Genomic DNA, 72089 nt, shown 5'->3' on the forward strand with positions numbered 1-72089 from the left:
TTTGAGACACGATCTTAAAGAAGATTTTCCCTTCGACGCAGAGCAGCGAGATTGGTGCATGCATTCTCTTCTTTGGATATCCAGATCCCCTCAGCTGATCTCCAATGGGAAGCCACCTTCCCTCTCTGCCAAAACACTTTCAGGATGTTTGAGAGACGAACAAGTAGCCTTGGGCACTGTTTATAGACCCTATAAGGTACTTTGCTGGGACCGCCTCCATCTCTTTCAAGGAGGGCCCAGAGATGTTAAACTGGGTTTAATAAAATACATCCATAATTTATATATATATATATATATATATATATATATATATATATATATATATATATATATATATATATATATATATATATATATATATATATATATATATATACGTCTGTATTACATCTACACTAATAATACTTACATAAAGATGGGATATTTGTTTCAAATGTTGCCTCTGTGAACAGTTAACGTGCATTTATCAATACAATACTATTATAAAAATGATTAATCTCATTTTGCGCTATTATCTATTAACAAAATAAATAATTTGACACTGTTGAATCATATCAGCACTGCATGTGTAGAAAAAGTCTTAATATTAGAAGCATAAAAGGTTGTTGGCAATTTGTGACTACTCAGCATGTCTAGCGGACGTGACGTAAGCGCGTGGGCGGGGTTTCCGCTCCAACCGGAAGTCAGTCGAGCGAAAATCCATATGTTTATCTTCTGGAGCAATGGAAGAAATACAGTGATTCATTTACTCGGGTATGAAGATATTACGGAGTTTACTTGAATCCAGACTGATAGATTCCTACTTAAAAACCTTGCCTTACTGTTAAAAGTAACCGCTGGAATGTGAAATATACTTATTTTGTTATAAATACAAGAAAAGGAAGCCGAACAGTTAACCGTCGATCAGTTAGCATGACTGGAGACTGTATTAAAATATAATGTGTTTCGATGTGGAGGTGATACTGATCGTCCTGTGTTTGTTTACAGTGTCAGGAGGCTACATGCTAAAGCTGATCTGTCAGAAGAGTGTCCTCTAAACCTGATCGTGTGTCTCAGTTCACCTCCAGAGAGAGAGAGATGTCTCAGACTGAGAAGAGAGCTGGTCTGCTGAGGAGGACATCCTCCTCCAAGAAGCCCCTGAAGGAGAAGGTGGTGCTCATGTACGAGGACATATTCGCAGTGAGTCATCTTCATCAACATCTTCATCATCCTGTCCCAAAGCACAGGAAAAACTGTGACATAGTTTTACTCTTTAAATAACTGCTTTCTGTTTTAATATATGTTAAAATGTCTTTTATATCTGTGATGCACAGCTGTATTTTCAGCATCAATACTCCAGTCTTCAGCGTCACATGATCTTCAGAAATCATTATAATGTGATGATAATATGCTCAAGACACATTTCTGATTATTATCAAACATTAAAACTTGTTTTTTCAGGATTCTTTAATCAATAGAGCAGCATTTATTACATCTTTTATAACATAATACAGAAGAGACTGCTTTAAAAACACAGTTTAAATAATCAGATCACAGGTATTTCTTTATAGATTACATGATTACATATTCTTCAAACTATGGCATTTAATTATTCATAATTTACTGATCCTCCCTAACTCCTCTGTGTGATTGATAATTAATAGTTAATGTGATTTATTTGAATGGAACTGCTTTTAAATGTAATGTCAGTGCAGATAAAGACTGTCTTTGCTGTTTCCCGTCAGAAGGAGGAGCCCACGAAGAGCAATCCTCGCTTCTGGGACGAGCTGTTCCTGATGAAGGTCAGTGTCACACACACACACACACACACACACACACACACACACACGCTGCAGCTGATGTCTGGACTGTGATGCTGATCCGTGTGCTCTGAGCAGGTCAATCTGGAGTATCTGGAGGGCAAGCTGGAGTCTCTGGACGGGGACGAGGTGCTCAGAGTCAAAGACAACATCAACAGTTTGTTCCAGCACTGTGTCCAAGCTCTGGCTGAAGAGCACCAGATCAAAGTGGTCAACGCTCTTCAGGTGACGTCAGGATGATCCAGACACGCTCCCAATCATCATCACCACGATCACTGCAGCGCACAAGATTCAATAGAAAGAAACAATCTTTTATTTACTTACTTTTCAGGTCAAAAACAAACATTTGTCTTATTTTCATCACTGCAATTTGAAAAATGGTTAAGTATTTCTACATTATGGTGGAACTACTAATACGTACATTTACATTTGTTAATCATTGTGTGCGTGTAAAAGTCAAAAAGGTTTCTAAAATCTCTACCCTTTTATTTTACAATGAGGTATAATTTACTTAGTGTCATAAAACTGCAAAATATCACAATAGTGTAAAAGTAGATTAATGATAAAAACATTGGAGGCCTTTTTTTCCCACTTTTATTTTTCAAGGACACATTAGTGAACCAAAGGTATTCATAATGTCACAAAAGATCGCTGTTTCAAATAAATGTGGATCTGTTGATGAGAGAATCCTGAAAAAAAAACACGTTTTAGTGTTTGATAGACAGAAATATTTCTTGAGCAGCAAACCGTCACGATTCACAAATCCCGATAATCCTAATTCAGACTGATTTCTGAAGATCGTGTGACGCTGAGGACTCGAGGAATGATGCTGGAAACACAGATCTGATCAGAGAAACACATTAAAGTGTTAAATAGAATTAACTAGTATGTGTAATATCTCACAATATTACTGTTTTTACTGCATTTATGATCAAATAAATGCAGCCTTTGAGGTCAGAAGAGACAAAGACATCTTACAGAGTCCAAACGTTTGCTCAGTACTGGAAGTTACATCCTCTATATATATATATGTGTGTGTGTGTGTGTGTAACTGAAGTAGTGAGGTCAGTTCGGTGTTTGCAGACACACCCTTCATTCAGCTTCTGGTTGGCATTCAGAAACTGAGCTGAAGCAGTGACTGAACATGACAAGCTCCTCCCGTCTGTTTCTGCAGACTCTCTGTGCGCTGTTCAGAGGAGTTCACCAGAAGAACAGGTCTGCCACGGGCTTCGACATCATCAACATGCTGATGGGCTTCGACAAGGCGGAGCTGCGCATGAAGGTCTGTCTGTCAGGTGTCCCTCTTCCACACACACACACACGGTCGGGTGTTTGACTGAACGCAGGTCTGACTTGTGATGTTACGGTGCACACAGGAGCTGATGGAGAGTCTGGACGCTCTGCTGTGTGGAGACGGATCCCAGAGTCTGAAGAGCTTGTGTCTCAAACTGCTGCTGTGTCTGGTCACTGTAAGACATCTCACTTCCACCGGCTGCTTCGCTTGTCAAAGCCAGCCAAGATCAGTCAAGTCTTGGTGTCATTGCACCGAGAACAGATGTTAAAATACGAGCGATTTCAAAAGTGTAGCAACAGAACATAAAGGAATAGTTCACCCATAAATAAAAACAGCTGAAAATGTACACATCCTCAGGTCGGGAGATGTGGACGAGTTTGTTTCTTCATCAGGTTTGTAGAAATGTAGCATTGCATCAGTGTCTCATCAATGGAAGTGGATGGGTGCCGTCAGAATGAGAGTCCAAACAGCTGATAAAAACATCACAATAATCCACAACACTCCAGTCCATCAGTAAACATCTGGAGAAGACAAACGCTGCGTGTTTGTAACAAATAAATACATCATTAAAACTCGTTTTTAGCTTTAAACGATCACTTCTGGCTAAAATATGACTCTTCTGTCCATAATATTGCTTTCTCCAGTGAAAAAAGTGTTCTGGTCTGAATCAGGAGAGAAATCTGCACCGATCAAGCAGCGTTTACAAGCAAACAGAACAGCTCTAAAGAAGTTTTTAACAGTTTAATGTGAGAAACAGCAGGAGATGGACTTAATATTATGGATTATAGACTCATATTTAATCTAGAAGCCATGGTTTGAATGTATTAAGAGATTCGTTTCTTACAAACACGCAGCTTTTCTCTTCTCCAGACATTAACTGAAAAACTTGAGTGCTGTGGATTATTGTGATGTTTTTATCAGACTCTCATTCTGACGGCACCCATTCACTGCAGAGCATCATTTGATGAGACACTGATGCAATGCTACATTTCTCCAAACCTGATGAAGAAACAAGCTCATCCTAATGGACTAGGGCTGCAAAACGATTAATCGTGATGAATCACTGTAAAGTAATAATTTGCTTACACACTTTATATATGTTGGTGTGGTGTGTGTATTTATCATGTATTGCGTAAATACACACATGTTGTGTATTTGTTCCTTGCAGGTGACGGATAATATCAGTCAGAACACCATCCTGGAGTATGTGATGATCAACAGTATATTTGAGGCCATTCTACAGGTAAAACTGGGATCGGCTGTACTATGTGTCTTCAGTGTTACCTGCGCATTATCATTTCATCCGGCTCTTGTTGTCCAGATTCTGTCTGACGTTTCCAGTCGAGCGCAGCACGGATATGATGCTGTGGTACTTTTAGCTCTGCTGGTCAACTACAGGAAGTACGAGGTACATGCACAGGGATGCTGGCGCTGATCTAATGTATTGTTCTAGACATGATTTCTGTGAGATTCACTGTTTCCTCCTTTAACTGTAGTCCGTGAATCCTTATATTGTGAAACTGTCAATAGTGGACGACGAGCCGACCCTGGATGTGAGTAGTTGGAGGAAATCTAGATATGTTTGAGTCCTTGTCATGCGGTGGTCTAATAACATGGATGTTTTCACAGGGCATGGGAAGGGTCATCCACCACGCTCTCGCAGAGTACAACAGGTAACATGCAGTCTCTGTTGATTGTTTGCAAGAAACCTGTGTGAAAGATTTAATGAGATCCATCTGGTCTCCACAGACAGTATAAAGAGAAAGAAGAAGAGAACCAGGGAGGCTTTTTCTCCACCCTCACCAGCATGGTATAAAACACTTTTATCTTTTATTCGTGATTTTTTTTCTATTTAAATTTTTCTGGATTCCATTTTTTGTTTCACTTTAATGGTTAAATAAAATTTTGTTTATCAAAAAGCACGTTAAATTAATAGAAAACCCAAAATGTACAATATTAAATGGCAATTTAAATAGTTTCACAAAAACGAACATTTTTAAGGCCCTATATTCTTTTCTAAATTTTCTATTTATTTATTTATTTTCTTTTTACCAAATTTAGTTTTTCATCAATTTTCTTGATTCCATTTAATGGTTTCATTAACTATTAATAATCAAAAATGAATTTTATAAAGAACATTTTATATATATATATATATATATATATATATATATATATATATATATATATATATTTTTTTTTTAAATGTTTTTCTTTTTTTTTTAATCAGATTTGGATTTAAAAATTAAAAAAAAAAACAATCTGGTAAATAATTATGATAATTATTCAATTTCAAAATAATGTATTAATAATAATAATATTATTAGATTACATTACATTGAGTAATGTACTTCTGTCACAGTTTCTTCAAGTTAAACCAAACTTTTATTTTGACGGGTTGCTGTGAAGATCGTTTCTGTTTATATACGATATGACGATAGTTTTACCCAAATGAAACAGTAAAATGCTCGTGAAGTGCCACCCTTTGCATTTCTATAAGTTATATTGATGTTTTCATGTACTCGTATATTAAAAACATGAACATCACACTTATCATCACACATACAGTACGTAAACAATATCGCATCCATGCCATTCATTATTACAGAGACACACGCCGAACATGCATCTTGTTTATCTATGTTTATATAGTATTTTTGTGGCTTAATATGAACAAACACTAGTGCATATCATGTTTTGATCGAAGTTTACTGACCTACTTTTCATGTATTCATCCAATATAGGTGCAAAATTCTGCGTTATACAGAAAATTTCATTTTTATGACTAGATTTCACGATTCTGTTCGCATATTCCGCATCACAGGGCCCTACGTGTCTTTCCAAGCGGTTTCACTTTTTTGTTTTTCTGTGGAACACAAAAGAAGAAATAGAGCTGAATGTTCACGCTGCTCTTTTCCATACAATGGAAGTGATTTTGCAGCTACATATTTATCATAATCATGCTTTGGTCTACAGGTGGGCAGTATGTTTATTGCTGACGCAGATGAGAAGCTGTCAGTACAGTAAGTACAATTTTAATAAAGCATTTAATTGGAGATTGGACTTTTTTTCATATACAGCTAACCCACAAAAGTTTGGGGTTGGTACGTTTAAGGTGGTGATCTATTTAAGGTTTAAAAGGCTCACCAAGGCTGCATTTATTTGATCAAATTCTGTAAAATCAGTCATATTGTTAAATATTACTGCAATTTAAAAGAAATGTGTTTTATTGTAATATATGTTAAAATGTAATTTCAATACTCCGCATCAATATTCCATTCTTCAGAGTCACATGATTCCGGGATGGAGTTCAAAAGAACAACATTTACTTGAAACAGAAATCCTTTTAACATACTAAAAGTTATCACTTCACTTTTTATCAGTTTAATGCAAACCTTTCTGAATAAAAGTGCTAATTTCTATCGAAAAAGCAAACCTTTGGAGAGAAATTGTATTAATAAATCAAATGCTCCACATGTCTGATGACTTTATTGTGCTTTAGGACTAATGAAGCCATCCTGCTCGCCCTCTATGAGGCTGTACATCTCAACAGGAACTTCATCACAGTTCTTGCACAGGTCAGCACTGCACTATGACTTATATTTATCTTTAAGCACTGACACATTCATATATTATTAGGCCTGTCCCATCTATGCTTATATTGATGGTTATGGTTTATCTTTGCATCTGTAACTGTCGATCACAGAGCCATCCGGAGATTGACATTGCAACAACCCCAGCTGTGCCCGTCCCAGCCTCTCCTTTGACCCCGCTGGGCACCACACCACCCTCTCTGGACAGTGAGTAACTAGTGTTAAAACCTCATTCACTCACCCTTATGTCCTGCTTTCTTCTGCAGAACACTAAAGTAGAAATACATGCACCGTATGAGAATCTTAATACTTTCAGTGGCTGGTTAAATGGTCAGCGCAGTACCCAGAAGTGAGGTTTGTTTGAATAATGAAACACTTTGAGATTTTTAAGCAGCTGTTGTTCAGCACATGACCCTTTGAATCGTACTTCCAGTCTGTAATATTGTAGAGCTGGCATTTCACTTCTTTAAAACTGACTCCACACTTGCCTCTAAAACCTGTGTAACTTTTATGCTGCTTTTTGCATTGCAACCTTTTAAAAACCTGATATCCATTAGCTGTATGAAATATTAAATCCACTCGGATCCGGCAGACTGAAGCTCCCGTGGTGGATGTGGCGTGTTTTCCTGCTTGAAAGTGCCAGCAGAGCTCAATCATCTGTAATCAGGTTGACACGCGAAACATTCGCAATATACTTATAGCCTGTCCACAAAATGGACTATAACTGTAATGGTAATTATGTTCTCATTGTAATATAAAAGTAACTATAAAGTTTTAATAAGCATTTCAATTTAACAAAAACAGCAACATTTTAATAATTGTTCAAATTTAACGATAACTTTAACATTTTAATAATCGTTCTAATTTAACGATAACTTAAACATTTTAATAATCATTCTAATTTAATAATACCTATAACATTTTGATAATCTTTTTAATTTAACGATAAATGTAAAATTTTAATTATCGTTCTAATTTAATAATACCTATAACATTTTAATAATCGTTCTAATTTAACGATAACTTCAACATTTTAATAATCGTTCTAATTTAATGATACCTATAAAATTTTGATAATCGTTCTAATTTAATGATACCTATAACATTTTGATAATCGTTCTAATTTAATGATACCTATAACATTTTAATAATCGTTCTAATTTAATGATACCTATAACATTTTAATAATCGTTCTAATTTAATGATACCTATAACATTTTAATAATCATTCTAATTTAATGATACCTATAACATTTTGATAATCGTTCTAATTTAATGATACCTATAACATTTTAATAATCGTTCTAATTTAACGATAACTTCAACATTTTAATAATCGTTCTAATTTAATGATACCTATAACATTTTGATAATCGTTCTAATTTAATGATACCTATAACATTTTAATAATCGTTCTAATTTAATGATACCTATAACATTTTAATAATCATTCTAATTTAATGATACCTATAACATTTTGATAATCGTTCTAATTTAATGATACCTATAACATTTTAATAATCGTTCTAATTTAATGATACCTATAACATTTTAATAATCATTCTAATTTAATGATACCTATAACATTTTGATAATCGTTCTAATTTAATGATACCTATAACATTTTAATAATCATTCTAATTTAATAATACCTATAACATTTTGATAATCGTTCTAATATAACGATAACTTTAACATTTTAATAATAGTTCTTCTAATTTAATGTTAACTGGAACATTTTATTAAACCTTCTAATTTAATAATACCTATAACATTTTGATAATCTTTTTAATTTAACGATAAATGTAAAATTTTAATTATCGTTCTAATTTAATAATACCTATAACATTTTAATAATCGTTCTTATTTAACGATAACTTTAACATTTTAATAATTGTTCTAATTTAATGATACCTATAACATTTTAAAAATCGTTCTAATTTAATGATACCTATAACATTTTAATAATCGTTCTAATTTAATGATACCTATAACATTTTGATAATCGTTGTAATTTAATGATACATATAACGTATTAATAATTGTTCTAATTTAAAGTTAATTGTAACATTTTAATAATCGTTCTAATTTAACGATAACTTAAACATTTTAATAATCATTCTAATTTAATAATACCTATAACATTTTGATAATCTTTTTAATTTAACGATAAATGTAAAATTTTAATTATCGTTCTAATTTAATAATACCTATAACATTTTAATAATCGTTCTAATTTAACGATAACTTTAACATTTAAGTAATAGTTCTTCTAATTTAATGTTAACTGGAACATTTTATTAATCGTTCTAATTTAACGATAACTTTAACATTTTAATAATCGTTCTAATTTAATAATACCTATAACATTTTGATAATCGTTCTAATTTAACGGTAACTTTAACATTTAAGTAATAGTCCTTCTAATTTAATGTTAACTGGAACATTTTATTAATCGTTCTAATTTAACGATAACTTTAACGTTTTAATAATCGTTCTAATTTAATAATACCTATAACATTTTAATAATCTTTCTAATTTAACGATAACTTTAATATTTTAATTATCGTTCTAATTTAATAATACCTATAACATTTTGATAATCGTTCTAATTTAATGATAACCTTAACATTTAAGTAATAGTTCTTCTAATTTAATGTTAACTGGAACATTTTATTAATCGTTCTAATTTAACGATAACTTTAACGTTTTAATTATCATTCTAATTTAACGATGCCTATAACATTTTGATAATTGTTTTAATTTAATGATACCTATAACATTTGGATAATCGTTCTAATTTAATGATAACTTTAACATTTTAATAATCATTCTAATTTAATATTACCTATAACATTTTGATAATCTTTTTTAATCTGATGATAGCTTCAACATTTTAATAATCGTTTTAATTTAACGATAACTTCAACATTTTAATAATCATTCTAATTTAATAATACCTATAACATTTTGATAATCGTTCTAATTTAACGATAACCTTAACATTTAAATAATAGTTCTAATTTAATGTTAACTGGAACATTTTAATAATCGTTCTAATTTAACAATAACTTTAACGTTTTAATTATCATTCTAATTTAACGATACCTATAACATTTTGATAATTGTTTTAATTTAATGATACCTATAACATTTTGATACAGTTCTAATTTAACAACAACTGTACCAAAAAAAAAGTATTTTTTTAATTTTTTGCATAGTGGAATTGATGGAACTCTGTTGAATCTTTCAGTTAAACAAAAAAACTTAATGTGACACTCCCACATAAGTAATGAACTTAGATGATGGACATGAATTCAGCTAAATGCTAATATGCTAACAACACAAAAACGGGGTCTGTGTTGTCAAGACGCTACATACTCTAAAGTGTGGACTTTCTCAAAACGAAGTATGTACTTTTAGTGTGTAGTATAGGTATGCAAAATTGGGTCAGAAGTGATTCACCATGCTAACATTCTCTCTTTGCAGTGATGAATAATCCTGAGCTTCCTCTGGACCCAAACTTGCAGACGAGTAATCTTCTTATAACCTTCCTCAAATATTCCTCCATCGTAATGCAGGACACCAAAGGCAAGCTATCACTGTTTCGCTCCTCTGTGCTGTCCAAAACCTAGTGAGCATCCAAAGTCAAACAGAACCTCGACTCGCTATTGTTGTCATTGAAGTTTGTTATTAGCATGTCGCTAAGCTAATAACACTATACTCTTATAAGCATAAAAGGATACACATTTAAGCCAAAATAGTCAATTTTTTTTTAAAATTAATGCTTTGTCCACCATTTTTTTTTTTCACTTGCTGCAATGCATTATGGGATTGTGTTCTTTGCAAAGAATGCATGCAGTTTTGAATTTTTACAAAATAAGGCAAGGCGACATTACCTTATCTACATGTTGGAAAAGTGTCTATGCCAAAGTGCCTTAAAATGCTGCCTCAGTAGGGAGCTCACTAGAATTTGGAACGGAGCCATTTATTTATCTTCGTTTTAAGTCAGTTTTTTTGTGCACATCTTTACAGTAGTTTTCCTCTGTGTATTTTCAGATGAGCACAGACTCAACAGTGCCAGGCTTTGCCTCATCATTCTGACCTGCATAGCCGAGGTAATGCATTGTGGGTAATCATATATATTTTCTCCCTGTGAGTTCATTCACTGTTTGACCGTTTGTCCTCTCGCTGTCCGTTTCAAAGGACCAGTACGCTGACGCCTTTCTCCACGATGATAACATGAACTTCAGGGTCAACTTGCACAGAATGGTAAGAGTCTCTGCCGAGGCTTCAGTTGTTTTTAAATGGCAGGATCCAAATAAAGACGATGTTTCTGGCATATAAAGCAGCAAACTGCCCGGCCCCATGTTACAGCCAATCCATTACGAAATGGGACGTCCCAGAGCCTCCCTGCTGATGCAGTAAATCCAGTTATCTAGACACATGAAAGCAGGATCATTTGTGCACTTCTGACTAAAAATCAACCTTGGCCAGTCTTAAAGGGACCTTTCATCCATGCAATAAAAGTCCAGTGTGGTTTGAACTTGTAGCGCTGAGTGAAGTCATTTCTCTTCTGCATTTCAGCCCATGAGGCATCGAAAGAAAGCAGCGGATAAGAGCAACCCCTCCCGGCCTTTAGTTTGTGCGGTCCTGGGTGAGTTTTGGGATCAGATTGAGTGACGTCTTCATTGTGAGCGTTTATGTGAGTGTTGTTTGTCTTTGCAGATCTGATGGTCGAGTTCATTGTCACTCATATGATGAAGGAGTTTCCTATGGATCTCTATGTGTGAGTTTCCTTTAAATCTGCAGCTGTAGACACTGCGGTGGATATGTGGATGTGGTGAGATTGAATCAAGTCATTTGTTTCAGACGCTGTGTTCAGATCATTCACAAACTGATCTGCTACCAGAAGAAGTGCAGAGTTAGGATGCACTACACGTGGAGAGAGCTCTGGTCAGGTACCATCTTCACCATCTTTACACTGTGTGTCTGAGCCGGACGCAGCTATGCCCTCTGTGTGTTCTCGAGGGGGGTTCTTTGCTTTTAGTTTGTTTTTGTCTTTTATATAGTAAAGGTTAAATAAATATAGTAACATATAGTTTTAAACTTACATATTGTTGCTCTTTTGTTGGTTTTGATGGCTTCTATTGTCCTCATTTTGTGTCTGTTAAACGACGGAGTACATTGTTTAAATGTTATTTATTTATTTCTTCACTTTTGATTCATTATTTAAATATTTTTGAATTATTCTTGTTATTCTTTTTATAAAAAAAAATCATTTTTTTCTTTTTGTTTATTGTATTTTGTGTATTTATTTTTATTCACTTAATTTTTTTATATATACATTATTTTTGTTCTTCTGTTGTTTAATTAATTTAATTTACTTTTGTTTTTTATTTCACCCCCCCCCCCATGTCTTTTGTTTATAATTTTTTTCCCTTTGCTTTTGTTTTAGTTTTTGTTCATTCTTTTTTCCTTGCTTGTTTTTTGTTTTTTCCTTTGCATGTTTTATTTTTACATTCTTTTAATTATTTTATTTTTCTTTTATTTTCTCATGTTTTCCTTTGCCTTTCTCTTAGTCTTTTGTTTTCATTTTTTATTTTGCATGTGCTTTTTGTTCTTGTTTTTATTTGTAAAATTTTTTGCTTTTTCTTTTAAACCTTTTTTTTAAAAAAAATACTATTTTTTCTATTCTTTTTTGTTTTTTATTTCATTTTTCCCCATGTATTATTTTTGGTCTCTTGTTTTTCCTTTTTGTTTTATTTTTTTATTTTATTCATTATTTTAGTTTTTTTTATTTGTTCTTGTTTTTTATTGTATTTTATCTTTTTTCTGTTTTTTATTATTATTTGTATTCACTTTTGTTTTTTTTCCTCAGTTCACTTTGCTTTTGATTTGTTTTGTTTTTTTATTAAAATTGTAGTTTTTCTTTGCTTTTTTCTTTGATTTGTTTGTTTTTTGTTCTCCTGTTTTGTATTGTTTTTTTAATTCACATAACTTTTTTATATAATATAAAATCCCTCATACAGATTCTTTCTCTTAATGTATTTAAATCCTCCCGCGTCCCCTGATAATGCATCAGACGGTGCCTGTGTAAGTCTGCTCTGGACTCACAGGTCCAGACAGTGATTAGTTCAGTGTGTTTCTCCAGACCGCTTCAGATGGCTGTATGTACTGATTGTGTTTTCCAGCTCTCATTAACCTTCTGAAGTTCCTGCTGTCTAATGAGACCATCCTTCTGTCCAAGCACAATATCTTCCAGCTGGCTCTCCAGGTAAATCACACTCGCTGCGAGCGGCAGTTTGTCATGTTTTTAACTACAAATTGGGCATTTCTCACCTTCCTGGACATGTTTTTGTCTGCTTTAGGTGGTGAACCTCTTTAACATGTTCATCACGTATGGAGACACGTTTCTGCCCACCCCCAGCAGTTACGACGAGCTCTACTACGAGATTATACGCATGCATCAGGTGTTTGATAACCTCTACTGCATGGGTGAGTCTCCGAGCCCCGTCCTGCTGTGTGCATGTGTTATTTCCCTCCCTCATGACTAAAGCCCTGCCCTGTTCTCCCTGACGCCGCAGTGCTGCGAGTGTCCACCAACGCTGGCCAGTGGAAGGAGCCTGCTAGTAAAGTCACGCACGCTCTCGTCAACGTCAGGTCAGAGCGCACACTTTCACCTTCATTCAGATCGCTTTCACAGTGAACAATGACACGAGTTAAACCACTCTCTCTTTAAATTACAAGGATATTATATAATATCAATCATAGCGTAATGTTAAATATATAGTTGATTTATATAATGTAATTCAGGTTACATGCAATTTATTTTATAAAGATTTGTTTCATAGATTTGGTTACAAAAAGTTTTCCACTTTTTCTTTACCTTTTATTTATTTATTTTACTCTTTTATTTGTATTTGGTTTTAATTGTTTGTTTATTATGTGATTTATTTTCTTTTTTTCCCCTTTGCTTTTGTTTTTGTTTTTTTTATTTTTATTTTTTGCTCTTTTTTTTTTTGGTCTTGTTTTTGTTTATTTTTTTCCGCTTCTTTTCTTTGGTTTGAGGTTTTTGTTATTTTATTTATTTAGTTTTGGTTTTAATATTTTGTTTTATATTTTATATTTTCTTATACATATTTATATATATATACAGGTGCTGGTAATATAATTAGAATATCATCAAAAAGTTTATTTATTTCACTAATTCCATTCAAAAAGTGAAACTTGTATATTATATTCATTCATTACACACAGGCTGATATATTTCAAATGTTTATTTCTTTTAATTTTGATGTTTATAACAGACAACTAAGGAAAATCCCAAATTCAGTATCTCAGAAAATTAGAATATTGTGAAAAGGTTCAATATTGACGACACCTGGAGCCACACTCTAATCAGATTATTAACTCAAAACACCTGCAAAGGCCTTTAAATGGTCTCTCAGTCTAGTTCTGTAGGCTACACAATCATGGGGAAGACTGCTGACTTGACAGTTGTCCAAAAGACGACCATTGACACTTTGCACAAGGAGAGCAAGACCCAAAAGGTCATTGCAAAAGAGGCTTGCCGTTCACAGAGCTCTGTGTCCAAGCACATTAATAGAGAGGCGAAGGGAAGGTAAAGATGTGGTAGAAAAAAAGTGTACAAGCAATAGAGATAACCGCACTATGGAGAGGATTGTGAAACAAAACCCATTCAAAAATGTGGGGGAGATTCACAAAGACTGGACTGCAGCTGGAGTCAGTGCTTCAAGAACCACTACACACAGACGTATGTAAGACATGGGTTTCAGCTTCGCATTCCTTGTGTCAAGCCACACTTGAACGACAGACAGCGTCAGAAGTGTCTCGCTTCAAAAAGGACTGGACTGCTGCTGACTGGTCCACAGTTATGTTCTCTGATGAAAGTAAATTTAGCATTTCCTTTGGAAATCAGGGTCCCAGAGGAAGAGAGGAGAAGCACACAATCCACTTCATGCTTCCTGCTGCTGACCAACTTTATGGAGATGCAGATTTCATTTTCCAACAGGACTTGGCCCCTGCACACAGTTCCAAAGCTTCCAGTACCTGGTTTAAGGACCATGGTATCCCTGTTCTTAATTGACCAGCAGACTCACCTGACCTTAACCCCATAGAAAATCTATGGGTTATTATGAAGAGGAAGATGTGATATGCCAGACCCAAGAATGCAGCTGAAAGCTGAAGGCCACTATCAGAGCAACCTGGGCTCTCATAACACCTGAGCAGTTTTTTTTGTGTGTGTGTGTGTCTTTGGTTTGTTTGTTTGTTTTTTGTATGCGTGTTAGATTATAAAAAGCATTAAATGTATAAACAAGCAAACATTTATGATAAAATTCATACTAAATACACAGTCTATTTACACAACGTACTTTCATTTACACACCAGTTATATGTTAAACATGACTGAGCCCTTGAAAGATCATAATCCTAGTTTGAGTGGTTTTAGCTGAAGTCTGTGACTTACACTGGACAGCTTTAGTAAAGCGGCTGTTTTTGTCTTTATTTTGGTTGGTGTGCGAGGGGCACGGTGGTGAATTAATTATTGATTTTAGAGTCCGAGCTAATGTGCAAGCATTCTCCGGGCTTTCAGAGATGTCACCATGTGTTTGTGCCGCACAAAAGAAGTCGAGCGCTGTTTTTTTTTTGCAGCATGCATAATGCAGAGCATTACTGCAGAATATCTAGAAGAGCCACACCTTTGAAAATCCTCTCTAACGTTACCTTTAATTCTCACACAGGAACTCACATCTTTAAAATATATCTCATTTTGCCCGTTTCTTTACTTCCAGAGCCATTATTAACCACTTCAACCCTAAGATTGAGTCATACGCCGCTGTGAACCACATCTCACAGCTCTCAGAAGATCAGGTAACGCTTTACACAGCCATGCAACGTTTCATCTCTTATGTTCAAAAAGGATTTAATGAGATCTCAATGAATTAACTTTGAGCCTCGTTGTAATATAGCATTATTTATATGTAATTTTCTTATCTATTAAAACAAAGGTTTGGGGCCAGTAAGATTTTTACTTTTAAGAAATAAATACTTTTGTCCAGCAAGGATGTACTAAATTGACAATAAAGACATTTACAATGTTATAAAAGAGTAAGATTTTCATTAAAAATACTGTTCTTTTGAACTTTTTATTCATTTTAATTAATTCACTCACATGGAAAACTGTTTAAATTCAAATAAAGTTTGCAATATTACTGTTTTTACAGTATTTTAACCAAAAAAAGCAAAAGATTTTACTTTATCTTACTGACCCCAAACATTTTAATGGTAACTGGTATTAAAAAGTGACATTTTTGGAGTAAGATGGCTATAGTTAGCTCATTATACATGCATCCATACTTTTTGCATAAACACCTCACAGTCTTATCGCCCAACTTTAACTCCGTTCTGTCATATGAGAGAGTTGGTTTTGAATCTGAATTAGCAAAACTGATTGGGACGGTGGCAGGTGTTGCTTAATTAGCCTTTGATCTGTAGGGTAATGATGGTGTGTGCTGGAAGTGAGGTCAGTTTTACAGATGGTTACGCCAGCTGTCGCTCACTGCCCCAAACTCTGCTCTCTTTTATCTCGCTTGGCCAGATGCTCCCGCATGACCTCTAACAGACCTCTGTCCAGCCTCTCTGGCTCTCTTAGTTTAGTGTAAGTGTCCAGCAGCCCGGCTCATGCCCTGGAGTGTCCCAGTCAAACGACAGACCCATCCGCTTTAAAAATTACTGCACACAATGTTTTGAAACAATGTCTTTCTGTGATTGCCACAGAGAACTGTTTGGATTTGTCTTTCATATTGTTAAAATAAACCATGTGTTACATTGTTACACACTTACAAAGAGAGACAATTGCAATTTGCAAGGGGTCTAGGAGTGTCCTAAGCCTTCCTGAGTTCTCTCAGAATCTATCTTGGGAGCCTCTTTTGAACGAAATACCAAAAGAATCAACCAGAAATTGCTACCAAAATAAATGTATATATATATATATATATATATATATTCAAGGTAAAGTGACAAGATTTATTATGACTGTTTCAGAAACTTATTTAAAATATAGAATTACATTTTTTAGAATGTCTAGTCAAATGTAATAAAAATACATTTAATTAGTGATTTTATTTTTATATAAAAAATATTAAAATTAAAATAATAAATCATTCATAATAATTAAAATGACAGAAAATGTTCTTTTAATATTAATATTTTAGAAGATATAATTACATTCTAATAAAATAATCATCAAAGTTGTAATGTAGTAAAATGGCATTTCGTTTAATAAAAAAAAAAAGTAAAATAAATAGATATTTTTTAAACTGTTTAAAACGAAATCTCTACCAAAACATTGTCTAAGGTAAAATTACACATAATATTATTTAAATATTACTATTTAAATATATAAAAAATATTGTTTTAATAAAATATGTATTAAAATGTAGTAATATACCATTAAATTTAATAAAACATATACCACAATAATCCACTAAAAATGCAAATGAAATATAAGGGGAAAATCACAGAAAACATTATTATTAAAAATGTATCATTACGTTTTTATAAAGTACTTAAACTCTAAAATATAAATGATGAATCAACAAGTGTTAATGCAGAGACAAACAGTTTTTTGGTCCATTTCCTGTATTTGACCAACTACAAGTAAGCAAATATTATGTGTTAGATATCAAAAGATGTATGTGAAGTTTGCAAACTACTACTGATCCTGATCAACAGAGAGCTTGTGCCAGCTGTGGTGGTTCACATCTGTATCATCAGTAGTCATGTGATCACTCCACGGGCTTTTTAAATGTGTTCCTGTAGTTCAGTTCAAGACCATTGTTATAAACCAAAGTCTTTCACTGTACGTGGGTTTCTGTCAGTGCATTGTTGTCTTAAACCTGGAAGATTTCTAGTAGTTGTGTCTGGGTTTGATGTCATTGTCTGATCTGTAGGTGCTGGAGGTGGTGCGTACGAATTACGACACGCTAACACTGAAGCTACAGGACGGTCTGGATCAGTTTGAGCGTTACTCTGAACAGCCCAGAGAGGCCGGCTTTTTCAAGGAGCTGGTAAGCTTTAGAGTTCGCTCCACAAGTTACTTCATTTGGCTACCTTAACTATGGGTTGAATGGCACAGAAGACGACAAAAAGTTGGACGAAATCACAAAAAATTATAGAATTTGGTGGATTTCAGAGAAACTTCATCTCTAGAGCCCGTCGAAATAAAAGTTCAGTTTAATGCGAACCAAAAACGATAACAGAAATATGCTAGTTTTTTACAGTAGAATATACTTCTCAAAGTAATTATGATTATAATATTAATACAGTTTATTAAACCATTATTTTTAGAAGGAATATCTCACAATATTGCACACTTTTTAATCCAGGTTTTAATTCCACGTGTAAATCTTTGTTGTACAGAATTTTTGCAAAAAAAAAAAAAAAAAAAAAAAAGATTTTTTTTTAAAAAAAGGAAGATTTTTAAAGTTTTTTGTTTTTAATTATTGATTTCATTAACATTGATTTTGATAAATTTGTAAAAAAAATCATAAAACGCAAAATGCTGAAAAATAAGACAGCTGATTTTCTATAAAATGCAGCTACTAATAATAAATAATAGTAGTAACAATAATAATAAATCATAGGGCATTTCATATAATTGTAATAAATACGTTGTTAAGGTTCTATGAATTCAACTGATTAAAAGTCCTAATTAAAAAGTTACTAAACCATTTAAATAACATCCAGAAAATTTGAAAAGAAAAATGCTGTATTCGCTGTTAAATAATTGAATTTATTGAGCCCTATTCATGCAGAGGAACGTTTAGTGAGACTATTATTATTGTTATTTTTAATCATCATTATTATAGAATTTATTAATGAATATAGATCTTAATTTTATAACCTTGCACAAATATTTCTTGTATATATTTCAATTATTGGTTTAATAAACATATCGGTTACATGATGTGCAAATCTATAACACGTATCCAACAGTCTAAGTACTGTCTATTATATTGTAAAGTCAAACATTTCCGTACGAGCCCAGTTCTTCTATTTCTGAGCCCAGTCCCTCTGCCCCGAGGAACTCGCTGCTGCGTTAAATTTTAATGTGGAGTGAATTTACGAGCAGCTTCACACGCATCTCTGTCAGGAAGCGAGTTAGTTTTGATGCACAGATGCTTGGGTTTGTGTTTGCAGGTTCGCTCCATCAGTCTGAACGTGAGGAAGAACGTATCTCTGAGTACCATGAGTCAGGACGTCCTGCTGAAGGAGTTCTCCTCCATATCCTGAGACGACGGGACCTTTGACCTTCATACTGACACATCTGAGGCTTCTCCACGTTACCCCGGACAGAACTGGATTTGATCTTCAAGGCTGTATGACTGATGCAGTGTGTGTGTGTGAGTTTGCTCGCACTCAGAACAGAGTCGTATTGGATAAACAAAGCAATCAGCCCAACTTCGCACAATGTGAATTTCGATTCTGACTACCTGGTATTTTTGGTTTTTGATTTGTATTTTTCTTTTCTTTATTGGTGGTCCAGTGCTGTTTCTTTTAAATCTATTGCATATACTTTATTGCCTTCGTACCAAAATGATGAAAGTCAATGTGCTTGCGCAGAAAAACCAGCAATTTTCAGTTCTTCTCTACATTCAGTGTGAATGTAAACAAAATATCCTATTTTTATGAGCCTGGAAAAGGAATGTCTGGGTCAAGAAAGAAAGAAAAATTATAATTTGCATTAATAAAATGAAGCCAGCCATTAAGATTTGCATTCTGACATATTTTCATGACAAACACATTTTCTCCAAATTCTGATTATTGTAATGCAAAAAAAAGACAAGATTCTCATTACCGTAATGCACCAGAAATCTCATTACCTTGATACTCTAATGATCATTTTTACATTCTTTTTCATTAAAAACTACAGTTTAACACGTGCTACCATAATGCATATTTACGATATTAAATATTTTTATATATATTACGGTAATGATAATTTGTGAAATTAGCAAATTGTCCTCTCATTACAATGTGCTGCAATCTCATTCTCATTACTGGGATACAGTAATACTACATTTTCTGTCATTTTTTTCTGTCACGCGTTTACATACCATTATGTATTTTTGAATATGATATACATTTTTTATAATGATAATTTGGTTGTAAAATTCTATTCTTAAAACAGGTTTCATTTTAATGATATTTCAGCACATTTCCTCAATAATTCTTTTCAGAATGTGTAAAAATATCATACCATAATAGAGTAAAAATTATTATCCTGTCCTTTTTTTTATTAAAAACATAATTTCAGTGTAACACATGACGCCATAATGCATGATTAAATTGTACTTTGGATTTGAATTGATATACTTTATTACGGTAATGAGCACTTGAGGAGAGAATTTAATTTTCTTGTCATATTAATAGATCGATAGGCTTCATTTTTAAGCAAAATATAATTTCTTATTCTTTCAGTCTTTTAAAGTTTCATGTCAGTTTTCATGAGATTCACCCCTCGAGTATAAGTACATTCATTTTTAACAAATCTGACGGTCTCTTAATTCTCTTGACTCTCAGTATATCCCAGTGTCGCAAGATGTTTCGGTGTGGTTTCATGAAAAGATATGAAGTTGAAGTGTAAAAACAGCTGTATGTTGGGTTGTGTAACACTGGGTAAAGAAACAAATGTATTAACTTGACACTCCACTGAAAGCTAGTTCTACAGAATTCAGAACATTATAGAATTCAAAAGTGTTCTACTACTATCTAGTCCAGTTTAAACCAACACGTGGAGGATAACTGAATAAAACAAACGCATAGAAATTCTTTGCAAATTCTTCTTGGGTTTGGTCCTAAATGAGTATTTGGCAACCTTTGCCTTAGTATTCTTATTTATGGGTGTTTGTTTCCTTATTAAATCTTATTTTGTACATCATATATGACTGGTGTCTTGGTTTGTGTTACGGACTTCAATGTTAACCGTCAAACCCAATGCTCCGGCATCTCGGTAGTGAGTCGTCTTCTCAAAAACGAGTTCAACATTTTATCCTTGACTTTACTTCTAAAAGAAGCAGTTAATAAGTTAAACTCCTTTCCGAGGATTTATTCCCTATGGCCATAAAAGAAAGCTTTTACTTTCTCCTTCAGAAGGGCATATGCTGCATAAAGATAACATTATCTGCTTAAATGTAAGTTGTGGTGACTATATGGACAAAAGTATTGGAACACTTATTATTTGGAAAAGTAATTCAGATATTTTAGTATAAGTTTAAAGGTAATGTATTACTTTACAAGTTACTTGAAAAAGTAATTTGATTACATAACGCATGTTAACTGTAATGTTTGATACTAGCAATATACTGTACAGTGGCCATGAATTAACTGTATCACGCCTTCACATTAATGGCGTGGATTCTATTGAAACATATGGAAGTCAGTTTCCGCCAAGGAATTACAAAACGAGCAAATGTTATAAATATTGATGACAAACTCTCCTCTTCATTACTTCATGTATCAGTCTGAAGAGACTGATTTCTCTAGGAGTTTGTGTTTGAACGGATTTCCTGAAAAGCTGCTTATATAGATACGTCTCCATTGTTAAAAATGCTTTAGAAATAAAGCTGAAATGCTCAAAAACCATGCAGTTTTTTTTATTTGTTTTATTCCTTTGGGCTTATAGCGTTTAACGTTTATCACAGCTTTTTCGATATCTTGCCCAACCACATGTACACTCTTCAATCTCTTTATTTTCAGTCTCTGCTTTCATTGAGCCTTCATTAAGTTCGTTCTTTCTTCAACTATAACTTAGACCTATTCAGCAAATATTATACATGTAAAACGAAAAGCATCCAAGTAAGAAAAACAAATAATAAAATGTAAAAATCACTTCAGTTTGTTCATTACAAATAAATAAATTATTAAAACGACAAAAGCATTTCAGTCAAGGGCAGCAATCTTTTCTTTTATTGTTAGATTAACATTGAGGGGTCATATAATGTTGCGAAAAAGAACATTATGTGTATAATGTGTTTATAAGGTTCAAAAAAACATTATTTTCCACACAATGTACATTATTGTTTCTCCTCCGGCCTGCCCTGTCTTTCTGAAACGTACATTTTTACAAAGCTCATCGTTCTGTAATGCGAGGTGTGCTCTAATTGGCCAGTTATCCAGTGCGTTGTGATTGGCCGAATACTTCAAGCGTGTGAAGGAAATGTTACGCCCCTTAACATACTGTGATGCCATCACCCTGCGCAATGGGACAAAACCAATAAAACCCATTACAACCGAGGCATTCGTTTCATTCAGTGGAGACATAATAACTGATTATAATGACTTATACTGTCTTTTTACCCGAGTGTAAAGCTCATGCTCTCTCTTGTGAAGTCAACATGGACAAATCTTATCACACAGTGATGTAGACATGTGTTGTGTGTTTGAACGAGACGTTTTAGTAGGGCGTGGTTGACTCTAAACTTTGATAAAGAATATCTCTTTGGGTTTGAGACTTTAGTCTTTGCAACTTTACAGATCTTCTTTATTCACCAAGAGCTCGTAACACTCCAAAGAGAAAGGAACATTTTAAAAGCATCATATGACCACTTTAAATGATGTATGAACTGCCAAACCTCGACTGAAATTCACGTCTGATACCTTTAATTTGACTTTTTTAAATCCTTGGCACAATCTAGCGTTATGTCCATGAAAAGTATCTAAAATAACGCTCAGTCTGAGTTTGATCACAGTGTGGCAGGACTTAAAATCAACACCTTTTTTGTTACAAAATGCGGGCTCTACAAAGTGTTGAACATTATTGCACATGAAAAGATGGATTGACTTCTGTTTTATTATTAGAGCATCTAAAAGCAGGTCTGTCAGCTCATGTCCTTTCCTTTGGTCTCCTGTTTTCAGACGGATAAATATAAACCTCATGTTATATCAGCAGATGCTTACAGATTCATACAGTCATCCTAACAGTTATATATACATCCTTACAGTATTGTGTCATTAACACAGCTTTCCGTAGAAGAGAATTCTTTTTTTGGAGAAGTGTGGTTTAAAAATAGTTCAAGACAAAAACTAAATATAAGTCTTTCATCCTTGCACTAGTGGCTCTGGTCTATAAAATATTAAATATGTGCAAAATTTTCCACCACAGGAAATGAATGATTTATTCACATTATTTAGGCATTTGGAAGACTCATTTGAAGAGAAAAGGTATTTTTGGGAGATTGAGCAAGCAATGAGAAAAAAAAGGCATCTCCCATAATTGTTTTACATTTTGGCAAATTGGTGGATTAAAATGGGGCCAAAGGCCAAAAATGCTTTTATGAATGTGTAAAAATACTTTCGATTCGGAATCTGTTTACAAAAAAACAACAACTTTGATTTGGAATATTTAAAAAAAAAAATTTATTCAGAATGTGTAAAAATGCCTTTGATTTGAAATATTTAGAAATGCTTTTGATTTGGAATGTTTCTAAATGCTTTTGGTTTGAACTGTGTATAAAATGTCCTTTAGTTGGACTGTGTAAATATGCTCTTGATTCGGAATGTGTAAAAATGTCTTTTGATTTGGAATATGTAAAAATGCTTTTAATACGGAATGCCTTTGATTCAGAATTTGTGAAAATGCCTTTGATTCTGAATGTGTTTGGAATATGTAAATGTGCTCTTGATTCAAAACGTGTTAAAATGCTTTTGATTTGGAATGTTGGGGGGGGGGATACTTAATTTGAAATATGTAAAGATACTTTTGATTTGGAATGTTTATATTCAAATTGCAGAAAATGCTTTTGATCGGGATATGTAAAAATGCCTTTAACTTGGAATATGCAGAAAAGCTTTTAATTGTATTTTTTTTTTTATTCAGAATTTAACACTATTTTGATTATTAACACATTAAAAATATTTTGGATTTGTAATGCACCAAAATGTATTATTGTAACCTGCCTAAAATGATTTGGAATTTGTTGGTATGAACAGAAATGTTTTTGAATTGGAATACTTAAAATGTTTGGAATACAAAGTTTGGGTTGGATTTTTCTTTTTGTTAAGATCCAAAAAATGCTTGGGAATGTGTTTAAAAAAGCTACTGCTGATGTTGTAATGGGCCTCAAATTGCCTTGAAGTTTGTAGTGATTTGGAGCGTGCCAGTGATGATGCCCAAACGCGCTGTGACTCAGTCTTGGAGACACGAAGTCCTGCTTCCCCGAGCAGTTAGTTCATGTATTTTGCAGCAGGGCAGAGCAGATGGCAGCAAGGCGGTGCGGAGACTCTTTTATAATAACAGAGAAGGACTGACTTTGATAGTACAGTCAAAACAGTCCACATGAATAAACCGGATACTGGAGCGAATATACGCCCGACCGACGGGAACTTCTAATGGAAATATAATAACATTATTCACTCTCTAAAAAGCCTAGCACTTACATTTGCTGGCAGACAGATAATTCAATATCATTTCTCACTCTCAAGGGATTAAAGGTATTTTTCTCTGACTGTATTTTTCGCGAAGGCAAAATGCGGGTGAAATCTAGAGACGAGAGTTTGAATACTTCTGGGGAATGTGACGGATCCAATGACTTGCTGACAGGTAAGTGCACTTAAAACGACACACGGGTCAGTCATTACCGCGACATCGCGCAATTTATTCAAGTGTTACATGTTTTTAATGCTCTCGAGATAAAGTTGACTGCTCGTAGATTACAGACTACTGTATAATCTGTATAAACTGTTGCTGACATACACTTACTTGTTTAGTAGGCTATAGGTTTTCACTTTTCAAAATTATCGCGCATATTTTACCATGTAACAATTATGTCCGCATATTTAGGCTATTAAGCGGCTAACTATCGCTTCTCTAATCATTACACGTACATGCAATGTAAGCTTCTCGATGTTTAACACCTGCCATAATTTGGATTGATGTAATATCTTTGGAATGGATTGTTTATTCACTCATCTTCTTCTTTTTTATGTGGTATTGACTGTGACTACTGTACATAAATGGTTTAAACTGGTGTGGTTTCATTGCGCTAAATTTTTACATTTTATTTTTTTTACAGAAATTAAAAGCTAGGCTATACAAAACATGTTAAACTCTACCTCAGTAAAGCATTTTGCTATATAATTATTGTCTGCAGTTTTTATGACCTCGGTTATTGATACAATCATACTGCAATCAATAATAGGACTAATACCGCTAAAACAAATTTCTGACCTTGACAAAAATACCAACACAGCTAAGTTCATATTTCAATTGCTTTGCTATGAAGTCTGCCTTACTAAGACAGCTTACTTAGTAAACTATATAATCACGTTATGTAGCCGAATAACATATTTTTTAACTAGCTAATTTTCTGTGCAATCTGCATAATGCTAAACAAACAAACCTAGATTATATTTAGATTTTCCAGTTCAACCAATTTACTAAATGTATACCAGTCTACTTGTCAACCAAGTAATAATTCCCCAACAAGTGAACTAAATAGGTCTGAATAAATCACTTGACTCTTTCACCCGTTTCATGGTAGACATATCTCACATCTTGTCATAACAAGCGCTTTATAGCATTGCTTAAATAATTGATGAAGTTTCATTTTATAGTCAGGCTTCCTCTTTGTCAGTGTCACAGCTGTACCATTGCTTTAGGTCAGGCTAGTTTACATTATAAAACACAATGACGTAATGGATGCTAATGAAGACATCACAAAAAGTACCATGGTGGTCCATAATATAGATGGTCACCTGTTTGAGCTGTAGCTCTGTTTCTGAATTCTTTTATTTTTTATCATTATCTTTTTTCAGGATCTTAATCATCCCCTTGCCCTTGTTAAGGATTCAGATCAGCTAGCCAGTTTTGTTGTTGCCTCCATCTTGGTTTCGCCCTTCATGCGCTCCTTTATGTCTGTCAATAACTCTCAGTAGCTCCAAAGGAGAGTGAAGAACAAAAAACAAAAAACAAATGTCTTTCCAACTTTTCATCCAATTGACAATCTGAGGGATTTTAAAATCGATTACTATTGAAAAACACCTGACCTGCCTGGATGAATGAGCCTGAATTATTCCTAAATTGTGAGAGAAGCTGGTATTTAAAGCAGAAAAAGTGTCATTTTGGTGCCTCTAGTGTCACCAAATGGGACTGCAAAAATAATAAAATTCAGGTCTCTTTCACTATAGTCCTGTGTGAACATTTTAACTGATAGATCATGATCTGCCTTCATACCAAAATGTGTTCTGGAGTTAAGGACTGAATGAAAGCAGACATGCCAAAACATGGCTTTCTAAACGTGTGTAGATTAAATTTTAGACATAGATATTTAGCTGTCAATTAGACATATTTTATGCATACTACAGTAAATGTGGAATGTTGTGAAAATGTTTTAACATGTAACCAAGTTTACTGGGATAGTGTGCATATGGTTGCACATATATAATAATTTGGCAGTTCGTTCCACACGTGTTGCTGTATGTTGTACGTGGGGCTGTGTGTGCTGCAGCAGATGTGCACCAGTATTTTCTAAGGGCTGTATGCACCTGTGCGCAGGCGCTGTGCATTTAACGTAGTGTTGCTTTTGTTTGTTTTTCCATGCCAGTATAAATAAGCTCTGGAGGAACAGATGTTTGAAGTAATTCACCAAAATGAAGTCTCGTGAAGTCGGCTGATGATAGCTATGCAAATAAAGCTCAGTAATAAACACACTTGTGTGTTCTGAATATCATTTCTGTCATTTTGTTTTTGTCTCTGACTTCTAGTTTGATGTTTTATTTATGACTCATTGGCATTAAAGGGATAGTTCACCCAAAAATTTAAATTATGTAGTTAATTACTCGCCCTCAAGTCGCTTCGAAACCGCAAGACCTCTTCAGAACACAAATTAAGATATTTTTGATAAAATCCAAGAGCTCTCTGACCCTCCCATAGACAGCAAGGATATTACCACGATCAGTGCACAGAAACATAGCAAGGACATGGGTAAAACAGTCCAAGTGACCTCAGTGGTTCAACCGTAATTTTCTAAAGCTACAAGAATATTTTTGTACGCAAAGAAAACAAAAATAATGACTTTGTTCAAACAATACAATATATATATATGCATAAGAACAGCATTCGTTGTTTGCGTATGTGATACTCTCCAACATGGCGCGAGAGTGTGACGTGGAGGAGACGAATTGTTGAATAAAGTCGTTAATTTTGTTCAGTCATGGTTCAGTCATTCAAATGATTCGTTCAAAATGCTGATCAGGGACAAGAAATGTGACTGGCTTTACGAGCAATTCATTCAACAATTTACTCAATCAATTAATTCAGGAATGCAATTGATTGTGTTTGTCGCTTGGAGATTGTTGGTGAGGTGAAAATTTGATACACAACTTAATGAAATGTAAGATTGTTGTAATAAAGCAACTCCTCACGCACAATCGTGTGCATTGCAGTGATTTCAACCAATTATTCGAGTTTTCTATTATAAATCTGCTTATTTGGGAAATAACCTGTGAACAAGCATTGCTTAATTCGTCACATAATACTTTGCCCCCGAAAAATTGCTCTAACGTGAACGTGCCTTTAACGTTTTTGCCAATTGGTTCCAACTGTATGGGTTTTCCATACCGATGTCAAATGCCATGTCCGCTACTCAACTCAAAAAGGTCAGAGAACAGTATATTCTTTCATTTTATGATTGGGGGAAATTCGGTTCTTCCAATTCAGTGATCTGATTCAAAGCCAGAGCAGCAAACTGTGCCAACCGACTGTGACGGACTGCCATTTTGCAAACAGTTGTGTGTCTTTGTAGTAGAACTTAAATGATTTACAAACACTTTTGCATAGCTAAGCAGTTTCCCAATGTTTGTTGTGTTTGCAGGTAACCCTCCCTCAGGCCAGAGCAGAAAGAACATGAAGCAGCGCTTCCTCAAACTTCTGCCCTGCTGTCATGTGGACTCCACACCAACCGTCAGGCAAAGCAAGTGACCCGCTGTTGCCTTCCTTTCCTCATGTTCTTTGTCTGTAACTAAGTAGACATATCTCTAAAATGCATTCTGTATTGTTTGCAATTTTTTGTATAATACTTGTTTCTTTTCATCTGTCATGTAGACAGTATAGAAGAGGATTTTGAGCTTGCCACTGTGTGCTACAGGCCGGATAGTCTGGAAAAAATGATGGAGCAGACCAAATTCTCTAAAACAGAGCTACAAATCCTCTATAGAAGTTTCAAAAGTGTAAGAAACCTTTCCCTTAATGACTTTATTAATTCCCTACTGGTTTAAAGGATTAGACCAGTGGTTTTCAACCTGTGGGCCACGGTCCCCTAGTGGAAGTGGGCCGCCAATTACTATTCAAGATTCAAGGTTTTATTCGTCACGTACACAATTTTATAGAGCATATATATAACATATATATATATATATATATATATATATATATATATAAAGCAGTGAAATGTGAGTCAGGTCCACTCCATGGACAGTGCAATTATTAAAGAATACAACACAGATGAAAATATACATAAATATAGCTATGAAAGAATGAAATAAAACTAAGCAATAAAAATACTAGAATGAAATGTAAAAAAAAAAGAGATGTATACTTTAGAATTAAATATAGAATGGAATATAATGTGCATGAAAAGTACACTGTAGTCTTAAATATTAAGATACACAGGAATGTACAAGAGGCAAATGTGCAAACAGGTTGACACTTTCAGGATGTCATTGTTACGCAGTGAATGATGAATATCTTACTGATGAAGTTAATATTAAGTGGAGACATGAAGATGTAAAGAGGCTGGTTTTGGGTTTAGGAGCCTGACTTTAGGAGCTTAGACTCCTCCTGAGTCTCTCAGTTTTTGCCATCAGGCTACGGAAGCGCTAAACAGCTGGCAGCAAAGTGAAAAGATGGTTACTGGGGTGGATGGAGTCCTTGATGATTTTTTAACATATCTGCTTTTGCAGTGTTTGAGGTAGATGTCCTGCAGAGAGGGGAGAGCAGACCCTGAGTTGCACTCAGCTAAGCACACAACTCTCTGCAGGGCTTTGCAGTCTTGACTGGAGCTGTTCCCATACCACACTGAGTCAATACACTATTGTCAATACACTATTACAAATAAATAATAATGTTGTTCATATATGTAAAAATGTCTAAGTCATAACTTAATAACATCATTTCATATATATTTAAGAAAAAAATATTAAATTGTTTTAAATATTAAATATTAAACCAATTTATCTTAGATATTTTTGCTGCATATGCTACAGAACAACATCAGTTGTGCCAAACGGTGCCAGTCCAAGTTATTTTCTGTTCATTGCCAGTTCATTCAGTAAAGACAGTTAACAATCTAGCTTCTGATTACTAAGTTATTAACCCAACAATAGCGGGGTCAGTTAATTATTTTTTTTGCAGTGGGCCGCGCAAACATATGTGTTTAGTTGTGTGGGCCGCGAGTTGAAAAATGTTGGGAACCACTGGATTAGACAATAAATTTGTATATTGATATACAATTTTTTAAGTATGTTTATGCTTCTTACCTAAACTTTTTTTTGTCCAAGCAAAAAAGGATTACTGTACCTTTAAGACTTCTAAATGTAAATCACCTCTGTTGTGATTGGCTAGTCTGTCCACACGTGAACTAAGAAACATTACGCATGGTTTGTGGGTTTGTTGTCACACTCTTCACAAAAATTTGCTTTCTCTAACACAGATTTGGAAATTTGCTTTTTCCAAATTTTCTCTTTCCATAGTTGCGCAACAATTTTTTCGAAACTATTTTTCATGTTCATTTTTTTTTAGTACGACCAGCTTAGGTCCACACTATAATGTGTTTTCCAACAAATCACACTGTATGAATTTGTACGAAATTGCAATTTTGTCTAATATTAGTTTTCTCGTAAAATAAGTTTTCTCGTGTAATCGGATTGGGTTTTTCCGTGACATTGCTAGGTTACACTTACGAAGTTTTCTTCATGTGTGTTGCATGGGCTCTGTCCCTTTTACAGTTATTTTCTCAAATCATGTCATTGTTATTAAATATATTAAATAACGAAATATTGTTCAATATATTTTTGTTTATAATTATTTCTATGTGCTTTAGGAATGTCCCTCTGGATTAGTAAATGAAGAGACTTTTAAGTTAATCTACTCTCACTTTTTTCCTCATGGAGGTGAGTGAATTCATGAAGCTAATTAAACCAGTTAATAAGTTCCAACATTTTAATTAATTGAATTTAAAGAGGCCTTTATAAAGCCCTCTGTATTTGTTTTATTTATTTGTTTTAAGACTCTAGCGCATATGCACATTTCCTGTTTGAGGCTTTTGACCGACACAAAAATGGAGCAGTAAGCTTTGAGGTCAGTTTGCTGTTTATTCATATACTTTATATGAATAAATATAATACATATACCATTTTCTTATTTAAATCATATAGAAATATGCAATAGAATGTCAAATGTGTATCTTAAAGTCGATGTATTGTGCTACATAAGCAATGAAGTCATTTATTTAGATTTTAGTCAAATCAATAGATGATTTGTTGTTATCATCATGTTGCATATTACCACTGTACACTTACTGTTCTCTGGCTTCAGGATTTTGTGGTTGGCCTGTCAATCATCTTGCGTGGTACCGTCACTGATAGACTTGGCTGGGCCTTTAGTTTGTATGATCTTAATAAAGATGGCTGCATCACTAAAGAGGTACAGTATCACACACTAAACTGCGTATTTAAGGTTTATTCTGGGGCATAAACTGGTCATTTGTGTGAATCCATTATTTGTTCAATTGTTCTGTCTGATTTAGGAGATGAATGATATTATGAAGTCTATTTATGATATGATGGGGAAGTACACGCATCCGTGTATGAAGGACAGCGCATCGAGAGAACATGTGGAAAGTTTCTTTCAGGTATCTTCAGGAAAGCTGCCTTTTTTACTGTCTCTGTCTCTTTCAGCTGAATATCATAATGATTTCTGAAGATCATGTGACACTGGAGAATGGAGGAATGATGCTGAAAATACAGATTTGTATCACAGGAATAAATTACAGTTTACAACAAGTTTGTTTAGTTATTTAAAATCATACAAATATTTCGTAATATTACTGTTTTTATTATATTTGTGATCAACTAAATGCAGTCCTGGTAAAGCAAAAGAAAAACAAAACTAATATTTATTCAAATTATTATTTCTCTTAAAACTTCTAAAGCTTGCCATGTTTCTACTGTAGGTCTCAGATTGTTCATTTATTGATTGTTTATCTGTTCGCACTCAGAAAATGGATCGCAACAATGATGGTGTCGTCACAATGGAGGAGTTCCTGGAATCGTGTCAAAAGGTAGAAGGACGACATGAAAAATAATTATGATTCCTATGATGATTTTTTTAATATGAGTGTGATTACTCTTTCTAAAGACAAACTGGTGCATCCAGAGTCCTAAATTAAGTTTAGACTCTAAAATATAAGTTAAATTAATTAGGAGTAATGTATACATTACCTGCAATGATATTTAAAGGAATAGTTAACCAAAAATGAAAAATTGCTGAAAACGTGTTCACCCTCAGTCCATGCAACATTAGGATGAGTTTATCTCTTCATCAGATTTGGAGAAATGTAGCAAACTGTTGCTTCAGGACAAAATACAAGTCCATATTTACATTTACAGTTATTCATTTAGCAGACGCTTTTATCCAAAGCGACTTACAGATGAAGACAGTGGAAGCAACCAAAAACAACAAAAAGAGTAATGATATATAAGTGCTATAACAAGTCTCAGTTAGGTTAACACAGTACACCTAGTATGGGATTTTAAATAATATAATAAATAAAAAGAAAACAGATAGAATAAAAAAAATAAAAGAATAGAGCAAGCTAGTTAGAGGTATTTACACACACACACACACACACACACATACATATACAATTGCATAATAAATGAAAAGAAAATAGAATACAAAAAGATTAGAAAGGTAGTTAGATTTTTTAAAGAATAGAATTAGAATAGTGAGTGTTAAAGTTAGAGGGTCAAATAAAGATGGAAGAGATGTGTTTTAAGCCGATTCTTGAAGATGGCTAAGGACTCAGCTGCTCGGATTGAGTTGGGGAGATCATTCCACCAGGAGGGAACATTTCATTTAAAAGTCCGTAAAAGGGACTTTGTGCTTCTTTGGGATGGCACAATCAAGCAACGTTCACTTGCAGAACGCAAGCTTCTAGAGGCACATAAGTCTGAAGTAATGAATTTAGGTGAATGGGTGCAGAGCCAGTGGTAGTTTTGTAGGCAAACATCAATGCCTTGAATTTTATGCGAGCAGCTATTGGAAGCCAGTGCAAATTGATAAACAGAGGTGTGACGTGTATTCTTTTTGGCTCATTAAAGATTAATCTTGCTGCTGGGTTCTGAATTAATTGTAAAGGTTTGATAGAATTGGCTGGAAGACCTGCAGAGAGGGCATTGCAATAGTCCATCCTGGACAGAACAAGAGCTTGAACAAGGAGTTGTGCAGCATGTTCCGAAAGAAAGGGCTTGATCTTCTTGATGTTGAATAAACAGTTTTAGCAATGTGGTCTGAGAAAGTCAGCTGATCATCAATCATGACTCCAAGGCTTCTAGCTGTTTTTGAAGGAGTTATGGTTGATGTGCCTAACTTGATGGTGAAATTGTGATGAAACAATGGGTTTGCTGGAATCACAAGCAGTTCTGTCTTGGCAAGGTTGAGTTGAAGGTGATGGTCCATCATCCAGCAAGAAATGTCTGTTAGACAAGCTGAGATGCGAATAGCAACCGTCGTATCATCAGGATGGAATGAGAGGTAGAGTTGAGTGTCATCAGCATAACAGTGGTATGAAAAGCCATGTTTCTGAATGACAGACTTAATGATGCCATGTAGACAGAGAAGAGAAGTGGTCCAAGAACTGAGCCTTGAGGCACCCCAGTAGTTAGATGATGAGACTTGGACACCTCACCTCTCCAAGATACTTTGAAGGACCTATCTGATAGGTAAGACTCAAACCATTGAAGTGTTGTTCCTGAGATGCCTTTTGCCAGCAGGGTTGATAGGAGGATCTGGTGATTAACCGTGTCAAAAGCAGCGGACAGATCAAGCAGGATAAGTACTGAAGATTTGGATTCTGCTCTTGCCAGTCTTAGAGTTTCAACAACTGAGAGCAAGGCCGTCTCAGTTGAATGTCCACTTCTGAAGCCAGATCGGTTGCTGTCAAGGAGATTGTTGTGTGTGAGAAATGTAGAGACTTGTTTGAACACAGCTCGTTCAAGTGTTTTTGCAATGAAAGGAAGAAGGGAAACTGGTCTGTAGTTCTCTAAAAGAGATGGGTTGAGGTTGGGTTTCTTAAGTAGAGGAGTTATAGGTGCATGTCTAAATGATGAGGGGAAAACACCAGTGTGGAGGGAAGTGTTGATGATGTGAGTGAGTGCAGGTATAACTTCAGGAGAAATGGCTTGAAGGAGATGAGATGGAATTGGATCAAGCGGGCAAGTAGTAGGGTGATTAGAAAGGATGAGTTTGGAGACTTCTGTCTCAGAGAGTGAAGAGAAGGATGTAAATGAGTGTAAGTTTGCTGGTGATATGAGCTTGACTGATTGTGGTGTGGAAAATTGTGCACTAATGTGTTTAATTTTATTAATGAAAAACGTTGCAAAGTCGTCAGCTACTAGAGATGAAGCAGGAGGAGGAGGATGAGGACAAAGAAGTGAGGAAAATGTTTTAAAAAGCATGCGAGAGTTAGATGAATTGTTAATTTTGTTATGGTAGTATGTCCTTTTAGCAGAGGAGACATTAGCAGAGAAAGAAGATAGGAGTGACTGATACACAATAAGATCAGTAGTATTTTTGGACTTGCGCTACACCCTTTCAGAAGCTCTAAGCTTAGAACGGTGTTCGCGTAGAACATCAGATAACCAAGGGGCAGAAGGGGTGTTACGGGCTGGCCTGGAAGATAAGGGGCAAACAGTGTCTAAACAAGATGTACGAGTGGAGCAGAAAGTATCAGTAGCACTGTTAGCATCCAAAGATGCAAACAGTTTAGGGGAAGGAAGTGAAGATGAAACCATTGCAGATAGCCAGGAGGGTGAAAGTGTGCGTAGGTTACGTCGAAAGATGACGTGGAGGGGTAAGTGATGTGTCAGGGACCATGTTGAGGTTAAGAGTGAGGAGGAAGTGATCCGATGTGTGCAGTAGAGTAACCAGAACATGATCAGTAGAGCAGTGTCGTGTATAAATAAGGTCCAGTTGGTTGCCTGATTTGTGAGTAGCAGTAGTTGACACTCGGTTGAGATCAAAAGAGGCAAGCAGAGTGTGCAAATCAGCAAACAGAGGTTTATCTAGATGGATGTTGAAATCTCCAAGCATAACTAGGGGAGTACCATCCTCAGGAAAGGTTGAGAGCAACACATCTAATTCATCCAAAAAGTTACCCAGTGGTCCTGGGGGTTGATAGACAACTTCAAAATGTATTTTAAAAGGGTAGGTAACAGTAACTGACTGAGATTCAAAGGAGCTGTTGATACCCAAAGATGGTAAAGGATTACATTTCCAATCATTAGAGATGAGCAGACCAGTACCTCCACCTCTTCCAGTCAAACGGGGAGAGTGGGAAAGTGAGAAATTATTGGAGAGTGCTGCAGGTGTAGCAGTGTCCTCTGGTTTGATCCAGGTCTCTGCTAGGGCCATGAGATGAAGCTTTGAATGACTAATAATAGAAGTAATGAAATCGGTTTTGTTTACAGCAGACTGGCAATTCCAGAGACCAATAGGAAAAGAAAGTAGTTTATTAGCAGATATAGGTAAAGTATGCAGGTTGTTAAGAATTATTTGTTATTAGTTGTTATTTCATAATAAAGTTTCCTCCAATGAAAAAGTCATACTGTCAGAATCAGGAGAGAAATATGCACAGATCAAGAAAATTTTACATGGCAAATCATGCTCTAAACAAACACTGTGATGTTTTTATCAGCTGTTTAGACTCCCATTCTGACGGCACCCATTCACTGCAGAGGATCTGCACGATTAAATAAGTAAATGTTTAGCAGATTTCCATTTCTGTATTTACTGTTCCTTTAACATCCTCTGTGTTGTTGTTGTTTTGTTTAGGATGAGGCCATCATGGAGTCCATGCAGATGCTGGATCACGTAATTTAGCTCTGCACGATGATCTTTGGACATTTTTTGAGAACAGCAACAGTGTTTGAGCTGTTGTGGCGTCTGCCTGATGACTCCCTCCATCTTGCACCTACAAAAAACAAGAGCGACAGTGAACACCTGAACAGGTGCAAAGTGAGCATGCCATGTTATTCTACACCCTGAGGATGGATTGATGTGTTTGAGGATCAGCTGTTGTATGCCACTGTCTTTGCATTGCTTTTCTTCGTTTAATATAATGTGAAGATATATTTTAAGCCAGTCCAACAAAAAAGGCTCTTAAAACTTCTTTCAGTTTTTTTTTTATTTGTTTGTCAATTATACAGTAAAAGTGCACTAACACCTTATATCATTATTATGTTTCCCACAGAAAGGAATGTGTAAAATTCCTATAATTACAATCTGCAAGCATTATTCATGTCAGATGTAATTCATTTAGATTATGTTGTAACACAATACTTTAAAATATATGCATATGCACAACCATTTACAATCAATGTCACTGATGGGAAAGATTGTGGAATTGGCGGAAGTTGACGTAACGAACTATGCAAAAGTGGAACAGTTCTTGGTAGATTCGCACTAATAATGTTTTACATTCTTCCTAATAAATACATTTATATATTTATTTATCCATTTCCATTTTTGTTGATTTCAGTTCATGTAGTATATTTATTTAGTTAATTTTGTATGTATATACCATACAATTTTGAGTAGATTATTCATATTCCATGTGGATTCTCCATGTCTTTGTCTTTTAAATTTTTAAATTTATTGTTTTTTATGTTAACAAATAAATTCAAGATTGCTATGCACAAAAGTGTTGACTGCCTTTCTATAAATCTTCAAAAAAAGCAAAATCATAATGCTTTTACTTCACACCTGACTTCAATTCAACCTGTAGACTTGAAATCCATTTAGAAAGCGTTGATCATAGTAGATGAATATGTATTTTACCATTACGGTTATTTTCTAAATATATACAACATTCAGTGTTAACACTTTAGCAACAATTAAACAAAAATAAATACTGATATGTAAATGTAAATTAATATTACACCTTTAAAGGGTCGCTTTTTCAATATAATCAACCTGGACGTCTTCACGGCTGTTCCCAGATCTGTGTATCTCTGAAATATTTGAATAGACCAATCAGGACTCGGCAAACCCGCATGGCTCCATAGCCCCTCCCCCTTTCCCTCCACTGTCCAATCATGATTAAGCAGCGGTTAACGCCTCGGCAGCGGTGGATTCAAACTGAAGATGAAAGATGGCCGCGGAGAAAGACACCGATGTAAATAATCGAGACAGAAGGTAACGATTATTCATTTTAAAAACTAAACTTATTCAAACACGTTTAGTATAAGAATACAGTCAAATATTTACACTTTTGAGTAACTGCAGAGACGCTGTTGGGTGGATGCAGTGATCTAGAATCACCGTGGTAGCTTTGAATGGCCATAAACGCGCAGTACCATAGTAATACTTGGTTTTCTTTAGAGAACCGGTGAAAATTAATGTACAATCTTTGGTGAAGTGAATGTGTGAATCTTTCAGAACATGATAAATATCAGAGTTATTATCTGTACTGCAGTGCCATCAAAATAAGAGTGAAACCAATGACAGTTGTATTCAGAAAGCCTCTTAACACATTTCACATTGGTATAAAATTGGATAAAATGACTATTTATATGTTCATTTACTGTTTTTGGCCTTTAAAATAACAAGGAAAATCATTTTAAAACAAAAATACCAGGTTATAAGAAATGTAATGTATATATCATTTTATATATCTATTTCTGAATGCATTTATTTATAAATAAATTATAAATTTAATTGTAGATTTATTGATGTAAACTCTGACAAATCCTTGTGGTATTGCGCTGAAAACAAAACATTGAAATCTTGTTATCTGGGAAATGTTTAGGCTATTGCATTAAGTTGAGAGCTGAATATATTAAATGAGCATGCAAAAATATCATAATTCTTGTAATTAATCTAGTATGTAATCGGATTGTTCTTGTTGTTTTTGTTTTTTAATTTTAAAATGACAATAAATGTGTAAATTTACAGTTCTCGTGCCAAGTTAAATGACATTCGTATGATACGGTATAAAAATGTATACTGTTTTACGTAAATGTAAAATTTAATGTTAGACTTTTAGACTTGTGCTCAACTGATTTACTAACTTCTTGTTTTCTTATTAACACTAGCTTTTCTAATCTTTTTGTATTCTTTTGCATAGTTTTCATTTTCTTTTTATTTATTATACAATTAACAAAAGCAAAAACAAGTCTAGCTTGCTCTGTTTAAAAAAAGAAAAAAAATTATTTGTTTTCTTTTTCAATTCAGTTCTGTTTATTTCGGTCCTTCTAGACAACATTTCACAAAAATAAACACAAATTCCGAAAGAGTTGTAGGCAGAAGCCTTGCTTATTAAGCCTACCCTTTATATATATTTAACCGATGTACGTCACTTTTTCACTAGATTCAATACAAGATAAACAAGAGTTACATAATAAATTTCCAAAAATATACACACTTAATTACAAACATACATAATTACAGAAACACCCTTTCCATCTATTACCTCAATCCGCTACATAATTCATTGATTATGTGTCATTATAATTATTTAACACCATGTTTTTATGCATTTTCTTAAATTTGCAAACTGTATTACATCGTTTACATTCCTTATCACAATTATTCCATAGATTTGACACATATACACATCTATTTATAGCGTTAGTTCTTGCCCTTACTTTTTTAAACATATACATTTTTCTTAGTTTATTCAGATTTTCTCTTATTTTGAACAGCCTCTGAATACATATTTGGAAGTTAATTATTATAAACTTTGTACATTACCTGTGCTGTATATAAATCAACCAAATCAGCTAATTTTAACGCATGTGATTTAATAAACAATTGGTTTTTTTTGTTCATAATAAACAATCTATTTCACTATTCCTATATCTTTAGTTTTTTTGTAAAACATTTAAATAATTAATAACTATATATAAATAAATAACTTGTTATAACACTTGTATATCATCGCGCTTTTATTGATTTCGATTTTTTTATTGATTTTGATTTTGAAGTCACTTTGGATAATAGCGTCTACTAAATGACTAAACGTAAATGTAACGTTTCAGTTTGATGTCCATGGATTTTCCCCAAATATTTTCAATTCGATTATTAACAATTATGTTTCTGAGTCGCACCACATGACATTTTAAACCTAAACTAACCATGGCTTAGTTTATTTGAATTATTGGATATGTTAAGACACTTATTTATAAAAATGAAATAAAAAAGCTAAAATCAGTGTGTTGTGATGATATGTGTGTGTCGGCAGGGGCACGGTGTGTAATGTGGTGATCAGTCAGGAGTCAGAAACGTGCGGTAGTGGAGACGGACGGCAACCCATCATCTTCAACCCTGACTTCTTCGTGGAGAAGCTGCGTCACGAGCGGCCCGAGGCCTTCACCGAGCTGGTCCTGAGTAACATCACGCGGCTCATCGACCTCCCGGGGGCCGAATTCTCTCAGTTACTAGACGAGGAGCCCAAGACGCCCAATGGCACTGCGGCCGGAGGCTTCTTCCGCTCCTTCAACTTTCTCAAACGCAAAGGTCAGGCGGCTGTTGGTTTAAACCGTAGCCATTTTCCATTGACTATGTATTCTGGCATTAATTGTTCCTCATGCTTCCTACTGATTTACAACCAGTCTGTTGTCGATATGCCTTCTTGTGGAGACACCAGTGATTCTTCTGTGGGAAGATTTCAGATGCTATTGACAAAAACCATTGAAAAACCTTCAGTGGGAGAATTACGTCGTCTGTTTTGGGAAGTTAGCCGATTGCTATTCGATTTCGTTTCCTGCCGTAGGGTTTTGGCATCGACTGGCCGGCTCTAGATTCACTGCGGTCAACAGTAATGGGTGAAAACTGAGCCAAAACAAGTCAGGACCTGATTGGTTTCTTTGTGTGACTAACAGTATTTGGTTCCCAATGAAATGAAGGCACTGATGTACAATGAATTCAGTTGTAAATATAAAATCAGTTCAGTTTAATAAAAATAACAATTTCAGTAGATTACTGTTTCAAAGAAAGAATCATGAAAGAAAAATATATCAGGGTTCCTACCAAAAGTGAAGACTGGAGTAATGATGCTGAAAATACAGCTGCACATTTCAGATATAAATTACATTTGAACAATATTCTCACATAGATAGCAACTATTTTAAATGTTAATAATATTTCATAATTTTTACTGTATTTAAAAATACATAACATTAGCCTTGGTAAGCAGAAGAGACATACTTAAAAAAACAACTTTTACACAACTTTTTTTTTTTTACAAAAAAATTAACTTTACACCAGTAGTGTAAAAATGATGTGAAATATGCCTCTACATATAAAAATATGCCTTTTTCTTGAATATCATTTCATAAAATACTTTCTATATATTATTTTATATACTAGTTTTATGTTGTCTGCTACATTTTACTTCAAAGTATATTTAACTTATATAAGACATATTTTAAGTTACAATTTCCTAAATGTATTTATTGCGATATTTCATGGTGTATTTTATAATTTAATTCTGTTTATTTAGTTAAGAATTTATTTTAAAAACAAATTATGATTGAAAAATGTGTTAATTTTTAACTGGTTTACGTGTTTTGTTTTCCAGACAAATGTGTGGTGTTCGGCACACCTCTCACGGAGGAAGGAATAGCCCAGATATATCAACTCATTGTGTACCTCAGCAAAAGTGAGTAGTTCTTTATTTTATTTTAAGGTTTTGATATTTGCAGGGTTTTCACAAATCCAAAACACGCATACGAGTCACAGACGCACACAAATTCAACAAGACAAATTAAATGGATATGGACATAATATATTATTCACAAAAAAATGAATAATTAAGTAAAGAGTGAAGAGCTGGTCGCTGTCCTGCAGATCTGCATGTGGAGGGTCTGTTTCGGGTCCCTGGGAACAGCCTGAGACAGCAGACGCTGAGAGAGCAGCTCAACAGCGGCGCAGACATCGACTTCTCCTCCGGGGACTTCCATCCCAATGATGTGGCCACGCTCCTCAAGAGCTTCCTGGGGGAGCTGCCCGAGCCCCTGCTGACCCAGCGGCACCTGCACGCTCACCTGAAGATCACAGGTCCGGCAGATCACGCACACCTCACCATTCAGCTTTCATTTAGTCTTAGTTCTGACTAAAAGGCCATTAGGTTTTAGTCATATTTTAGTCATCTGATTAGTTTTAGTAGACTAAATCTACGTTTGTTCGTTATTAGTAGTAGGTTTATTTACAGTGTAATGCATTTATTAAGCATTTCTTTAAAATGACCAAAATCAGGTTTGATTGTGAGGTTTTATCATGGTAGAAACTGCTGTGACGCACAACATGCCTTTATGTTAAAATTAAATGAAACCACTTCTCATAATGAAACCAGAGTATGGTCTTCTTTTTTAATGAAATACAAATAGGCTAATTATGGATTCTTTAAAACATCTTGTCCACCACATTCTTCCAAGCAGGCATTTTTAGATACATCAATTTAGATTAATCTTTATTAATTCGCAAGAGCTGTTAGTGATTTTCTGTCTGTCTTTAGTTGCTTGATTACCATCTGTGCCACAGAAAATGGAAATTAAATTAGGCTGCACTGTCTTTAAAACCGAATACAATATACCGTTAAATTTACTCCTATGTCTGCTCTTCTCTTAGTCCTAGATATCAAAATTTTTGAACATGCAGCAAGTGTATGTTAGCCTATGTCCCACATGATACATCAGTAGACTGTGATACAGTTCATATGTACACATCTAATCTTCCCAAATCGTTTCTCCCTTTTGTCTGTGAAAAATGTAGTTGACGGAAATGTCAATAGATTTGCGTCAGTTTTTGTCATTTGAAACTATTTGTTTTATCATCTCGTTTTCGTCGGTGAAAAAATGTCATTTGGTTTGCATCACAGTTTTTGTCATTCGAAGCAATTTTTTATACAATTTTCGTCGGTGAAAAAAATGCTGTTGACGAAAATGTCAATAGATTTGCGTCATAGTTTTTGTCATTCGAAACTATTTTTGTCAATTTCGTCTGTGAAAAAATGTAGTTGACGGAAATGTCAATAGATTTGCGTCAGTTTTTTTCATTTAGCACTGTTTGTTTCGTTATCTCGTTTTCATCTGTGAAAATATGTAGTTGACATGTCATTAGATTTGCGTCATAGTTTTTGTCATTCAAACAATTTTTTGTCATTTTCGTCTGTGAAAATATGTAGTTGACGAAAATGTTATTAGATTTGCGTCATAGTTTTTGTCATTCAAACAATTTTTTATGTCATTTTCGTCTGTGAAAATATGTAATTGACGAAAATGTTATTAGATTTGCGTCATAGTTTTTGTCATTTAGCACTGTTTGTTTCGTTATCTCGTTTTCGTTGGTGAAAAATATGTAGTTGACGAAAATGTCAATAGATTTGCGTCAGTTTTTGTAATTTGAAACTATTTGTTTTATCTCGTTTTCATCTGTGAAAAAATGTCATTAGGTTTGCATCACAGTTTTTGTCATTCGAAGCAATTTTTTATACAATTTTCGTCGGTGAAAAAAATGCTGTTGACGAAAATGTCAATAGATTTGCGTCATAGTTTTTGTCATTCGAAACTATTTTTTGTCAATTTCGTCTGTGAAAAAATGTAGTTGACGGAAATGTCAATAGATTTGCGTCATAATTTTTTTCATTTAGCACTGTTTGTTTCGTTATCTCGTTTTCGTCTGTGAAAAAAATGTAGTTGACGAAAATGTCAATAGATTTGCGTCATAGTTTTTGTCATTTAGCACTGTTTGTTTCGTTATCTCGTTTTCATCTGTGAAAATATGTAGTTGAAATGTCATTAGATTTGCGTCATAGTTATTGTCATTCAAACAATTTTTTATGTAATTTTCGTCTGTGAAAATATGTAGTTGACGAAAATGTTATTAGATTTGCGTCATAGTTTTTGTCATTCAAACAATTTTTTATGTCATTTTCGTCTGTGAAAATATGTAATTGACGAAAATGTTATTAGATTTGCGTCATAGTTTTTGTCATTTAGCACTGTTTGTTTCGTTATCTCGTTTTCGTCGGTGAAAAATATGTAGTTGACGAAAATGTCAATAGATTTGCGTCAGTTTTTGTAATTTGAAACTATTTGTTTTATCTCGTTTTCATCGGTGAAAAAATGTCATTAGGTTTGCATCACAGTTTTTGTCATTCGAAACTATTTTTTGTCAATTTCGTCTGTGAAAAAATGTAGTTGACGGAAATGTCAATAGATTTGCATCATAATTTTTTTCACTTAGCACTGTTTGTTTCGTTATCTCGTTTTCGTCTGTGAAAAAAATGTAGTTGACGAAAATGTCAATAGATTTGCGTCATAGTTTTTGTCATTTAGCACTGTTTGTTTCGTTATCTCGTTTTCGTCGGTGAAAAAAATGTAGTTTTTGTCATTCAGTTTTTGTTATCTAATTTTTTTAAATGATGACATTATTTGTCAATGGTATGAACACTGCTCATCTCGATGGCTCGTAATCGCTGTCCTTCTGCGCAGAGCTGAGCCTGTTTGACGATCAAGGCAACAAGACGAGTCTGCCGGATAAGGAGCGTCAGATCGAGGCGCTGCAGCTGCTGCTGATGCTGCTTCCCACCGCTAACAGAGCCCTGCTGAAGCTGCTGCTGGACCTGCTCTACCACACCGCCAAACAGCAGGACAAGAACAAGATGTCTGCGCACAACCTGGCGCTCATGTTCGCCCCGCACGTCATTTGGCCCAAGAACGTACGACGCTTCTTTCTTTATATATCATCAGACCTGTTCTCTTTGTGTTTTTCAGATAAGAGGATGGGTTTTACAATCCCATTTACAATTTTTTTGATTTTCGGTTTTCATTGTAATTTTAGTTAAAGTTTTAGTAATTCTGTGCATTTTTGTCTTTTGTTTTGCTTTTAATGAATTTTATTTACATTTTAGTTATTTATATCATTAAGCTAAATCGGGGTGCACCGGAATTAAAATTCTTGGCCGAAACAAACAAAATTAAACCGGGCCAAAGGCCGAATACCGAACTCGATTTTTTTATTTTTCCCCATGTATGTTACAATTTTCTTTCACCATTGTATAAATTAAGTAGCTGAAATGTGCTGTTTTCTGATTTGTATGGAAGCCTGTTTCCACCACTGAGGCATCATTTGTTATGTAATGTGCTGCTGTCTTCAGATGAATGCCAGTGACCTTCAGGAGAACCTGAAGAAACTGAACAGTGGCATGGCGTTTCTCATCAAACACTCACAGAAGATCTTTCGGGTACTTTTCACACCACACCTTCTTCAAATGCAGTGCTTTGTTTTTTTTACATTTTCCATTTATTTATTTTTACATAACTGATAGGATGGAAAATAACATGGTAACATATCACTGCCTTCTTTTAGTATTATATATAAGCATTTTATTAATATTTTGAATTAGCCTTAATTTCTATATTTTCAGGTTTCATTTTAATTTAGGTCTCTCTCTCTTTCTCTCTCTCTCTCTCTCTCTCTCTCTCTCTATATATATATATATATATATATATATATATAATATTCGAAAATATAAGACATGAAATACCTTTTTTTTTGTTTTTTTTTTTATTTAATTTCAGTCATTTTAGTAATTCAATAAAAAAAATCACATAGTTGCCAATAAAATTTCTCTCTCCATTAATATTTAGCTTTAATTTGTTTATTTCAGCTTTAGTTTTAATAATTTTATTACCTTTTTCTTTAATTACTTCACAAGAAAACAATTTAAAATTTTATGCTTTTGTCATTTTTCTAATATTTGTGTTTAACTTAATTATATTCCAGCTTTATGTTTAATAATTTTAGTACTTCAGCTTCAGTATTATTTGTTCATTTATTTCAGTTACTTTCCACATTTCTAATTTAGCTTTTTGTAAAATTATAAGTAAACAAATCTGTTTAACTTAATTTTTATTTCAGCTTTAGTTGAGTAATTTTGGTATGTGCTTTTGTCATTTTTATAAGTTGTTTTATTTGTTTTTAGCTTATTTGAGTAGTTTTTGTACGTCAACTTAAACATATTTCAGTTATTTTCCAAGGAAACATTTCTAATTTCCATCTTCATTTCAGGTTTAATTTTTATTTGTCCATCAAATATTTATATTTTGAATTATTTCCGGTGACAAAAGTGATTTGTAATAGTTTTAGTTTAAAGCACCATCACGAGTCGATCTGTTTTGTCTTTTGTGAAGGCGCCGGCGTATCTGAGGGAACATGCCAGACTTCAGTTTGCAAACAGCAGAGTGATTCACTCCAAGGTGAGTGGAGCTGGTGCTCCGTCTTCACTGACTGACTTGTTCTTGAGCGAGCTGATGCTCTTGTGTGTGCTGTCAGGACGATCTGGAGCTGCTGTCGGCCAGCGGATCTCCGTTCGTGTCTGTGTGTAAGAGGAGCGGAGCGCCTGTGGGCTTGGACCCAGACCAGCACACAGAAGAGGCGCTCCGAGAGCTCTGTCGACACGTCACCGATCACATGCCCAACTCTGCCAAGAAGAAAAAACTCATCCGACAGGTGAGAGAGAAAGAGAGAGAGCACACTGCGTCACACTGCAACAGTTCAGTCAGTGTGAACGGGAAGCAGACCCTTGACCTCGTTTTCTTACATTTTCACTATTGTTTGTTTATTTAAATTTATTATTATCATTATTTTATTTTATAATGTTAGTATTATTATATATATATATATATTTTTTTTTTTATTTGTTGGCATTAATTTTCCCTATAATTATTTTTTTCATTACTGAAAACAAATATTCGAAAACAATCATGCCTCGTCTTACTATTAATGACACTGCTGCGATAAGTATTATTATAATCATAACTTTTTAAATGACATTTTTACAATATTTTTTTTTAAACCAACAAAATAAATTGTGCGTACTATTGTTATTGTTATTAATATTATGACAACAGACCCCTTTAGTTGGCTTTTTGTTGTTACCAAATATTTTAACAATAATTGCATTGTTTTTTAAACCCAACTTATATATATATATATATATATATATAAATAAATAAATAAGTACTAGAAGTATTATGACATTACAATAATACACTACATGCTATCTAAGCTGTAATTATTCATAACTTGCTGTTGAGTCTATTGCAATATGCATTGTTAATCTAATAATATGATACTAAAGGCAGCAGATCTCTTTTCAAAAAATTGTATTAGTGTGTGTTTTTGCTTTTAATTTTGTGATTCGATTAAAAAAAAAAAAACACACTTTCATTCTGTTATTGTGATCTGATTTTTGTAGTAAATGTTATGTTTGTTGATGGTTTCAGCTCGGCAAGCAGTCGAGTCCCGGCACTCCTGTGAGCGAGAACACGACTCCGAGCAGTAAAAAACACGCGCGCTCTCGCTCCTTCGGAGGACTCATCAAGGTCAGATCTCTCAGTCTCTGCTTTAATCAAACCACATCCACGACTGTGACATTCACAGACGCTATTAAAGACATCGCTCAGGTGTGTGTGCTTTCAGTCTGCTGGCACACATACCCTGTAACAGTTCACCCAGCTCACAACTTCAAGGTTCCCAGAACGTTCCCTTGTGGTATACCAGGAAAGGTTTCTTAACATTAATAGAATGTTCGCGATAGGTTCTCAGAATGTTCTCTTGTAGTATACCAGGAAAGGTTTCTTAACATTAATAGAATGTTCGCGATAGGTTCTCAGAATGTTCTCTTGTGGTATACCAGGAAAGGTTTCTTAACATTAATAGAATGTTCGCGATAGGTTCTCGGAATGTTCTCTTGTGGTATACCAGGAAAGGTTTCTTAACATTAATAGAATGTTCGCGGTAGGTTCTCGGAATGTTCTCTTTTAAATCTTCCTTTCTTTATTATAACTGCCAGGTAGCATATAATAACCCAGATATTACGTTTCTTAAGCACCAAAAAACAGTGACTTCAACAAAATGTCTGGTTTTAAAAATGTTATTTTTACAGACATTAAAAATGAATAACATTTATTTGACTTTAACTAGGATAACGTCACATTTACTTATCACTGAATTAACGACGATGTTCAGTCTTTTGGTCAGCACACAAGCGCTTCAAGCAGTTAATATCATGTTGTCTTCAGTTAGACGTGTGAGATCTCTGAAATAACAATATTTACTGTTGAAGATAGAATAATTAACACTATTTATTCAGTAAATGTTTGCAGCATCCCATTGTCCTGTTTTAATACTAGAAGCTGCGTTTGCTGGGAGGTGTTAAATGAATGCCCAAGCTCAGTGTTTTGTTGGCGTACCCCCTCCGTCAGTTTGAGGACTGCAGGGAACGTTCTGGGAAGGTTCTCTCAAGGTTATTAAAACAGAAGCGAGTGTTTGAACGAATGCTGGTGTAGACTGAGTGTTGCTGTGCTTGAATGCAGAGGAGGGTTTTGGGGAGTCAGCCCGGCGCAGACAGGAGGGGGCGACACGTGTCTCCTCCGGGGAAGGAGAACATCAGCCGTGATCCGTCCAGCTGAACAACATCAGGTCAGCAGCACTCTCCTCACCACACTGCATGACTTCAGCTGCTCGGGGGGTCATTTAGCTGCTTTCGTCTACACTCTTCTCTTCTCTTTTACTTTGTTTTGTCTTGCTTTGCTTTTGTGTGGTGCTTTAATGTATTTTGTTTTGAATTTGTTTTTTAAATTTTTTGCTTTTATTGTTTTGTTTGGTTTTATTTTTACTAATTTGCTTAGGTTTTTTTGTTTGTTTGTTTTTTTTCGTTGTGTGGTTTTATTTTATTTCATTTGTTAGTTTTTTTGCTTGTTTTTATTTGATTTGTTTGGCTGTGCTTTCTTTTGTATGGTGTTTTTTTGTTAGGATTTCATATATTTTTGTTTTCTTTGTGTGTGTGTGCGTTTTTTTGTGTTTGTAATTTAAATGTTTTTTTGTTTTTGTTTTTTGCTTTTAACAAAAACATTTTTTCTTTATTTTTGCTTTGGTTTTGTTTAGTTTGATTTGTTTTGAAAGTGTGATATTTACTTGTTTTTTTTTTTTTTAAGCATGAATTGTGTTAAATATAACTGTTATGTGTTTCTAAATGCAGTTGAAGGAGTCTGAATGCGTGCATCTCTGCTTCTTCTCCTGTGTTTGTCTGTATCGTGGATTCAGCCCCGAAGAGAAGACTTCACTCGTCTAGACGACCAGCGGAGAGAGTTTATTTTAATTATTTATTTCTTTTATATCCTGCGCTGTTTTAACATACTAAATGTTGAGACTAGTTTTCATTTAATGTGAATTTTATTTTATTTTTATTTTTTTAATCTTCTTGGTTTGGTTTTAAACTGTTACGTCAGGTTTAATGGGTAAACCACTTGTCAGTGACACTGACCCGTGATAAGAGGAGCTCATATTGACAGTGTATATATGTATAGATATAGTTGCATGTGCTGATATCTGTGCATCTCACATTAATCACCCAATTCATGCTGCAATCAGATTTTAAGGGAACGATAGACAACATTTACTCACAAAAGTGTATTACTGTCATTTAGAGATCTGTGAGAATACAAACCGGTGTTTGTTTACATATATATCGTCTTAATAACACTGTGAACATTCAAAATATGGTATTTTGTGACAAATGTGATTTTATTTTTGTTTTTTTTATAGACTCGATGTCTCTTTTCTGGCCCAAATCATCAGCCGACTAAAGTTACGGTGTCATTTAACCACTAAGTCAAATAGGTTCATGTATTTTTGTATGAAAATTGATTTCGGAGTATGATAAATGTTGTGTTTTGGTGTTGAGAAGTGCAGAAAGGGTTAATTTTGAAGGGTTTTGGGGCGAGGTGCTTGGCAGGTTTTGGTATGTTACAGGTGAGAGGATGAAGGTGCAGAGGCTGGGATGTAAGTGTTCGACTGGGTGTTAAAGGATGTTGTGTAAGGAATCGCTGTTAATGCAGGCTTGGCTTTGATCCTGAACGTCTATCTCAAAGCAGAGTGCATGATGTCACTTCCTTTCATTGTCTTCATATGTGTATATATATATATATAGCTCTTTTCAGATTCCCTCGACTGATTAATTGATTTTTCCTTTTCTCTCTCTCTTTTTAACGCCAAATGTAGCCTTTCTAAATCTATATTTTAAACCTGCAGTGTTGAAAAAGGGGTGGGTGGGTGATTAACTTGTTTAAAAACTGGACATATGAAATAAAACGTCTTTCACATCAGTAAAAAAGCATGCAAGCTTTCAAGTGTAAAATGGCTTGTTATTGGTGGACCTTGCATTATACGAATTCAGATACATCTTCACAATGATCAGCGATTGCTGAAGTGTTCAAGCTAAGAAGAGCAGCTAAACTCCTGAAGTTCTTCACGTTTAGATTTGGGTGCTATCAACATTATGGGATGTTTAATATAATTGTGTGTATGTTTTTGTACAGATGGTACGCACGGAGATTGGGGGATGTTGTTAAAAGATGTGATTTTTTCAAATTGGGTAAATCCTTGATTTAGTTTTTAAATCAAAAGTTTTATATTTTCATGTTACAGTACCTAGAACTGGATTTTTTTTTTAAAACATCTTTTGTATTTGATCTGTGAAACAGTTGTTTTTGTACTTGATCTGCTGTAGTACAACGAGCGCTTCTGTGTATTTAATTTTTGTATATATATATTTTTTTTTTATTAAAACCTTCCCCAGCTGACCTGCTTGTCTTCTGTTGATGTGTGTGTGTGTGTGCTGACTGATGGTTGTGTTGACGGTCACTAGTTTGCGCGGATGAACACTAGAGGGCGCTGCTGATATCCTTCCGCGCTCTGTCTGTTGGGAGAGATACAAATGCAGGCTTACAAGGGTATTCTGTAAAAGTAAGACTGATGACCATTTGGCAACTGCTAGTAAGTTTTGTATAGTATTTTCTTTACTCTTTACTAAAATAGGTCTAGAAATGGTAATGTTAATTGTATTAAGATGTGGGAAGAGAGAGAGAGAAAACAGCCAATATTGTCTAAAATAGTGTCTTTAATAACATGGGATTTTGACCCATTTTGAAATATTTTCAATCTTGGTGTTTGTAAAATATTGCAAGATGTTACTTTTTTGTGTGTGTGAAAAAAATTGCAGTTTTGGACATAAAATAATAATAATATATATATTGAGTGTTATATATATATAATTATTATTTTATGTCCAAAAAAAAAAAAATATATATATATATATATATATATATAAGGTGTTTGTTATAATGATATTTATATAGTTAATTCATAAATCATAGAGGGTAAATATTTGTTTTAAATAAATATATAAGTATTATATAAATTATATTTTATACACGCACACACACACACACACACACACATATATATATATATATATATATATATATATCAAAAAACTAGAATACTAGTTTTCTGTAACTCATTTCAAAAAGTACAACTTTCATATATTCTAGATTCATTGCAGTTTAAGAAAAGAAAAAAAAAATTTCAAAAATGTTTTTTCTTTTATATATATAATTAGCTTCATTAAATGTATAAATTCCAGGTGTCTTTTGAAACCACAGTAATGAGTTGGCAATGGTCCAGAAGATGATCATCAACACCCTCCACAAAGACGGTAAGTCACAGAAGCTCATTACTGAAAGGGCTGGCTGTTTACAGAGTGCTGTATCAAAGCATATTAAATGCAAAGTTGACTGGAAGGTAGAAATTGGGTAGAAAAAGGTGCACGAGCAACACGGATGGATGACCGCAAGCTTGAAAATAGTATCAAGCAAAGCTGATTCAAACACTTGGGAGAGCTTAATTTATTTTATTAATTTAAAAACATAAAATTGGCCAATATTTAATCACTAATTAATACACTATTTTTGTCTTTTTGCATAGCCTAGTTTATTTTCATGTTCCGTGGTTTGATTGGGTAAGTTGCCTTTATGGCGTGAACTGAGAAATGTCCATGTTACACCAAATAAATGATTAAACCGGCGTATTTCCTAAGAGTTTACAGTATGTGCTTAGTACAGACTTTCTGTTTACAAAATTATTTAATAAATATAATTTCAAGATGATAAAAAATGCCTACTGTCTATGTTTTTTGTAAATAAAACATTATACAATTTTCCCCTAAACATATACTTCTGCAAAGTCATACTTGCATGCACATAAATGCTCAGTTATTGTGTTTGTAAATCCTCCTCTTCCTCCCTCGTCCTCCTCCAGACCCTAGCCAGAGACCGTTATTACCCAAAGCAGGACTGTGGGCATCTGCAGGACTCCCATTACTGTCACTCTGTGTGTGTGTGTGACTGTTAGAAACCGTTGGAGGGTGTAATATTGACTGGGAGGAGTCAGAAGCTGTGATTTGTAGATCCTTTGATGGATGATTCCTATATGTGAATGAGAGAGGACGCATGTGGGAGATCTTTTTTATTTTTCAGAGCCCTCCCTTAAGGGAAAGGAAGAAGAAAGAGGGAGTGAGAGAAAGGGACCCACTGTTGAAGACGAGCACCGCACAAAGACCACACAAAAAACAGCCTGGAGAGGAGAAAATAACAAGTGCTGTTATTCCTGAGGCTTTACTTTTACTCCGTGTTTTCTATATTTTGGTTGTTTTAAGAACCGATAACTGTCCTGTAGTTTATGTTTGGGCGCTTGCAGCTGCAGTAGAGGTTTTGGTCAGGACTGGCTGTGTGAACGCTGAGCTGATGCTTCCCAGCTGTGGTTTGTTGAGCGCCCTTCTGCTGGCGGGTCAGTCTGGAGCGTGCCTCCCCACTGCTCCTGCACAGGCACCTCTGTGGACTGCCATGGACTCGCCTTCAAAAACATGCCACGAAATATACCAAAAAACACAGAATGACTGTAAGTATCAACTGCTGATTGCACATGTGTCACTGTACGTCACTTTAAAATATGTGCATGATTGTGCATCTGTGAACAGCATTAGTTGACACCTAATGCCTAATGGCTGTAACATGATATATTTTATGAGCTTGAAACTTACAACTTGAATCTAGTTATATTTTAAATCTACATTGCTCCAAATAGTGTATTTGCCAACTTCAGGAATGTTTCGAGTTAAATAAAAAAAAAAGTGAAAAACTACAGAAAATTATTTCATCTGGCTGCTTTTTATTTATTTAATGATGGAAGTATGTGGGGCAAATAATTAAGCATGCACAATATATCAGTCTCATATTGATTATCATCAAATATTAGAGATTTTTATAGTTTGAGTGTCAGTTCATATTGTTAATATTTAATTTGACATTAACAAATCTAAACACGAATTTCCATTTTTCATACTGTACTTTGTAATTTTGTGATAAAAATATAATTTCATTTAACACATTTTATATATATATATATATATATATATATATATATATATATATATATATATATATAAATATATATATATAATAAGTTGAAGTCGAAGTACTACTACAGGTACTAAAACTAAAGCTGAAATAAAAATAAATTAAGGCTAAATATAAATACATAGAACACTTCTAAAATTATACAAAATATTTGTTTTAAATGTAAACTGAAAATAAAAAATAAATCATGAAAATATGTATTAGTACTATTATAGGACATTAGTAATAATTATCAGCTTATCGGTTAAATTTCTAATATCTGTGCATTGCTGTTTAAAAATATAGCTATTTAGTGCAACATTTAAAGATGTGCATAAGCATGATCAAATATCTTGTTAATCTTAAAACCCAATCTTTTAAATCCTGATAAACACAATGACATTTGTCTGTGCTGAAAGAGTTCAGTAAATTTACATTGAGATAAACTAATTTACAGAAATTATGTCAGCTACAATTAGATAGATATATATTATGCATAGATAGATATTATTTAAAGTATGCACTGGCTCTGTATTTGAGCATGTTTGTGTCTCAGAGGGTTGAGTATCTCCTGTCAGAGCTCTCAGAGCATGTCCATCCAAATGTAACCGATACTATACAGTTAATATCCTCCTCGAGCACGCTTTCAGATCATACTGTATCATATGTTTGTTTACTTACATTGCTGTGTTATAAATCAGTGCCTCATACTGCAGATCTTGCACTTAAATGATTAGTTCACTCAGAAATAAAGATTCTGTCCTGTAGTGTCGAACCTGTTTGACTTTCTTTCTTCTGCGCAAATGTTTGAAGAATCTGTCTGATGTTTCTGCAGACACAATGAAAGTCAATGGAGTACAAAAGTTTTACACTTTAAAAAAAAGTATCAGAAAAGTAATCCATACAGCTCAAGTGGTTACATCCAAGTCTTCAGAATACATCAAACTTAAGAAGTTCATTCACAAATCAAATCAAATCATTCATAGACTCAGTCCCATTCATTAACAAACCTTTTGGGCTGGTTTTGTGAATCAGAAACAGATTAATTGAAAAGAGTTTATCAGACATCGCTATTTCTAAGCATAAAGTTGCGGTTAGGGAAATTTGGCGGCAAACAGGGTCCATTGCCTATTGTCAGTGGTAATGATGTATGAATCTGAACTCACATAATAGTTATTTTCAAACCAGGCAACCTTCTGTTGGTCATCGGGACAAAACCATCTGACCAGCATTAACCTGTTGTGAAATCTACCTAAGGATATCTTTGGCCCTTTAACAATATTCCCAGTCACTAGGAATCTAATTGAACTGACTGGATTTCTCCCTTGATGGTAAAGGTCTCTGCACACTGAGTCCGATGCGTATTGCTTAATCAGTTGTGATTAAGCAATCTTATAAGATCAATGCAATCAAAATGTGCGACATGGATCTAAAAAATGTGGATACGAAATGTATGCAGACTGTACAATGATGACACCTACTAACTCTAAGGCTACAATGAGAGAGAGTTATTTACTTAATAATTCTATCGCATTTTTATGTTTTATGTCTATGAAGCTGCAGAGGTGCTGTTATTTGAGTTGGCTGGGGGGAGATGGGGGGTCCTGACGGAGGGGCAAAAGGCTGCTGAGGGTTGCAGTGCTCAAACGGCTCAAAGTGAGCCATCACTGGCCAATAATAGATTTGAGAACGGACAGGATATCTTGTAAAGGCTGTTTTTGTCTTCCCAGACAGCAACATAGTGTTGGCCCAGATCCGGCCCACGTCTGGCCCGCATGAAATCCATGTGGGCCAGATGTGGGCCAGACCTGGGCCGAAACTGATTGCTGTCTGGGTTTTGAATGAAATTAATTTAAACTAAATGTAAACGGATGGATTATATGATCATATTAAATATTTGGTGTAGGATATCTCATGTCTCAAATGTTCTGTAAAAGTATTCAGTGTAAGCTCAGCTCTCAATGAGAGATTGAATCAGAAGTGACTGGTATTGGCCGAACACTGAAAGTGCATAGGTATATGCCAAAATGAGTAACAGGGCTGAAAATGTAGCCTAAATTATTGTATCATTTAGTAGATCTTAGCTAGTCTGGGACCAGATGTTGGGTTTTCAACAAAAGTATTGCCTAATTAATTTACATTTAGCTGATGCTTTGGCTTACAATTGCTATATTTGTCAGAGGTCGCACGCCTCTGGAGCAACTAGGGGTTAAGTGTCTTGTTCAGGGACACATTGGTGTCTCACAGTGGATTCGAACCCAGGTCTCTCCGACCAATCCACTGCGCCATCACCACCCCTAATGATTAGAGTCATTAGAGGCATCCCAAAATGTACACCATTACACCTCTCCTGTGTTTATATATATGCCAAAACAGGTAATTGAGCTCCAAGTAACAGGATTGAAAATGTAGCTTAATCTATTACTTGTTGATTTTGGTTTCTTGTTTGTTTATTTTTGGTCTTTCATTGGTCAGCAACTTGGGTAACAGGGTCGAACTTGATACAGTTAATACTTAGAGTAGAATAGAATGACTTTATGTACTTGCCTTCCTGCCATGCAGTATAACACTGTAAATCTGCTTTGATACAATCGCATTGTTAAAAGCGCTGTATAAATATACTTAAAAAGTGGTTAATATTTAAAACAGTTTTTCTGTAACACAAACACATTTGACTTTGAGGACTCAATGTTAGTTAGCCTTGCTAAACAAAATTTGTAAATAATTAAATCTGTTGGTTCCCTGAGAAAAAAAGTCTAAAATAAACCACCCCAAAGGTGACTTCTGCCGAGAATATGTTTAAAAAACATGTTAATTACACGTTAATTACTTTCTGTAAAATGAATTATTATTCTCCTAATATATTTTCTGGAGATCACTTTTATATATACTCTTTATTGCCACACAACTGCGCTGATAGAAATGAAGGTCTTCTGGTTATGTATATATCTATAACAAGCTATTAGCTTCTTTTTTAAGGAAACTGTAGGGATGTATAGCAGATGAAGAGGTCAAGCTTCTTTTGTGTCCAGTTTTCCATGTTAATTGTCCGTGTTTGCCACAAATGCTGGACTAATTAAAGGATTAAAAGAGTCTCTGCCCTGATTGGTCACACCTGGGCTCTTTTCCACAATAGTGCCATTACAGCCCATGTCCCAGGTGACACATGCGTGTGCAAATGTATATTTCCACTACAAAAGCGGCAGCCTGTCAGTGTTCACCTCTTAACAATGAACGTAACCTTCCTTTGCATATGCAAATTATGGTCTTTATGGATTTATTTTCATTTTTTTGGTTTCATTTTATTCAGGCATGTGTCCTGATGTCCAAGACGTGTCTACATTAATCTCATGGCTGTCATGAACAAACTATTGAGATATTAATTAGATCTCCAAGATGAATTTTCTTTCATCAGTGCTTTATTTTAAAGCAAGCAAACTGAATAATAATAGATAAAAATCTATACTTATTTAAGCCTCACCTTATCCAACTCTTTCATATCCATTAATGCATTTTCCCCTCTAACCATGTCATAATTCTTCTCTTTCCAACCCACAGTTAATATTAATGCATTTAAAAATATGTATAAATAATATAATATCATCATGGGAAACAGGGTTGAAAATATCTAAAATAAGGTAGTTTGGAGTGAAATATTGGCTTGCAGTTAGCATATCAAAATATCTTTAGCATATATCAATATCAAAAACTCTGGTAACAGAGTTGACGTACAGTCAACACTGCAATTTGTGTTTTTTTTTAACCCTTTGACATAGTTATTTTAAAAAATAGCAATACATTTCAATTACTATTTAATTAATAACTACCAATTCATCTTTTTTTCTTGCTTTTAAAGGGACTTGAATTTAAACAACCTCACACATATTGGCAAGGATGACTTCACTGGCCTGAAGCACCTCCGAATTTTGTGACCATTATTAATATATCTCTTCACATCAATCGTATGTTTGTTGTACTTTGTAATCTAGAAAGATTCTGACATTTAAATAGACATTTATATATGCCACAACAACAGCAATGAAGCAGACAAGAGCACATTTTAGCATGTGAACAACAATTAACAAGCCAACAGTTTTATTGTATTTTAATTACAGTGTGTATGCTTTTAGAGGTTCTTCACACTCGCTATTCTCCACTTTGTGTTGAATGCTGGTTTCTTTTTAACTTTCAATGTGCATTACTCTATCAATCTATACAGGCAGCTCATGGATAACCAGATCATCACTATTGACAGAGGAGCCTTCAATGATCTGAAGGAGCTGGACAGACTGTGAGTTTAGAGATAGATATTAATTCTTTCCATATATTATGCAGTTTTGAAGTCTTTAACCCTATAAAACCTAAAAAAAAATATATGTTAGTCAGAAAAATATACTTTTTTAAATGGAAAAGTTTTTTTTTTGTACAAAGTTTAGACAAAATCTAAAAACACAAGTCTCTCTATCTCTGTCTGTATATATATACTTTAACAATGGGTGACAGGGTTGAAAATATCTTAATTAAGCTAATCTGGGCAAAATGTTGTCTTGTAGTTTACCATAGATTAAGAAAATATTTGTTAGGTACTTTTCTTACATAACTTTACAATAACAATTACTATGGTAACAGTGTTGACTAAAAATTATGTAACTAATTAGAAACTGGCACAAAATTATTTCCTTGAAAGCTACAGCATGTTGGGACTGTTAGGAAGTATATAATATTTGATGGATCAGGCTCTTATGGCTCATATTGAATTATATGAAAATTTGGAGCTAATTTGTGACGGTTGGGTTTGGGAAAACACAAGGAGAGGGTAGGATCCAATTGCAAGTATGGGTTTTTATTTACAGAAGGGAAAAATACAAAATAAACAGTCATGGGAGACAAAACAAACAAAAGAGGGAACCGGATGAAACGGATAAGAACTCGGAGGAACAAGAAGGTAACGGGAAGACTCAGGAGACGAGCACAACTCACACATAGGGTAAGGACTCCATACAGACAACAGAGAAAGACAGCTCTATATAGGGAGACCAAATACAAAGGATTGTCAGCACTTGTGCGATTTAATTGGAGTGCAATTACTGTGACGACATGACCAGACTAGCGGAATTAAAGTGCCTATGGTGAAGTGCCTAAGGAGAAGTGAGCTCACTAGGGGACACCCAGGAAAACAGAGACTGACAGCGTGACATTACCCCCTCCCCTACGGAGCAGCTCCCAGATGCTCCACCTGAAACCCTGGAAAACCCAACAGAAAAAGAGGTAGGAGGGAGGTGAAGCGGCGGCGGACTAGGGGGAGGGACGGAGGGTCAGAAAACAGAGACAAACAACCAGGTGGAATGTAGAGACAAAGACAGGACAACCAGGTAAAATGGAAGAAAACAGAGACGGAACAACCAGATGGAATGGAGAGGCAGAAGCAGGAGAGGTGAAACACAAAACAAGGAGTCCAGGAGGGTGGTGGACCGGCGGAGGAAAAACAAAGGGGAGGGACGGAGGGCCAGGTCCAAAGGAGGAAAATAGACAAACAAATGAAAACAAAAACATGGGTAAATGGAGGACATTAGGTGATGCCCACCCGGGCGGAACAGAGGGCCATCACACCCATGTCGTCAGGGCAGAAGACCCCCCAGGGCGGAGCGGAAGACCACCACCTCCTCGAAGTCAAGGCCAGAGTCCCCCAGGGCGGAGCGGAAGACCACCACATCCTCGCAGTCAAGGCCAGAGTCCCCCAGGGCGGAGCGGAAGACCACCACATTCTTGTGGCCAACCCCATGGGAGGACGAAGATCACCGGTGACTTGACTCAGTCCTCGAAGATCACCGGTGACTTGACTCAGTCCTCAAAGATCACCGGTGACTAGCCTTGTCTCTGGAGAGTTCATGGGAACCTGACTCGACTCTGGAAAGGCCATCGGTGACTAGCCCTGACTCTGGAAAGGCCATCGGTGACTAGCCCTGACTCTGGAAGGGCCATCGGTGACTAGCCCTGACTCTGGAAGGGCCATCGGTGACTAGCCCTGACTCTGGAAGGGCCATCGGTGACTAGCCCTGACTCTGGAAGGCCATCGGTGACTAGCCCTGACTCTGGAAGGCCATCGGTGACTAGCCCTGACTCTGGAAGGCCATCGGTGACTAGCCCTGACTCTGGAAGGTCGGCGGTGACTAGCCCTGACTCTGGAAGGCCATCGGTGACTAGCCCTGACTCTGGAAGGCCATCGGTGACTAGCCCTGACTCTGGAAGGCCATCTGTGACTAGCCCTGACTCTGGAAGGCCATCGGTGACTAGCCCTGACTCTGGAAGGTCGGCGGTGACTAGCCCTGACTCTGGAAGGTCGACGGTGACTAACCCTGACTCTGGAGGGTCCACGAACACCTGACTCGACTCCGGAGGGTCAACCGGGAACTGACTCAACTCTGAACAGTCAATGGGCACCTGACTTGACTTAAGACTGCCTGTGGAGACGTGAGACACCTCTGCTTCGGGCACTGCCTCTGGAACGGCCTCGGGCACCGCCTCAGTCACCACATCGGGAACGGCCTCGGCCTCCGGAACAACAGCGGTCACCGCCTCGGCCTCGGGAACTGCATTGGGCTCCGCCTCGGGAACAGCCTCGGGCTCCGCCTCGGCCTCGGGAACAGCATCGGGCACCGCCTCGGGAACAGCATCGGGCACCGCCTCGGGAACAGCATCGGGCACCGCCTCGGGAACTGCATCGGGCACCGCCTCGGCATCTCGAACAGCATCGGGCACCGCCTCGGCATCTCGAACAGCATCGGGCACCGCCTCGGAAACGTCCTCCTGGACGGCAGCGGCCCGCTCGGGAACGTCCTCCTGGACGGCAGCAGCCCGCTCGGGAACGTTCTCCGGACCTTGAGGAACGGCAGACGCCTGTCTCCTCCTCCGTCCTTTATGATGGCGAGTCGGTGGCACCTTATCAGGAGACTCAGGTGTTGAATCGGCCATCTTGTGCTGTGGTGCTAGGCTGGCGGCCATCATGGGTTGTGGCACTGGACTGGCGACCATCTTGTACTGTGGCGCTGGACTGGCGGCCATCTTGTACTGTGACGCTGGACTGGCGGCCATCTTGTGCTGTGGCGCTGGGTTAGCGGCCATCTTGTGCTGTGGCGCTGGGTTAACGGCCCTCTTGTGCTGTGGCGCTGGGTTAGCGGCCATCTTGTGCTGTGGCGCTAGGTTGGCGGCCATCATGGGTTGTGGCGCTGGACTGGCGACCATCTTTTAATGTGGCGCTGGGTTAGCGGCCATCTTGTGCTGTGGCGCTGGGTTAGCGGCCATCTTGTGCTGTGGTGCTGGGTTAGCGGCCATCTTGTGCTGTGGCGCTGGGTTAGCGGCCATCTTGTGCTGTGGTGCTGGGTTAGCGGCCATCTTGTGCTGTGGCGCTGGGTTAGCGGCCATCTTGTGCTGTGGCTCTGAGCGGGCGGTCATCTTGTGCTGTGACACTGGGTCGGCGACCATCTTGTGCTGTGGTGCTGGGTTGGCGGCCATTTTGTGCAGCACCACAGGACTGGCGGCCATCTTGTACTGTGGCGCTGGACTGGCGGCCATTTTGTGCCGATGCACAGGACTGGCGGCCATCTGGTTCCACGGCGCTGGCTCGGCCGATCTACGTTTCCCCTCTCCTCTCGGGACATACTGGGGAACTGGCAGCCCCCAGCCGAATCCCGGGTCGACGGGCGCCCACAGTGGAGATCGCTGCCGGACCTCCTCCCGGCTGTTTGTTCCGGAGCAACCTCCCCTGGTTCCCCGGAACACCACTAGGCGAGAGCCCTCGAAGCCACCTTTCTCCCGCTTGCTGGCTGGGGAGAACATGGCAGCAGACATACCGCTGGATCCAAGTTGATGGAGTCCTTCTGTGACGGTTGGGTTTGGGAAAACACAAGGAGAGGGTAGGATCCAATTGCAAGTATGGGTTTTTATTTACAGAAGGGAAAAATACAAAATAAACAGTCATGGGAGACAAACCAAACAAAAGAGGGAACCGGATGAAACGGATAAGAACTCGGAGGAACAAGAAGGTAACGGGAAGACTCAGGAGACGAGCACAACTCACACATAGGGTAAGGACTCCATACAGACAACAGAGAAAGACAGCTCTATATAGGGAGACTAATGACAAAGGATTGTCAGCACTTGTGCGATTTAATTGGAGTGCAATTACTGTGACGACATGACCAGACTAGCGGAATTAAAGTGCCTATGGTGAAGTGCCTAAGGAGAAGTGAGCTCACTAGGGGACACCCAGGAAAACAGAGACTGACAGCGTGACATAATTTTTAATTAGAAAAAAAAACTCATTCTGACTGAGCAAAATATGCAATTTGGTGCAGATGCTGATATTTATATGGACAAAAAGAAAAATTAATTTCTGATAGTTTGTTATGTAATTCAATGAAGTCTTGACATAACATTATAGAAATGCATAAAATGCATGTAAATATCTGTCTAATATGACTTAGTTTCATATCAAAAATGATACAGTAGGATTTATAGGTTTAATATAATATTTGAAGCATTTAACCCTCAGGTTCTGTTTGAATTTAGTGCATTTTTAATATCTGGGTTCCCAGAGTCCCCAAAGCTGGATGTGTAAAATTTATCATAGTCATTTTGAAATTAACCTTCACTTGCCCTTTTGCATGTTTTAATATATTCCATAACCTGATAAAAAAATCCAGATTTCACAAAAGAATCATGGACGATTTAGCACTGTGCCTGGAATCCAATATAATAACATAGGGTTTTTTTGGGGGATCAGTTTGTCTTCAAATTAATTGCATTTATGCATGTTTTATATAATTTTCCTATGTCTATGTACTCCCCTTGGGCATCTCATCTGAATGGGCAACAGGGTTGAATATATCTAAATTAAGCTAGTTTGAGTTGAATTGTTGGCTTGTGTTTTACCACACATTAAGAAAATGTTAGAATTTTAATAACTTAACAATAGAAATCATTTTAGTAACAGGGTTGACAAATACAGGCAGAATTACAATTTGTTGTAAGGGAAACAGGTCAATTTAGCTCATAGGGAATGATTTAAGATTTTAAAGGGAATTTGAACAGAATCACTGTTTCATGGCTGATCACTGAGACGGCCTGCGATTCACTGAACGAGCCGTTTAACATCAAATCTGCGCTGGATACTAATATCCAAACTATAGTGAAAACACTATCAATTAGCACAGTAACAAGATCGGCAGTTTAAGACATTAACTTGTAAGCACAAAACACAAGATACTTCTCTTTTCAATATGAATAAGGCTTTATTAGATAAATCTAAGACATATAAACTAATCTAACATATAAACGCGTGCACTCACACAAGATTCACCAGTACATGTGCAACTCTGTCCCCATACGTCATCGGCCCGGAGCTGTTTCCGTGTACAACTGTTGGCGCAAGTTATAATAAAGTGATTATAAGTGACAAATACGCATCGATTCAATACAGGAGGCCTTTATTCACCCCCCGGAGCCTTTTTTATGGATTGGTGCTTTTTATTTCATGTCTTTAGGACCGAAGCAATGCAACACCCACTGACTGCAACGATAGAGCTTGAAAGATCAAAGACAATTTTTAATATAACTCTGACTGGATTCATCTGAAAGAAGCCATATACACCTAGGATTCCTAAAACACATACTAATTTTCTTTTTGGGTAAAGTAACCCTTTAAGATTGTTTTTGTGGTCCAGAGTCACGTATACTGTTGGTAAACTCTGGCCTGTCAGGGACAATCAAGAAAAAAAAAACATAATTGGGTATATTTATGAGCTTTTCATTTATTATGCTATGCTTATTCATGTATCCCATTGTTAGCTTTGCTAGCATTCTCACAAATGCAACTGGAATCAACCTTTATGAAAAAGAAAACCACTGTAGCATACTTCAAAAAACATAATGATGGACTTTCATGCAAACTGAATATGTTTTCACACACTTATTGCATGCTAATTACAGTTTATATACATCTTTATAGGCATTTTTTTGGGAAACATGACAATAAACATTAGCGTCTGGCTAATTCGCCTAGCTTCTACCAATGAATTTGCATCAAAACACCTTTCATGTGCTTGTGTAGTGTCTTCGTGGATGTTAGCTGTGGTTAGTCAAAGTCGAGTTTTTATCGTTGAATAAAGATACAGTTGGTGAAGTCTGCACTGTCGGGGGCAGTGGGTCAAAAAGGAAACTATGTAGGAATTTGTGGAATTTATGGAAAGAGGCACAATGGGTGCAAAAAAATAGTTATTTGGTTGTTTGTTAATGCCATTTCACATGTTGTCTCATTAAGAAATTGCCATATGGATGTGATGCATTCAGTCAATCTGCCTGCGAACACCCCTTACCACCCACACATGCCTTTAGGGAAAGATTAAGATTATTATAAATGAAATTCATAAGGTTTTTCCTTCAGAGACACTCATTTTGGTAACCTCTGGAATATTGGTTTATGATAATGAGGGTCATGTGGTTAATGTGTGTTCCTTTCTTGCTATTTGTTTGAATTTTTTGCGAACAATTGAACAAAGCAAGATCTAGTTCATTTGAAACAAGTAATAGTCTCCTAATAAAGGGAATCCAAAGATTCATTAGGCTAGCTTTGTTAATTGGTACCATGGTGGAGTTCTCCATGCACAGTTAATTAACACATTTAATTAAGAGAGAAAATAAGAGAGGTGATTGCTAATTATGATTGGTACGTAGATTTTTCCTCAACTCTGTCACTTTGGGTAGAACATTTTTTCACTTGCTCAAACCGGGTGAGAACTTAGCTAAGAATGTGTATGTTACGTACCAATGACAGAAAAAAGACTAATTATGCTTCAGCGATCACACTATTCCTGTCTCCTCTATTCAGGAACGTTCAGAAACTGACCTTATTTGACAGGATACTGTAGCGTGAATAGCTTTATTCCAAAAGCAAGACATCTGCCTTTAAAGATAGCATTTTATGGACTATTAGTGCAATCCTAATACAAAGTCTGTTCTATACCGTAGGAACCAATTTGTTCTAAGAAATCTCATTTAGGACAAAATCATAAATATCATCATTCGTTTTAAGTAAGAAAATCCCATAAATGTATTGCAGCAAGCTCAGTCCAACAAAAATACAAGATAGCGTATGATAATGCGGGAATTCCATTATAGATATAGTTAAAGCTCTTTCAGTATATTTATGTATTGATTAAAAGTAAAACTATTTTTAGCTATATTTTTGTGTGCTATGTTTATGATTTTGTGTTCATTAGTGTATCCCATTGTTAGCTTGCAAAACTAACCAAACTCAGTTGGAATCAACATATTTTTACTTTAACATATTATTTAAATGAGTAATTATTATGTAAACAATATACTTAAAAATATATATATGTAAGTGTGAAATGAATGTAATATATTCAGACACTTCGCATTTTAACTGCAATAAAATGAAAATGTATTGTAGTTTCAAATTATGTGCAAAAACTTTACAGTGCTTTTTTGACCCAATTATATTGGCTTTAGGTAGATTTTTTATGTACAGTAATTTCACTATTGTCTCATGCTTTTATCTTATTATCTAATATCACATTCATAATTTTCTTTCAAGAATTTAATCTTAATGAAAATATACTGTGAAATTTGTGTATTTAAATATATTTGTTATTACACATGTAGTTGCTATTTTGTAAATGCAAAATACATTAACTTTAAATGTAATATTGTAACATTATAATCAAGTACTTTACATGTGCTTTAGTATGTTCGTAAACACATCAAAATAAGTGGACTTTTAAACATGACAAATTATTAAAACATGATGGTTTAAAATGTATTTTAAAGTAAAACATTTAATTAGTATTTTCCTTAAATGTTATTAGTAACATAGTCATGAAAATGTCTCTCTTCAAGTATACTTAAGTGGCCTGTTATTTCATTAATAATATGTCTATATATATAATATATAAATTAATATATATATATATATATATATATATATATATATATATATATATATATATATATAAAGTATTATTATTATCATTATTATTATTGTTATTATTATATATTTAGAAGTTTAGTGAATTGAGTCCAAGTTTTATATATATATATATATTTGCCTAAACTAGCATCATATACAACCTTGAATATTGAGATTTTTTTCCCATATATTATTGTTAAATTAGCTACAGACCAATGACTTACTCCATGTGAGCAGATGACCTAACTTAACCTTTAAATGCAACAATTACACATATTTCTAAAGGTTAGTTGAAGTGTTTTCTAATGCTAGTAGTGAATGTTTTGTCAGCTGGTTGTTATGCTAGAGGGGTGTTGTGCTTTACAGCTTGCAAAGATCTGTTACTTTTAAAATGTTGCTGGTCTTAAAGTAGTCATTGCACCGAATGATTGTTGTACATGGTAACAAAATTTTCATTTTACAGTGCAAAGCCAATTTTCATGTGCTTTCAAGAACTTTGTCTAGTTGTAGTGAAAGTGGTGACATGAGGAACTATTTATGACAGTCTATAAAATTATTGAAATGTAATGCACACCTGAGGTGTAAAGTTCATGCTTCTGTAAGTACCTTAAAGACACTTAGGATAGCATGTTAATCAGCTAGTGTACTGCTAGTATTCATCTTACAAAACATAAGCTAATTAAAAAATAACAAATAAGAAATATAAAATTCTGTATCTTTGGTTATGTACAATATGTGTAACAATTTAAAAGGCACAGTGATAGACACAAATTAGATTTTTCCCCCCATTCTCTTCATTCTTTCAGTCATTTCCACTCTATTTACTGTTTATTCACTGTCTTTGAGCTTCTGATGAATTCATTTTGCCTGTGTTAACATTTAATATACCTTAGTAAACAGTGCGTCAAACACAAAAATATGAATCTACAGTAAGAAAGATGACAGCTAACAAAAGGAAACCAGTGTGGCCAGTCTGTCAGATCCCAGAAATTGTTGCTCGTTTTTTCCCACTCAGGTCTTTATTGTCCTCTTCTTCTTCATCTTTTGGTTGTAATATTTAAACAATATTTTTATAAGAAAATAATTTAGTAAATAATTTTTAGAAAATGTTGGCATTTTACCCAACCAGTTGAACTCAAATGAACACTTATCTAACCCAGAGGAAAGTTTTGTTTGAAAATGCAATTGATACATACAGTACAAATAGAGAGCAATTTCACTCCTGAATCCAATGAGAAATGTTGAGTTCATACTCATATCTCTGAATTTTATTGCATTAATACGTGAGATTACTGGGGTCTTTTTCTCAGATAATTACCTGAGTGGACCTGTAACCAGTGGCCAGCATTCACAGGTAATAAGCTGGTAAGTAGAAAATAACATGTTGGAATGACAGGCAATGAAATCTGATTGCTCTCTAGAGCAGAAATAATTGCTTACATTTACATGAGTGTCAAATTAATTAACTCTAGAATGAATATACAATTAAACTGTGTCACAGAGTATATATGTGGGTCAAATATGAGCAATTTGGTGCATTTTACTTCATAAATCTGTATTATTCTGTAATAAATAATGGATCTTATTTGTGTAAAACAATATTTTTTGTGAGCATTTTGTTAATTGAAATGTGATATCATGATGCTTAACTAATCTAAAATTTATTACATATTTTAGATTAACATTTTATGAAAAAATTACCCATGGAATGCATTAAATATCATATAAATGTTTATATGATGTTTAAATGTTTACATTTTATTTTGACCTACATATGCATTCCATTAATAATGATACAAACTAAGATCCATATTTATCCATATTTGCAATTTAAAAACATAAGAAGCAATTGAACGCACAATCCATTTTAGATCCACATTCACATTTCAGAGTTAAACAGCTGGAGGTTTTGTGTTCATTTATACACTAAGTAACAGAAAAACTGACTCCATTTGTTAAAAAATATTCAGCATTTTCTTTTCTTACTCCATTTCACAATTGATTAGGTTTCTTATTATGTGTATGATTCATTGTACTTGCTCAGTGTCCTGACTTCTACTGGAAATAGTGCCTTAGCAAATGACACTAATGATACAGCTAATGCTCAGTGTCTGCTGTTAGCTTTTAGCTTTTTACTGCATTTTACTCCTTAAACTAAGAAAATGAGCTTTAATTTGCTGTACTCTTTGGTCATCCTGAAGGAACATAAAAGGCCTTTATCAAACAGCGACTGTATCTTGAACCAATTGCTGCAAAAATCACATGCATTAGGAAAAGGTCACCGATTGCTTTCACATGGAGAGAAAACAGATGAAATGACATTTAGGAATCCAGATGTTCTTCTATTAAATGTCTATTTCCTGCTGAACAGCACTGTGCATGACTAGATATGAAATATAGATGCATTTCAAAACTATGGCAGTGGGATTGTGTGACGCTTATTTTATCACCAATTTGGAAATATTATTCATGCAGGGACATTTTTTTTTATGGTTAAAGGTCATAATAGAACAGCTTTGACATCTCAAGAATATCTCAAATTGTGTTTGTGAAAATTGAGATTTGCCAAGATTGACTAGAAATAAGCTACCAAAGGAATAGTTAATCAAAGTAATAGATACATAAATAAGTAAATGTCCTCACCCTCAGGCCAACAAAGATATTGCAGATGAGTTTGTTTCTTCAACAGATTTCGAGAAATTTAGCATTGCATCATTGGATCCTCTGCAGTGAATGGGTGCCGTCAGAATGAGAGTCCAAATAGCTGATAAAAACATCACAATAATCCATAAGTAATCCACACCACTCCAGACCATCAGTTTATTGCTTGAGTAGCCAAAAACTGCATGATTGTAAGAAACAAATCCATCATTAAGATGTTTTAACCATTGCTTCCAGCTAAAACATGAGTCCTCTATCTATAATATTGCTTCCTCCAGTGAAAACATCTTCTAGTATGAATTACGTGTGAAATAGTGTCAGGGTAAGCAAAACTGTTCCAAACAAGTGTGTTGTATTTTGATTTGACTGACGACAGGAGATGGGGGCTTTTTTTCACTGGAGGAAGCATTATTATGGATATTTTGGCCAGAAAGGACGGTTTGAAGTGAAAAACATCCCAATGATGGACCTGTTTCCACAAACAAGCTAGCCGGTTTTCACTTCACAAGACATTAACTGATGGACTGGAGGGATGTGGATTATTGTGATGTTTTTATCAGCTGTTTGGACTCTCATTCTGATGGCACCCATTCACTGCAGAGGATCAAATGATGCAATGCTACATTTCTCGAAATTTGATGAAGAAACAAACTCATCGCAATCTTGAATGTACTGTATGGGTCTTCCAACCTAAAACAGCACTAAAAGTTGCATCTTGTCTTTGATTATTTTTTTTTATTATTTTTTTTATGTTTTCTAACCTAACCTTGCGTTTCAGTTCTATTTTGCATGAATAATTATTTATTTAACTCAAGTAGACCTTTTGCAAACTCTTTTAATTAGGGACTTAAGTGAAAATGCTATCCAGATGATACCAAGAAGAGCATTTAGAGGAGCCACAGACATCAAGAACTTGTGAGTTAAAATTCACACAACTTTATTTATCTATAAATGATTAAGTTCCCCAATAACATGATTTAAATGTAACCTTTAAATGATCAAAATGTCTTGTGTCCCACTGTGTTTGTGTTGATCTCAGACAGCTGGATAAGAGCCACATCAGCTGCATTGAGGATGGAGCGTTTCGGGCCATGGGAGTCCTGGAGGTCCTGTATGTATTGACTGTATGTGATACTTGCAAAGTCCGTTTTCATCAGTTTTCTGCTTTTGTTTTCATAGCCGGCTGCACTCTAACAGTCTGCGGTGTGACTGTCATTTGTCATGGCTGTCTCAGTGGCTCAGACAGAGAGTGACGCTGGGACTTTACACTCTTTACACTTACACCAACCCACACGGCCTCAACTTCATATGCTCCGGTAAACCTGGTCTCTTGGGACATGGGCTGTAGTTTTGGATGTTTTATTTTATTTTTGGGTTAATTTTTACTACCATTTTATAGATAAAAATTGTAATTATACATTATATATATATATATATATATATATATATATATATATATATATATATATATATATATATATATATATATAATTACAGTTTTTCAACTTTTTACCTTTTTATAAATAGTATGAAGGTCACATTTTGTATCTTAAACTTTTATGTTTAAGGGGTTTAATTAAAATAAATAAATAAACTTTTTTAAAGCTAAAATCCTACTAAGGTCACGTAAACGTTTTTTCTTAACTGGAATTAATCATTTATTTTTGACTATTTTTAGGAATTTATTTTGTTAGAGCCCCAAACATAGACTATGCAAATACATCCTAAATATATGATAATATTTTTATTATTATAATCTCAAGGCAGTGTAAAACAATCATAAACCATTTCAAAACTTTCTGCGTGAAAGTCATATGTGATTTTCAGTTTTAAATCATCAGTTTTGCTGTGTTTAAAATATGTATTTTCAAATGTCAGTGCACTTGTTTACTATGGAGGCTAGAGAATATTATTATTATGGTGTATTATTTGTAATTAAGCTGTAATAAAAAAAAACAACTAAAGTTATTATGTAATTTGTGTGTTTTGGATAAATACAATGTTTGCTGTGAAATTAGTCTCAGAAGAATTCTGCCATTTTATTAAATGACAAAAATGTCATTTCCATTCATTTCCATAAATTAATTCAGTCTCAATATGTTTGTTTTACAGAATTACATGCCAGAGAATAAAAGGAGGGAGAAAAAAACAACCTTTAAACATTATAAACATATTTCCAATGTGTGTTTTTGATAGGGCAAATCAGAAAACTGAGTTATTTGAAATAACCGAGATATAAACTCATAAAAATGCTGCAGAAGGTCTCATAAAGCCTACAGACATCATACGATAAAATCATTCTGCAACAGAAATGTTGATGTAGACATTACTGCTAATGCTCCTTCAAACAACACCAACCTTCAAGAAATGATTTCCAACAGAGTTTGGAGAAAACACTCATTTTTCCACAGCAGGAAATTATATTTTCAATTATTTATTTTTTTTCAGGAGCCGAAAATGAGTAGCATGTAATAATAAATGCATGTATTAATAATAAAAATCACAATAAACAATTACTTTGCACATGAGTACAAATAATAAATACAATATAAACATATAATCACAAAGAATAATTTTGTTTTACATTATTGTTTTGAGAATTACATATCCATTTATTCAAATCTGTAAGCAACACGCCTTCATGTGGTGTAAACTTTACACGACTCACGTATACAATCATTTAATCTGCATATTAATGCGTGTATATTTCCAACATGTTCATATGTGTGCGGTTATTAGATGTGTTGAATCATGCATCATGTAGCTTGAAGAGTTCTGTGTAAACATCTTTTGTGCTGGGAGAATCTTAGCAGGGCTCTTTTGTGAAAGTGTGCAATTTGTGTAAATATATGAGTGTGTGTCTAGCCTGCAGCGCTAGTTGTCTTTAGCACACACATCTTAAATGATTTGACTGCATGAGGATAAGTGTGATTCAGCTCAGAGGGAACAGAGGGTCTTTTTTTTTTTTTTGATAAAACGGGTGATAAAATCTCATAGACTTGCATTTAGTAAGTTTGATTCATTACTGCTAACTGGCTCTTCTGAACTTCTGATTCAGTTTGATTCATTACTGCTAACTGGCTCTTCTGAACTTTTGATTCAGCAGTTCAGTCGCTAAGTACTTTATACTGTAGTCATCAATTCAAGAATCAGACTTCGATACATTAATTTATATATTTCAGAAAGTACAGATATCTGATTCATGAATGAACTTGAGTCTAATCTTTTCAATGAATCAGTACCGATTGTTCACAGACTCATGCAGATTCATTCACAAACTGGTTCTTGGTTCAGTGAACTGTTGAGTTGTTAATCCGACTCATTACAAATCTGACATGTACAGAAAAGATCTGTAGTTTGTATATTAATTAATTATTGAATCATTCATTTCAATCTGTCAATCAGTTGAACCAGTTCACAAACTCAGTTTGAACCATTAATTCCCAAATGTTGTTGTTTGTTTGTTTTTTTTTGGTTCGAAGAATTGGTGAGTCGATTAATGTGCAAAAGATTTGGTTCTGTGAGTCACTTTAGTGTTGACTTGAGAACAACAAGGACAGATTCAGTCTCATTTGCGAATGAAACATTCAGACTGGTTTTATGAACTAAAAAAATAATTAATGAATGAGATGCTAATTAAATAGAAGGAGAAATTCATGTAGAATTCAACATAGACGTCATTAGTATTAATTTTCATTCATTAATTTAGTAATGACTGATTCACAGTTGAACCAGTTCACAAACTCAGTCTGAACGATTCATTCCCAAATACATTTTTGGTTCAAGGGATCTGAGTTGTTAAATGGATCCATTACAAGTTGGACATGTCCAAAATGTTTTGGTTCAATTAGTTGCTGATTTGTGAAATGCTTAAATCCTATTGGTTTTGTGAAACCTGCAGACTTTGTTCAAATGAAACAGTTTTTTATCATCATTGTATCTCATAATTGTGTTTTGTTTTAAAGGATTCTTTATGGAAATAAGATTGCAGATCTGCCTCGAGGTGTTTTTGACAGATTGAGTGCATTAGAGTTACTGTAAGTACAGAAAAGCCTGTCAATGTAAAATTACCACCCACATATGAATAATGTCACAATGGCATTGCTTAATGGTCCTTGAATAAAGTAGCAGACTGAAACAGCATCATCCAGACAGTCTTTGAAATCTCTGAGCTGTCTGTCTTTCTCTATTTCAGACTATTAAAATGCCAGTAAAATCCACTGTGTGCGAGCCAATGTCTTCCATGACCTTGAGAACCTATTGTCCCTGTATGACAATAAGATCCAGACTCTAGCCAAAGGCACATTTACTCCGCTGGAATCCATCCAGACTCTGTAAGAGATGTTATAGAACAAACAGTTGATATGGGCACTTACTGTAATCAAGACATTTTATTGTTGACTTTCTTTCAGTCATTTAGCTCAAAACCCATTCGTCTGTGATTGTGGTTTGAAGTGGCTGGCGGACTTTATGCGCTCCAACACGATTGAGACCAGCGCCGCACGATGCTCCAGTCCTCGATGATTCGCCAACAAGCGCATCAGTCAGATCAAGAGCAAGAAGTTCCACTGTTCAGGTAGAATACACAAATTGCATACATTTATTTATTTGAAAGTACACACATAACGTTTAACTGGAAGTTTGTTTGAAATTACAATTACAGACAGTAATTGTTCCTCCGAGCAAGGAGAATCTGGAACAATCTCTGTGAGTAAGGGTCAAGGCCGGAAAAGCATACTAAGTGGAAAACTGTTCTGTGGTCAGAAGAATCAAAATTTGAAGTTCTTTTTGGAAAACTGGGATGCCATGTCATCCGGACTAAAGAGGACAAGGACAACCCAAGGTGTTTTCAGCGCTCAGTTCAGAAGCCTGCATCTCTGATGGTATGGGGTTGCATGAGTGTGTGTGGCATGGGCAGCTTACACATCTGGAAAGGCACCATCAATGCTGAAAGGTATATACAAGTTCTAGAACAACATATCCTCCCATCCAGACGTCATCTCTTTCAGGGAAGACCTTGCATTTTCATCATGACAATACCAGTCCACATACTGCATCAATTACAACATCATGGCTGTGTAGAAGAAGGATCCGGGTACTGAAATGACCAGCCTTCAGTCCAGATCTTTCACCCATAGAAAACATTTGGCGCATCATAAAGAGGAAGATGTGACAAAGAAAACCTAAGACACTTGAGCAACTAGAAGCCTGTATTAGACAAGAATGGGAGAACATTCCTATTCCTAAACTTGAGCAACTTGTCTCCTCAGTCACCAGACGTTTGCAGACTGTTATAAAAAGAAGAGGGGATGCCACACAGTGTTAAACATGGCCTTGTCCCAACTTTTTTGAGATTTGTTGATGCCATGAAATTTGAAATCAACTTATTTTTCCCTTAAAATGATACATATTCTCAGTTTAAATGTTTGATATGTCATCTATGTTGTATTCTGAATAAAATATTGAAATTTGAAACTTCCACATCATTGCATTCTGTTTTCATTCACAATTTGTACAGTGTCCCAATTTTTTCGGAATCGGGTTTGTATTTATTTATTCGCTCTTCAAGACAGTTACGAATGAATGATTTAGTGACTTCATGATGTCAGTATAGCAGAAATGTACAGTAAAATCCATGCAGTTAGTTAATGACATGTAATCAAACATAGCCTACAGTGAAAACTATTAACTGCAGTGTTTATATGGCGATTAAACTTACAGCCAAATTGTGTAGTTTTATATGTTGTTTCGGGTTTGGCATCATCTGATGTCCTCTGGTGGATTTGCATCATCTATTCTCAGGTGTTCAGTCATTTGTAAGGGTTAGTCATCCAATCTTTTACATTTTAACACACATTATTAACATCTGTTCTAGTTGAAATATATGGTATCATCAGCTTAACGGAAACTAATCTTTTTTTTTTAATAAAAAAATTATTTTATAATAATATTACCAAGGGGAAACCTGTACAGTATATTGAAAATAGCAGAGGGCCTAGGTCAGATCCTTGTGGCACTCCATACATTACTGGTGATAATTGAGATGATGAGATGAGATGCGTTTGGTCTGACGCAAGAGGGAAGTAATTTGTAATTTTAACAAGTATGGTTTCTTCGCTATGGTGGGGCCTAAAACCTGACTGAAATTCTTC

At 35.1% G+C, this 72089-nt stretch overlaps 3 protein-coding genes and 2 long non-coding RNA genes across 9 annotated transcripts; all 5 read left to right on the forward strand.

The window, feature by feature from the left end:
• The first annotated feature begins 635 nt into the window (after positions 1-635).
• Positions 636-20652, forward strand: LOC127987516 (armadillo-like helical domain-containing protein 3). 2 transcript variants are annotated; one of them, XM_052589864.1, is made up of 26 exons: positions 636-753; positions 988-1179; positions 1725-1781; positions 1878-2024; positions 2974-3081; positions 3176-3268; positions 4262-4336; positions 4415-4501; positions 4590-4646; positions 4723-4766; positions 4843-4903; positions 6070-6116; positions 6596-6671; positions 6800-6893; positions 10176-10277; positions 10746-10804; positions 10893-10958; positions 11274-11343; positions 11415-11475; positions 11559-11647; positions 12881-12963; positions 13058-13184; positions 13274-13349; positions 15503-15581; positions 17663-17779; positions 18912-20652. In XM_052589864.1, the coding sequence occupies exons 2-26, from the start codon at positions 1078-1080 to the stop codon at positions 19002-19004; spliced, it is 2070 nt and encodes a 689-aa protein (XP_052445824.1). In that variant the 5' UTR covers positions 636-753; positions 988-1077; the 3' UTR covers positions 19005-20652. The 2 variants fall into 2 exon arrangements, with proteins under 2 accessions (XP_052445824.1, XP_052445825.1); XM_052589865.1 differs by having other exon boundaries at positions 1728-1781.
• Positions 20653-23931: 3279 nt separating this feature from the next.
• kcnip2 (Kv channel interacting protein 2) lies at positions 23932-35672 on the forward strand. The gene is made up of 9 exons (XM_052589868.1): positions 23932-24312; positions 27584-27686; positions 27818-27938; positions 29810-29879; positions 29996-30066; positions 30304-30411; positions 30515-30619; positions 30986-31048; positions 34822-35672. The coding sequence occupies exons 1-9, from the start codon at positions 24240-24242 to the stop codon at positions 34867-34869; spliced, it is 762 nt and encodes a 253-aa protein (XP_052445828.1). The 5' UTR covers positions 23932-24239; the 3' UTR covers positions 34870-35672.
• A 419-nt stretch (positions 35673-36091) lies between these two features.
• arhgap19 (Rho GTPase activating protein 19) lies at positions 36092-48638 on the forward strand. Of its 2 annotated transcripts, none has more exons than XM_052591208.1 (11): positions 36092-36183; positions 38231-38505; positions 39569-39649; positions 39838-40047; positions 42483-42709; positions 43148-43234; positions 44184-44249; positions 44326-44502; positions 45279-45377; positions 46371-46476; positions 47036-48638. In XM_052591208.1, exons 1-10 carry the CDS (start codon positions 36140-36142, stop codon positions 46464-46466), a joined length of 1362 nt encoding a protein of 453 aa, XP_052447168.1. In that variant the 5' UTR covers positions 36092-36139; the 3' UTR covers positions 46467-46476; positions 47036-48638. The 2 variants fall into 2 exon arrangements, with proteins under 2 accessions (XP_052447168.1, XP_052447169.1); XM_052591209.1 differs by having other exon boundaries at positions 47101-48638.
• Positions 48639-50362: 1724 nt separating this feature from the next.
• LOC127987383 (uncharacterized) lies at positions 50363-55579 on the forward strand. Its single transcript, XR_008161189.1, has 3 exons — positions 50363-50793; positions 55147-55218; positions 55510-55579. It is a non-coding gene; the product is annotated as an uncharacterized LOC127987383 (long non-coding RNA).
• An 8849-nt stretch (positions 55580-64428) lies between these two features.
• Positions 64429-71418, forward strand: LOC127987381 (uncharacterized). 3 transcript variants are annotated; one of them, XR_008161187.1, is made up of 7 exons: positions 64429-64641; positions 66781-66852; positions 66977-67253; positions 69903-69974; positions 70133-70271; positions 70350-70513; positions 70601-71418. It is a non-coding gene; the product is annotated as an uncharacterized LOC127987381 (long non-coding RNA). The 3 variants fall into 3 exon arrangements; XR_008161188.1 differs by having other exon boundaries at positions 70605-71418; XR_008161186.1 differs by having other exon boundaries at positions 70350-71418.
• The last annotated feature ends 671 nt before the right edge of the window (positions 71419-72089 follow it).

Source organism: Carassius gibelio, chromosome B22 (assembly GCF_023724105.1).
Source record: "Carassius gibelio isolate Cgi1373 ecotype wild population from Czech Republic chromosome B22, carGib1.2-hapl.c, whole genome shotgun sequence".
In the NCBI taxonomy this organism is placed as follows: domain Eukaryota; kingdom Metazoa; phylum Chordata; class Actinopteri; order Cypriniformes; family Cyprinidae; genus Carassius; species Carassius gibelio.

What these genes read in the sequence shown, in the direction of transcription:
- LOC127987516 (XM_052589864.1), top strand. Translation starts at nt 1,078, where the DNA reads ATGTCTCAGACTGAGAAGAGAGCTGGTCTGCTGAGGAGGACATCCTCC. An exon ending in TCAACTACAGGAAGTACGAG is followed by an intron (nt 4,502 to 4,589) that starts GTACATGCACAG and finishes CTTTAACTGTAG; the next exon opens with TCCGTGAATCCTTATATTGT. An exon ending in CACACCACCCTCTCTGGACA is followed by an intron (nt 6,894 to 10,175) that starts GTGAGTAACTAG and finishes CTCTCTTTGCAG; the next exon opens with TGATGAATAATCCTGAGCTT.
- kcnip2 (XM_052589868.1), top strand. Translation starts at nt 24,240, where the DNA reads ATGCGGGTGAAATCTAGAGACGAGAGTTTGAATACTTCTGGGGAATGT. An exon ending in CCAACCGTCAGGCAAAGCAA is followed by an intron (nt 27,687 to 27,817) that starts GTGACCCGCTGT and finishes TCATGTAGACAG; the next exon opens with TATAGAAGAGGATTTTGAGC. An exon ending in ATGTGGAAAGTTTCTTTCAG is followed by an intron (nt 30,620 to 30,985) that starts GTATCTTCAGGA and finishes GTTCGCACTCAG; the next exon opens with AAAATGGATCGCAACAATGA.
- arhgap19 (XM_052591208.1), top strand. Translation starts at nt 36,140, where the DNA reads ATGGCCGCGGAGAAAGACACCGATGTAAATAATCGAGACAGAAG. An exon ending in CGCTCACCTGAAGATCACAG is followed by an intron (nt 40,048 to 42,482) that starts GTCCGGCAGATC and finishes CCTTCTGCGCAG; the next exon opens with AGCTGAGCCTGTTTGACGAT. An exon ending in CCTTCGGAGGACTCATCAAG is followed by an intron (nt 45,378 to 46,370) that starts GTCAGATCTCTC and finishes GCTTGAATGCAG; the next exon opens with AGGAGGGTTTTGGGGAGTCA.